General features: G+C 35.9%; 2 protein-coding genes and 1 long non-coding RNA gene across 4 annotated transcripts; 1 reads left to right on the forward strand and 2 right to left on the reverse strand.

Annotated features, from left to right (window-relative positions):
* Positions 1-5,133: 5,133 nt before the first annotated feature.
* LOC110735591 (probable serine/threonine-protein kinase WNK6) lies at positions 5,134-6,099 on the reverse strand. Its single transcript, XM_021915781.1, has one exon. The coding sequence runs from the start codon at positions 6,097-6,099 to the stop codon at positions 5,134-5,136; it is 966 nt and encodes a 321-aa protein (XP_021771473.1).
* A 22,401-nt stretch (positions 6,100-28,500) lies between these two features.
* LOC110735592 (serine/threonine-protein kinase WNK8-like) lies at positions 28,501-29,307 on the reverse strand. Its single transcript, XM_021915782.1, has one exon. It carries the CDS (start codon positions 29,305-29,307, stop codon positions 28,501-28,503), a length of 807 nt encoding a protein of 268 aa, XP_021771474.1.
* Positions 29,308-55,018: 25,711 nt separating this feature from the next.
* LOC110735664 lies at positions 55,019-62,294 on the forward strand. Of its 2 annotated transcripts, XR_002514147.1 has the most exons (4): positions 55,019-55,599; positions 58,205-59,367; positions 59,532-59,628; positions 62,118-62,294. It is a non-coding gene; the product is annotated as an uncharacterized LOC110735664 (long non-coding RNA). The 2 variants fall into 2 exon arrangements; XR_002514146.1 differs by having other exon boundaries at positions 58,205-59,628.
* Positions 62,295-72,089: the final 9,795 nt, after the last annotated feature.

A 72,089-nucleotide genomic window follows, 5' to 3' on the forward strand; every position in this document is an offset into this window, starting at 1 on the left:
ACTCCTCCTCTTGGCTTCGGGCAGTCCCTATTTCCGGGTTGGGTTAGACGATGAACGCAAAGACCTACGGATGTGTGTTGTGCTACCGGATGGGTGTTCCATTGTTCTCTATCTCGGCGTCGTGCTCTGCTTGTTCTAGGGTTTTTACTGGGGATATTTTCGGTGATCACGCGGTATCGTGTGCTGGTATTGTGGGTATTAAACATCGGCATAATGTTGTCTGGGATACCCTTGTTGATATTTGCTACAAGTTTGGGATTTTGGCAAGGAAGGAGGCGGACATAGGGTTGTCTGGAGGAAATGATGGGTCCCTTAGACCTGCTGATGTGTTACTTTATTTCTGGGATCGTGGTCGTGATGTATGTGTGGACTTAATAGGGTCTTCTCCTTTGACACAAACATCGCTATCTGACTTTGTTCCTGGATGGGTTATGGTTGATGCGGCTCATCGAACGCGGATGAAATATGAAGCTAGTTGTCGGCTGATTGGATATGGTTTCATTCCCTTCTCCTTTTCTTCGCTTGGGGAATTAGAGAAGGAGGCTGTTGCGTTGTTGAAGCGGGTTCAGATGTTCTCGGCGACGCAAGACATTGGGGCTCGTGCTGCAGCTCATATCTTCACTAGAGTAGGCTTTGCAATAGCTAGAGGAGTGGGGGCCTAGATTATATCTCGGCTTCCCACTAATTTATTGTAGGTTGTATGACTCTGTCTGTTTTTGAGATATAATAATAATAATAATAATAATAATAATAATAATTATAATAATAATAATAATAATAATAACAACAACAACAACAACAACAACAACAACAACAACAACAACAACAACAAGTCAACAACAACAACAACATCAACACCACCAACAACAACAACAACAATAACAACAACAACAACAATAATAATAATGATGGTGAAATCTATTCTGCTCTTCTTTGCTGAAATCTGCTATACTCTATCCAGAAACTCGAAAGAACATGGCCTAATTGTCTTATTCTGAAGTGGCCACGGCATGTGGCTAGCCATATTGAAGAATATGTGTTCTAATTTTTATACCAAAGGAGTGTACCACGTTATTATTGCTACGAAATTTGTGTAGTTTCATACTTTTATTATACATTCGATATTATAGGTTGTTATAAATGAGAGCTAGTTACATTTCAGTGCAACATGGTGAGCTAGAGTATTACCAGCATGCTTAACATGAGAAACAGAAAAGCCAACAAAATATTGAGAGAGAGAACAAATATCATCTGTAATCAAACACAACGGAGTAAAACCCCCTGCTTTCCTCTTGATCCCTTGGACGATGTTCAAAGCGTCACTCTCCAACTGCACATTAGAATACCCGAGTCTGATTGCCAACTGTAGGCCAAATCTGCACGCTGCAGCCTCGGCAATATCTGGCAGCCATCCAGCTTGCTCTTGAAGCACAGCAACAGCCATAATCTTACCTCCATCATCACGCAACACCACCCCAATTCCAGTCACACTCCCAAATTCCCAATATAAGGATCGTAATTAATTTTAATCACACCAACACTCGGATGCTGCCACGAACTCACAGAGGGGATGCTTTGTATATTTTGAGCCATAAATACTCGAGCTGCATATTCACCATACTCACAACTTTTGACACATTGGAATCCACATTAACTGCACACACACTATCATGATCAAAGATAGCCTTGTTTCGACACCACCACGCTGCCCACATTAGAGCGACAATTGATCTCAGCTCCTCACACGGACTTTCGACGCTACCACACCAAACGAATCCCTAAACACAAGAATGGAGCCTGCGCTATAAGAGTAGTATAACTACTTGCTGCCCATATCTCCAAAGCTGCCTTACAGTCAAAGGTAGCGTGGATTATAGACTCCTCCCCATTCCCACAAATCGAACAAGTTTTATCCTCAATCATATGTCGAAAGTGCAGTCTTTCACGCACCGCAAGAAACCCCTTACTCACTCTCCAAAGGAAATGGTTAACCTTGGGAGGTCCTTTCATGTTCCATATGATCTTCCATACTTCACCAGTCGGTTGCGCCATTGATGGGCCTTGCTTCCCAGGCCAATAGGTTGATTGAACATTGAATTCTCCATTTTTAGAAGGCCACTAGTGCATAACATATCTTTGAGAGCGAAAGGATAAGGGAATTAGAGAAATAGAGGCCTGATCTGTTGCACAAAAATTCTCTTGAATCACATCCACTTGCCACAATCGGCTAACATGATCAATTAAGTCCGACACTTTCAACTCCATATTACTATGAGGCAACGGAGTGGACGTTTTCCCAAAGTAAGCTTAAGTAGCAAAATATATACGTAAATGGTTGCGTGGCAAAAGTATTTACCAAACTAAGCTTTCAGGGTAAAACGCTGTCTCGGACAGCGTTTTATGCCCTAGTTTTTTTTATAAAAAATTCAACTTAAAAACGCTGTCTCAGACAGCGTTTTACATGTTGACTTTTGTTTTTTAAATTTCGTAATTTTTGATATTAAAAAAAATGTTACACTAAAACGCTGCCTGAGGCAGCGGTTTTAGTGTATAATTTTTTATTTATTTATTTATTTTTTATTTCTAGTTTAAAAATAAAAAAAGAAAAAAAAAATATTAAAGCTGTTGTGTTCTTGAGCTGCCCCATTTTCCTAGCTTAATTAACCTTTTTTCTTCTTTGTTCTACACGTAATGTTCATGCACTATAGATTAGTGTCTCCTTCTAGGATTTTTTATTTTTGGTTTTTACCAATTATTTGACCCTCTTCCTATTTTCACTCCTTTAATCAAAGTTTCTACTGTTCTTTTCTCCTTCACTTTCACTATACTCCTACCTTTAACCTTTTATGTCCTCTGTTGTGGCTTTACTTGAGCAACACACCTTCGTTTTGGATGGTATGTAGAATTTGCTCATGAATTGATTTTGTTAAACACAAAACAATGACAGCAATCAAAGCATATGTATTTTCAGTATATTACAATCATGTGAATATGGACTTAAATACAAAGAGGAGAAGAAGATAGGAAGCAACAATCGTATCCCAACCCCAACCGCAATACTCGAATACGATATGATAAATATCACATATTGATAATTATCCACCCAAATAATACAATCATTATCACATATTGATAATTATCCACCCCAAAGAATACAATCATTATCATAATAACGCAATGGTGTATAATATTTTTTTTTTTCTTTTTTTGTTTTTAAACTAGAAATTAAAAAAAAAATAAAAATAAAAAATTATACACTAAAACCGCTGCCTCAGGCAGCGTTTTAGTGTAATTTTTTTTTTTTATATCAAAAATTACGAAATTTAAAAAAACAAAAGTCAACATGTAAAACGCTGTCTGAGACAGCGTTTTTAAGTTGAATTTTTTATAAAAAAAAACCAGGGCATAAAACGCTGTACGAGACAGCGTTTTACCCTGGAAGCTTAGTTTGGTAAATACTTTTGCCACGCAACCATTTACGTATATATTTTGCTACTTAAGCTTACTTTGGGAAAACGTCCCAACAGAGTAGGCACACAAACGGAGAGTTACGTGGAAGCCAAGCACTGTCCCACACTGAAATATCACACCCATTACCCACCCTCCACTTCAAACCATCAAGAAGAAGCGATTTGGCACCCCACATACTTCTCCAAGTGTAGCTCGGGTCATACCCCCGGTTTGCTTCTAACACGTCACAATTCCTTAAATATTTAGCTTTTAAGATAGAGTGTAGAAGAGTACCGTGATTGTGGTGGAGTCTCTATCATTGTTTCACCAACAATGCTTGGTTAAAAACACGCAAATCTCGAAACCCCATTCCACCATGACTTTTTGGCTTGCACAAATCCTCCCACTTTTGTCAATGTAACTTCTTATCCTCTTGTTCTTTTTTAATACAACAAATTAAAGAAATCTATTTTATATATAAAAATAAAAACTTAAAAAATCAAGAAACCTACTTTATGTTTCTTACTACCGACTTAATTAACTTCCCTATGTTCCGGACTTACATGTATATATTAAGATATATTTAGGGAATATTAAGATAATATTTAGAGTTGGATAATATAATTAGTTTAGGATATATTTTGACATCTTAATCTTGTTTCCTTGAGTTTGATATAGGGAAGGAAACTTGATTGCTTTGTATTATAAAATGTCGTCTAGTATGCTAATGAGAATCAAGCCAAAGTTTGTCACAATTCTACAAACTAATTTCCACAACTCTTTGGTTATAAATATTTCATCAATCCATTTATTATTACTTTGTTTCTTCGTCAAAATTATCCCTTCACTTTTATCCAAAAAATTTATCAAAAATATTCGTTCGTGTGTTCTGTGTACTGTTCTGTTGTTCCAAATTACTACTCGATTAGTAATGGCGGCTTCGAGTTCACAAGCAAACAATTGTACAATTATGGAGAGAGATCCGACAAGGCGATTTACAAAGTATGAGTTATTCATGGGAGAAGGATCGTCAAAAAAGAGTTTACAAGGGGTTCGATATGGCATTATGGTATTGAAAAGAAGCTGAACTATTGAAGTCGTTAGACCACGAAAACATAATGAAATGCTACCATTATTGGATTGATGATCAATTTAATAATGGTAGCATTTCGTTACGTTTTCGTGGTCTAACGACTTCTATACTTTAGCTTCTGCACATAATTCCTCAAGATTTTCACTAGATTTCGTTAATGTTTGTTCAATTATAAAAATTGTGCATTGTATAGGAATTTCCAATTCGACTATCTTATTTAGGCATTGTACAATATTATCAGTTTGTTCAATTCAAATAAGTAGCAATGATTTATATCATTTTTTATTTTTTGACAGGGAATTATATTAATTAATCAAAGGCAATAATCTTGTTTATAAATTTGCGTAGTACTACAATCAATATCACAGCTAACTAACTCAACAACAATGTTCTTTTATTCAAATCAAACTAACACTTAAATCAAATTACAAACGAGAAAGCTGAATCAAACCCCCATCCTCCTACACACACACCATGTACTAAATCATACACTTTATTATTCAAACATTAACTACTATCACTACTTCGTAACACACCTTGAATTAAAGACATTGCACTAAAGAAAATCCAAGAAAAGTCTTAATTTCATACTAAAGAATTGAATAGAATAGAATCGAGCCTATGGTCTGCTCTTGCGAGTTAATGACAGCTTTTGGATTTGGCATGTTGTCTTGGCTTCGCTCACCGCCCTCATCAGTAGTTGCAAGAGACGGGTGCCTCAAGAGTTCACTTGCCTCGGGTCTCTCAGACGCAGGCTTAATGCACCTTTCAATGAATTGCCTCAGTTGAAGGTCATACACTAGTTTCATTGCATCAGGCCAAGTACCGGACTGAACTGCTTCAACAATCTTAGCCAAAGTCTCGCATTCGCTGTATATCTTCTCGTAAGTCATCATCTGTAGTACAGTCATTCCAAAAGAGTATATGTCAGCCAAATGATTATACTCATAGCTCAAAACCTCTGGTGCCCTGCACCCTGGTCTACCACCATAAGTGCTGTAAACATTACTCGGTTCTTTATACACCGCGAAACCAAAATCTGCTAGCTTAACCGTGCCTGAATTCCCATTAACAACGATATTATCAACGTTAACATCAAGGTGTATAATGTTCTGACTGTGTATGTAATGTAACGCGCTTAGAATCTGTCGACACCAAGACTTAATTGCAGCAGGACAACGAAAAAGATCATGTTTATGAATATACTCCCTCAGATTACCAGAAGAACAAAGATCAGTAATAATATTAATGGTATTTATACCATCATACCAGTAAGTGTAACATTTGACTATATTCGGATGGTTTAACGACTTCATCATTTCGGCTTCTTCACAACACTTGTTTACCCCATGTTTACCAATTTGTCCGACCTCCATTTTACTCCAAGCGATTTTATGACCATTGTAAGTGTCTAACCCTTCGTATACTTTCTTCAAGGTTCCGATTCCGACCATTTTATTGAACCTTATGAATTGCCTTGTTGGATCTTTCTCCAATTCGTCAGGGTTGTTAGCGATTTCCTCAATTTCATTGTCGTTTCGAGAACTTGAAGCCATTATTGATCAACAAAGAAACAGAGAAAAAACAGAGATTTTTTAAGATTTGTGTTTGTGTTGATGGTAGTTGTTTTGTAGATTGCTCTTAAGATGAAGTGAAAAATCAAATAGTTGGGATTGGGAAATTGTTGATAAATGATGTATGAACAGTAGATTGATGTTTATAGAAGTAATTATAGGTTGTTAGTTGTAATCCAAGAAACGTATTTATATTCTTGGGTGGGTCCAGATAAACTGATTGATTTAAGTTAGTTGCTTGACCGTTATTTAAGTCGGTTATCAAGAAATAGAAATACCCTTTTCTTGATTTTTATGTTAGATGAATTCTTTAATTAATTTATTGAACTTTTAATTATGGGGAATAATTTTTTAAGCTTTTATAATTGACTAGATTTTCATCTTTATCTATACTGATATTTGCAACTTAAAGTGGTTAAGCAACTTAAGCTTTACGAGAAATCGGGTATGATATATTATTTGTGTTACTAAATATCAATTGTTATTGCTAACATTATAAACACAAGCTACAAGCTCAAAAGAGCACGCAATACGTGCACGTATTTTAAGGTGGTAAATTCATATAATTTACATTTTTTGGAGTCTAATTCATAATTTAATATATACCAGTTATATTATCTGTAAAAAAGTATAAATATTGAAATTAAGCCGAACCCCTCAAGTCAATGAAATAAGGGGATGCAATGTAAAATAGTAGGTAACGGGGTAAATTAGTAAATGAGTTTTTGCTAAAAAAAGAATATGTGTAGAGAACTTTTTTTTTTTTGCAATAACACATAGAGAATTTCTAAGAACAGAGTAAAACAAAAAGTTTCAAAAAAAAAAAAAAAACAATGGAGGCCATGTAATATTGTAAAAGGAAAATTGAAATAGCAGTAGTATATAATACTCAAATAGTTATTAGAATATTAGGAAGTAAAATTTAAACTCAGTATTAAAATTATAGAAATGCTGTCATTAAGGGTAAAAGGAGCAGGCTGTCATTCATCCTAATTCTCTATGCAAGATGATTTACAGGGATGTGCTAGACAGGATTCAGCAACTTATCAGTAACAAATGGAAGAGAAGTCAATGTAGATGGCTGTATAGGTTGAAAGCTAGTGTAATTTGCTGTTTTTTGTAGCTGTTTTGGTTTTGTAGCCTGTGTTGCTTGCTTGTTTTTGGTTCTCATTGGAGGTTGTGTGGCCTTTGGCTGTGTAGTATGGAGTTTTGAGGCTTTGTCCTCTTCTTTTGGTAATAAAATTGCTTACTTACCAAAAAAAAAAGAGTATAATTAATCCTAAAAAAAGGAGTTAAAGTGTAATTATTGAGCTTAATATAACACCATTTTTTTTGTGAGCCGCTAAACGTCGCCCTCGAATCTTTAACTAACGCCCGTAAAATAACCTAAAATGACGTACGTAGCTTTGCTATAAAAATATTATAAAATAATTCTTTTTACCTAAACGTAACACTTTTACCCTATATTAAATTTTTTACCGTTCTCTCTAGTGTTCACCGCCACCAACGATCACGTTGAACCACCAACTACTGTAATTTTTAAAATCAAACAAATAATTTAAATTTTACAAAACCTAATTCGTTGGATCCCATGGAAGACAACGAAAGGCAGTAAACACCACCTACGTTGGTCGCCAGAGGCTCGTCGGACCGTACGGAATCGGTACGATTATTCAATTTTTTTGTTTTCGAAATTCCGATTATTTAATTTTTTGTTTTTGAAATTTTCAGGCAAACGCCCAGAAATTTCGAAAAACTTAGTCAGAAACGCCTAATTTTTTCGAACAACCCCAGGGTATTCGAAAAAACTAGGCGTTTCTGCCTAGATTTTTTGAAATTTCTGGGAGTTTGCCTGGAAATTTCGAATTTATAATCTATCAATTTTGAAATTTAATACTTAAAAAAAAGACGTTAACGACCGGTTGAGATGAAACGCTTAGAAAACACGAACAACCACAACAATAAATAAAAAATAAAAAAATCGAAACCCAGGCAAACGCCTAGGATTTTTGAAAACCCTAGGCTGAAACACCTAGTTTTTTCAAAACTTCCTAGGATGTTCGAAAAAACTAGGCGTTTCAGCCTAGGGTTTTCGAAAATCCTAGGCGTTTGCCTGGGTTTCGAATTTTAAATTTTTTTTATCAGCACACATCGAGTCCATACGGTCCGACGAGCCTTCGGCGAGCAGCATAGGTTGTGTTTCCGGTATTTCGTCGTCGTCCATAAGATCCAATAAATTTGATTTGCAAAATTTAAAAATTTTGTTTGCTTTTGAAAATCACGGTGGTTGGTCCAATGATCGTTGGTGGCTGTTGACCACTAGAGAGAACGATTAAAATTTCTCTGTACGGTAAAAGTGTGAAATTGAGGTAAAATAAATTATTTTAATAATCGTTATTATAAGGATAAGTACGTAATTTTATGTTATTTTGCGGGCGTTAGTTAGATATTCGAGGGCGATATTTAACAACCCCTTTTTTTTTGGTGAACTAATATAACACCATTTTGAGTAACAATTTTTATTTATCTACAAAAGTTTAATCATAGTACAACTTATTTAAAAAAAAAAAAACAAAAAGATACAGTACAAAACAAATTCAATAACTTAATCTTGTCAATTAACGTTAAGTTTTGATCAAGATATACTCCTTGCTTTTTTTGATAAAAGATATACTCCATTGTCATAATATAATCGTAATAAATACTTTGTAGTTAGTAGTTATTTTATGCAAAACATAAAAGTCACTGCATAATCCCAAGATAGATACTAATTCCTTCAGTAATCAATAATGTGTTAATCAGTTAGCAATTCACACCGACCAATCAATATTAGACATGATTAGTAGCATCACTAAAATAAACATTTAAAATGATCTCATCACAAAACTACAATAGAATAGATGTATAGCCATAATAAAATGGAAATTCATATAATTAAAAGACTGTTGTTTATATGTACTGTATGTGCATGTAAATCCACCGACAAATATCAATGAGCGAATTGATGCCATTAGTGATCATATAATTTTAATTTTTTTCTGAAAAGAACAAATTATATATTATTGAAATTATATGTACTCATAATCAAATTAAGAAAAACACTAATAATTAAGCATACCCCATATTAAAGAATGATTGAAAACATAAACCACCCACAATCAAATGCAACAAATTTATCGAAGTTATGTTTTGGTAAAAACTAAAAAAATCATTACATGTAATGATTCAATAAAATAAGAGAAAAATATAATAATAACTAAACACCAAAATAAGTTGTTAATCATTTTTTAAAACTGTGTCTTTTTGTATCATTTTGTTTAATTCATTCCCATTTATTGTAGAAATTGTAGGTTCAAATTTCCATTGAGAAGTGTAGATATATAAAGATGGGATAAGATAAATGATGGGAAAACAAGTTTTAAAAAATTTATATAAAGACACTTATGGGTCATCTAATGCTAATTGACTTGTTTTAGAAAATTGATCAATTTCAATTATACTTATCTACAACTCAGTTTAGTACATTGTAGGTCAACTTATCATTCAAATTGGATTGGTTTTTCTAATTCTAATTTTGACAACAAGCTATGCGACACACACTCATTGTGTGTGCATTATAAGAAATTTATATGGTTCGATTTTCCCTTTTTTTCATGAAATATTATCTACCTTATTCTAATTAAAAAAATATTTCAAAAAAAAAACTAATTAAAAAAATATTAGTGGGTTTAAGAATTGCTGAAATCGTGGAGGAAATCGAAGGATATGATTTTCTAAAAAAAGGATATTACAGTAGTTTTTTTGATTTTTTTTGTTTATGAGAAAATAGGTAGCTTTTAATATTTTTAATAAAGGATGGTAGGTTTTTTTAAAAAAAAAAAAAAATTTTAATTTTTTTATTTTTTTTTATTGATGTTAGTTATTTTTGAAAAAATTGAAGGTAGGTTTTATTTTATTTTTTATAAAGGAAATAAAAAATGAGAGGGATATTTTGGGAAAGAAAAATTTATCACCCAAAACCCCCTTTCACTTTATATAATACTATAGATTAGAGTATCAATATGCCTTGAAGTTAATTACTTTTGTTAAGCCTAAGTAATTCATTAAAATGCAATTCGTATATACTAAGGCCCTATTCTATTCACCTTATTTCCACTTATTTCAGGGTTAATAATTTCAGATAAGATCAGAAAAGGGTTAATAAGTTCTGATAAGTTCAGGTAAGATAAGTTCATGAAAAATAAGTTCAGATAAGTTGTGACAAGGGTTAATCAGGGCTACCCAAGTTTAATTTATAACTAATATAAGTTCTAATGAGGGCTAATAAGTTCAGATTTGGTAGGCGTGTCGCATACCTAACAAAATACAACCTAACTAACCACTACTATGTAGACTGGCAAGCAAGGGTCGAATCCCAAGAGACTAAGGTTCAAAAATAATTAAATAGACTCAAATTCCTACTAAGTAAGAATCAATAATGATCGATTAACTAAGGAACTAATGTATGGAAAATTCAAAAATAAATTAAATAATATGAAGAAATCAAGTAATTAAAACATCCAAGATCTAGTATCGCCAACATTACGCTTGATGCAATTATATTTCTACCCCTAACATACGATTCCAATTGAACGGAGAAAAGTAAACCCTAATCAATACCAAGGACCTCTCTCGAGTATCAATGGCTTCCCTGACATACAATCAAGCCTATTCTCATGGTATCATGCCTGGTGCTGGGCACGAACGTGCCTCTTGACGAGTGTAATTCTGCAGTCTTGGGCACGGACGTGCCCCTGCTAGGCACGGACAAGCCTAATGTCGAAGCAATTTGATGAGTATACTGACTTGGAGGCACGGACGTGCCTCCCCTGCTGTACGTATCACTCATCTTAAATCAGTCATAACTTCATATCCGGAGCTCTGTTTGAGGCGTGTAATATATTGTTGGAAAGGTCTTCAAGTCTACTTTCCAATGAAATTTGAATCACTCCATTATCATTTGTATATCAAAAGTGATGAGCATAATAGTGAACAGGTGTCATATTTGTCAAGTATTTCATCAACGTTTTGCTTCATTTTCACTCAATTAGCTCCGTTAATCCTGAAATACATCAAAAACAACGAAACTACCCATAACAGCATCGAATCATCGAAACTAAACCAAATTACACCAAAATGGACTAAAACACTCGACTAAGCTAATAAAACCAACCAAAAATAAGCTAACAAATATGCACAAAACACGACTTATCAAACTCCCCCAAGCTAAACTAATGCTTGTCCTCAAGCATTTAACCATAAATCACAAGGGAGGAGAAAGACAACTTCTCAAACCATCACAATGTGCCATCAATTTGAAATCACGAGGAGAACAAAAATAAGAGTCAATATGCATAACAACCACCATAAACCTCATATACTTGGAATCGACAAACATCTCCCCATACCAACTCACACAAACATGAATAGCTCTCACTTTAGTTGTGAAAAATAAAAACAATAAACGCTCATGTGTTTACGGGGTGAAATATGATACCACTCAACCTAGGCATAAAATGCATGTCAACTTCACATGAATCGGCCTCTTTAGGCTTGCAATGTGACTTTCTCCACTTCTAATGATTGATGCAATTACGAAAATCATGAAATCCAATAAGGGTAAGCTTGGTAAATAAGGGTTGGACGACGTAATTTGGGAATGTGGTGCTCAAAATATAACAAATCCTACCCCACTACACATTCAAATGTCGGGTTCAAGCCAACCTTATTTCCTCCGATTTTCATACAGTAATAACATAGCCCTTTTATTTCTTTCTTTTTCCTTCTCCTTTTTTTTTCAATCATACCTTTTTCTCCTTTTTTTTTATTTTTATATACTTTTTTTTTCACAAAGAGGAAGGGACTAATTGGTAATTAGGAAGACTCCTTTTTTAAAAAAAAAACTTTTAAAGCTCTTTTTCTTCCTTTTTTTTTTTTTTTTTTTTATACATCACTCATAGGGCTTTAACAAGTGTAAAACACCTTCAAAATAAACCTAGAAAAAATAGATCTATGACTTTAAATGTAGGGTACCTAGAAGGGGTTAAAACACGGCTCAAATTGGCTCAACCTACAGGTGAATGAAAAATTAAAAAAAAAAATATGTAGGCCTAAAATGTGGAGGCTCTGTTCTCTACATAGAGATTTCAATCATTTTTTCGCAACATGCATCATTCAAGTCTCGAACAGTCAAAAAGCAAGACCAAGAATTCAATTAAGTGAAGGACAAACTAATCACACAAGAAGAAACATGACTGAGATAGAGTAAAATTAGTCAAATATGGCTCAAAACTCTCATCGGGTACACAAACTATTCACATAAGTAAATCGGGAAGACCATCCCGGCCACAAACCAACTCAATTCCAAGCAAATCAGTGAATGGGTTTTCAAAAAACACTTTTCGCAAAGCACACATATATGATTGTTATCATAGAAGCATAGTCATGTAATGGAATATCGATCAACACTAAAAAGAAATAAACTAACTAAATGCTAAAAGAAAACTAATATATACATGGTGAAAAGTGAATCATGTCCCAAGCTAAACCATACATTGTCCTCAATGTATGCATATAACAGCGTAAATGGGCAAGGGGAGAAGGAAACAGATCTACTGATCGGAAGGGGGAAGACCATACCTCGGGTCGGTGCTAGGACCGACCTGGAAGCACGGGCGTGCCTTATTTCGTGGACTCCTTCTGCGTAGAATTTGCTCTTTTCACCTATTTAGATAGAGAAAATAATAAATATTAGAACACTAATAACCACATCTAGAATCAAAAATAAAAATAAAAATAGGAATAAAAGAAAAGTAAAGGATCGAGAATGGGTTGCCTCCCATTTAGCGCTTGTTTATAAGGTCTTTAGCTCGACCGTAGTGATAGCTCAGCCTGGGTCACCGCACGAAGGGGGAACTCCGCAATGTTGCCCATGGGAATGATTGCCTTCAAGTGACTCCTTCATTTTATTGTTTACCTGCCTTATATCCGAACTGACCTTCATGTGGCCAAACGCATCATCGGGTGGAATTTTGTCCTTGCTTCTCTCGAAATTTCTATCAAATACATACTTATCAAACAAAGGGTTAGTAGCATCGATTCTTAAGCAAGTACCACCATCAAATATAGAATTATAATCATCAAAGAGCTTGAACATGACTTGTTTATCCTGGGCCCTAATGGTCACTTGTCCTTTAGGAACATCTATTAAATCTTGACTTGTGGCAAGGAATGGACGACCAAATATAATCGGGATTTTATGGTCTTCTTTCATGTCCATAACAAAAAAATCAACAGGAAAAACAAGTTCACCAACCTTAACTAATACATCTTCAACCACACCCTTAGGGAGTCTAAAGGTCCTATCAGCCAATTGAGAGAAATAGAGGAAGCTCTAAGTCCTTGCAAGCCTAAACTCTCATATAATGAATAGGGCATTAAGTTAACACTAGCACCTAAATCGCACAAAACCCTATCAAAAAATTTCTCGTTTATCGTGCAGGGAGTAGTGAAACTACCAGGATCATGCAGCTTAGGTGGTAGGTTATCGTATAAGAGAGTAGGGCCCTTCTTATGTGCTACTTCCTTATCCTCATGTTGATCTTTAATATTCTTTACAAAATTTGCAAATTGAGGCATTTGAACTAAAAGATCAAAAAAGGGAGTAGAAGAGTGTACCTTCTTGAGGGCTTCACAATATTTGCCAAAATGTCTAACGAGCACGGCTTTTTACAACCGTTGCGGGAAAGGCATTGGTTCCTCATAAGCCGGTGGAGCCACATATTTGGAGCTTTGAACATCTTTGCCCTTTTCGTCTTTTCTAGACTCCTCACTGCACACCTTCTCAACAATTTGCCTCGGATAGGCTTCATCTCTTCTCAAGAAAACATCATTGCATTGTTCTTTTTGAACCTTTGCTTGATCTTGAAGAGTTGATAGGCGACTCACCTGTTGTGAGAGTTGGCTTATTTGGCTTTCCATGAGCTTACTATGGGCTTGCAACTGTTGGATGGAGTTACCTTGTTGTTGGATGGCACTATTGGTTGTGGTAATAAAGCTCTCTATCATCACTTCAAGGCTAGTTTTTTGGGGTTGTGGTTGCATTGGTTGTTGGTTCATGGATGGTCTTTGTTAGAAACCGGGTAGTGGTTGGTTGTAGTTGTTGGATTGGGGTGGTTGTGATGGATTCTGCTGTGCCTAGGTGTTCTTGTATGATAAGATTGGATGGTGTTTCCAACCTTCATTATAGGAATTTGAGTAGGGATCATAAGGATTTTTGGGATTTGAGGAGTAGAAATCATTGGCTTGTTCGATGGACATCTCACTCGAGTTTTGCGGGCAATTTGGTGCGATATGGCCCTACATTACACATTTGACAAACCTCCTGGGGGCTAGTAGAAGTTCCAGCTTGGAACTTATCAAACCTGCTTGTTAGTGCCTACACAGAACTAGCTAACATAGTCAAAGCATCTACATCAAGCTTACCTCCCTTTTTCACAGTATGTCGGCCTCCTGGATGATAATTATCATTGGCTGTCATCTTCTCTATAAGCTCCTTTGCTTTTGTGCGGTTCTTTGTCAAGAGAAAGCCTCCTGACGCAGCATTGATGTAGATCCGAAACTCATGAGTCATGCCATTATAGAATGTCTGCATTAATATCCACTCTGGAATGCCATGGTGAGGGCATTGTCGCTGTAGCCTCTTAAACCTTCTCCAAGCCTCATAGAGAGACTCGTCATCTGACTGTCGAAAAGTTGATAGCTCGTTCCTCAACCTAGCAGTCTTCTCTTAACCCAGAAACTTCACCAAGAAGGCCTTCACTAGCTTATCCCATGTATCGAGCGAGCCATCGCCTTCATCTCTCAACCACTCCCTTGCCCTATCCCGTAATGAGAAAGGGAAAAGGCGTAGTCTAATCGCGTCATCTGTAACACCATTCATTTTCATAGTATCACATTTCTCCAAAAAACTATCAATATGACTTACCGGGCAATCATGCGGTAGTCCTGCGAATGAATCATTGGAGATGAACTGGATGAATTGCGGCTTGAGCTCGAAGTGCTGAGCCATCACAGGTGGTCTTACGATGCTAGAAAGGACTCCGGTAGTCGTATCAGGAATACTGTACTCCAAAAGGGATTTTGTGGCGTCCGCCATGTTTCTATTGGTTTGATTTCTCCTTCTTCTTCTACCTGCTCGTCTTCTTGCGGTTGCTTCGATTTCAGAATCAAAAGGAATTAAATCGTCTGATCTTGTACCTCGAGTTTGCATGCAACAAGGAACTAAAGAAGAGTATCAAAAACACAAGAAACAATAGCCGAAGCAACGAATGAGGCTTAGTAAAAACGAATCACAAATAATCAAATGAAACCGTTAGTCCCCGGCAACGGCGCCAAAATTTGGTAGGCGTGTCGCGTACCTAAAAAAATATAACCTAACTAACCACTACTATGTAGACTGGCAAGCAAGGGTCGAATCCCAAGAGACTAAGGTTCAAAAATAATTAAATAGACTCAAATTCCTACTAAGCAAGAATCAATAATGATCGATTAACTAAGGAACTAATGTATGGAAAATTCAAAAATAAATTAAATAATATGAAGAAATCAAGTAATTAAAACATCCAAGATCTAGTATCGCCAACATTACGCTTGATGCAATTATATTTCTACCCCTAACATAAGATTCCAATGGAACGGAGAAAAGTAAACCCTAATCAATACCAAGGACCTCTCTCGAGTATCAATGGCTTCCCTGACATACAATCAAGCCTATTCTCATGGTATCATGCATATTAGAGACATTAAACACATTACTCTCACTTCCCAATTATTAAACCCAACTACTCTCGGGTTGAATAAATATCAAACCCTAAATTGATCTACTCAAATCTGTTTAAACCCAACTCTCGCTGTGATAGAAACAAAGGAATAATCACAATACTAAGATTACGTCTAACCTAGTATTGGCATAATCACAATCAATTTAGCATAAGCAATTGCAAAAGTCATTAGAGAATTTAAAGAATTAATTCATGCATCAATCATAATTGGGCTACCCTAGATCTTGGAATAGGGAATCTACTCACACATATTGAAAGGAACAATAACTAAAATAATTGAAGAAAACATAATTAAGAAACAAGAGATTAAAAGAAAATACCGAATCTTGAATTGAATTGAAGGCGGAAAGTGTAAATCTTGAATCTTGAATTACAAAAGTAAAGAAAAAAATAGAGAGAACTAGTTTTGAATAACGTAAAATTAAAGGCTAGAATAAAACTTAATCCCCAAATAAAACTTTACTTAGTGTACTTATACTCCTAGAAAAATAAGAAAACGATTAAAAGAATTTGCGCACAATCTTCCCAGGAGGCACGGACGTGCCCCTTGCTAGGCACGGACGTGCCTCTGTGCGAGCATATCTTCCTTTGGCTAATGACTTCCAGGCAGGGACGTGCCTTTTGACGAGTGTAATTCTGCAGTCTTGGGCACGGACGTGCCCCTACTAGGGACGGATGTGCCTAATGTTGAAGCAATTTGATTAGTATACTGACTTGTAGGCACGGACGTGCCTCCCTGCTGCGCGTATCACTCATCTTAAATCAGTCATAACTTCATATCCGGAGCTCTGTTTAAGGCGTGTAATATATTGTTGGAAAGGTCTTCAAGTCTACTTTCCAATGAAGTTTAATCACTCCATTATCATTTGTATATCAAAAGTTATGAGCATAATGGTGAACAGGTGTCATATTTGTCAAGTATTTCATTAACGTTTTGCTTCATTTTCACTCAATTAGCTCCGTTAATCCTAAAATACATCAAAAACAACGAAACTACCCATAAAAGCATCGAATCATCAAAACTAAACCAAATTACACCAAAATGGACTAAAAAACTCGACTAAGCTAATAAAACCAACCAAAATTAAGCTAATAACTATGCACAAAACACGACTTATCAGTCCAATAGCTTAAACTATTGCTTTGTTCTGCTTCTACAGCCCCCTTTAGGCAAAACTACCTACACCCCTACTAAATTACCATATAGCGCTTACCCTCCCCCCTCCCCCATCCCAGTAAAAGAAAAACTACAACTCACCCCCTACTAATTTAACCGCAAAGTAACTATCCACTAACCATGGTAACTTCAATAAACCACCTTTGTGGCCCTACCCCATATATATACATAAATAAAATAAAAACAAAACTACCATTTCAAATCATTTTATCTCTCTACAACCTTCTTCTTCATCAATTTCTCTAGACTTTCTCTCTCATCAAAACCAAAAAAATCCAAACAATATCACTCTAAAATTACTCTAAATTACTTCAAAATACTACTAATAATGTCTTACATTCGCGAAGAAATTCTTCAACCCCAACAACATTCTAAGAAAGAGTAAGTAATTTGTTCATTTTAGTACAATTTTGTGTATAAACCCTAGGTTTTCAATTTTAATTTGCGATTATATGTTCTGAAACATAATCTGCTATGATTACAAATATTTTTATGCAAAACTGATTAAAATCTACTATATTTTGTGTTATTTTTCAAATTTTTATAATGTTCAGTTAATTTTATCAAGGAATTTACAAATTTTGTGTTATATATGTAAAAATCATAAGGAATTATATATGAAATTATTTGCCATTGAAAATTGAGTATAGAGTATAATTGTACTATTTTTCATAATTAGTTGAGTTTTCGTTGAATTACTAAGATTTAAATTAGTTTATATTATAAATGACTTTTGGTAGATGTTCATTTTTATTTTGGTAGATGTTCATTATGATATTAGTATATGATCATTTACAATCTAACCTTAGATTTACTAGGGTTCGAGAGAAGATTGCCCTAGCTTTTTTTTATGATCATTCACGTATTAATAAATGTTTACTAGTATTGAAACAAATGTTCATTTGAATTTAAATATATACATGTTCATTCTCATATTGAAGATATCTACATAGACTATAATAATACATGTTTAACTTCATATTAAATTAATATATGCTCATGAGCATCATTTGAATATTATAATACATACATTTTAACTGTAATATTGATAGATTTTTATTCAAGTTTGATACATAGATGTTTATTTAATATGTGTACATTCACACATATATTAATGTATGTTCATTCACATGTTAAAAAATGTTCAAAAATAAATCACATATTGTTCATTCATCATAGACCTTTTGATGATTCTATTTTAAAATATAATATAATCTTATGATATTTCATCAACATATAATATCAATACATATTAAGTTGTATTTTGACATATTGAATTATTATTAATGGTCATTTACATATTAATAGTTATTCATTTGGATTTTGATATATGTTCTTTTTCATATTAATAAATGTTCATTTAGTATTTAATACATGTTCATTTAGATTTTATACGTTTTCATTTTCACATTGAAAGATTTTTATATCTTTATAGTGTGTTCATTTCTGAATTCATAATTGTTATTTATGCGTAAATGTTCAATTTTGAATCCTTAGATTTCACGTACTTTTTTTTGGAATGTGTTATTAAATTTTTATTTGTTTATTTAATTTATTTTTTTTTGAAAAACTTAATCAATATCTTGTTGTACAGGATAATCAAGTAAGGTAGTTGAAGGCGACATATATATTGTGCTCAAATTATATTTTTTATGGAAAACACACAAATATATGATTAGAGGTGCAACAAGGAGGGTATATATATATATATATATATATATATATATATATATATATATATATATATATATATATATATATATATATATATATATATATATATATATATATATATATATACGGGGAGGTTCCGCTGAAAACAGAGCTTATGGTGAAAACTAAAAACAAGCAATCTTAGCCATTGAATGTTCACTAGATCATCTGATGGTGTGAAACAACCTAGAGGTCACTATATACAAAAATAAGGTCATTATATCAAGTTATATTAATTTTGATGACACTTACACCGAGGTCACTATATATAGAAATAAGGTAACTATATCAATTTTTACAATATTTACTTTGAGATCACTATATACAAAAATAGGGTAATTATATCAATTTTGACTACATTTACATAAAGGTCACTATATGCAAAAATAAGGTAACTACATCAATTTACAGAGGCCACATTTATATAGAGGCCACTATATATATAAAAATAACGAAGGTCACTATATATAAAAATTAGGTAATTATATCAATTTTGACAACATTGACCACATTGATATAGAAGTCACTATTTACAAAAATAAGGTAACTATCATCAGATAACTTCTCTTTCTCCTCCTTGTCATCAGATAACTTCTCCTGCTTCTCCTTGTCTTCCTACTGCTCCTTATCATAAGATAACTTCCTGCTCATTAAAATTTACACTAAGAAAATAATTAGCTATTATTAATTTTGACTAAATCACACTATGAACTACCAAAAATCAATTAACAACTAGAGCAATCAATGTGAGTAATCAATTAACTAAAATTGATCCAATGCGACAAACTTTAGATTAAACTTTAGATCCACCTGCTGCCTATATATAGCTGCATGGTACTGAATGATGAGCTTCTCTTCTTGTTCTGTGAATTCTTCATGCTTAAGGTCAGGCCTCAGGTAGTTAGTACACCTAAGCCTGTAACTCTTACCACGTCTATTAAGTCCTATAAAAACAACTAATTCATTAATATGCATAAACCCTTGATAATTAGTAAAAGAGAACAACAAAAACCTAAGCAAAACAAAGCATATTATTTAGATCTTAAAACACAGCATGAGCTGATAATGACATATAACGACATTAGCCATTTACTGCATAACACAGGGTGTTGTTACTCACAGTAAGATTTTTACTCGCCTCTATCATGTACCCCTCTCACAGCTCCTAAGGGAAACTGTTGGAATCACAATAAATTAATGTTGATTAAATCACTTTTCATAATATGGTGATCCCATAAACATGGTGATTCTATAAACAAACTGAACAAGAGAATTTTGGATCCAATCTTAAATCAATCTACTGTAATACCAAACTATGTACAGTAAATCAACTCACTTCAATTAATTGCCACAACATCACCAAAGGGTTAAAAAAAACAACACTCCAATTAAGCGCGAGTTTGTAATTATCAACCAAATTTACAAAATCAACATTAACAAATCATACATTTTCTGACCTAAATCAAACATTTAGAATTTCTAAAAAAATAGTCATCACTGAAACTCAAATCTCTCATATACAGAGACAAATCAACATTAAAACAATCAAAACTCTAGATTAAAAAATCAAAGATCTAAAAATCGAAAAACAAATCAATGATTCAGACAAAAAAAAAAATCATTAATTTCAATTGAACAAAAGTAAAATCCAAAAACAAAACAATTGGACAATAATTCATCACTTAATTAAACAAACAGAACCTCATATATGAAGAAATTATAGTAATTAAACAAATTATAGAACAAATTGTTGTAATTACAGTGTCAGAGGAGAGAGAAAGCGAAAGAGAGAGAATACCAAAGAGAAGATGAGCTGCGAGAGTGGCCATGGTGAAGGAGGCGAGAAGGACGAGGAGCGAGAAAGCGAAGAAGCGGAGGACGAAGACGGCGACGATGGAGGTCACAGCGGGAAGAAATCGGTGAGAAAGGCGGCTGATGCTGGTGTTGCTGTGGTAGAGGTGGTGGTGGCGCCGCCGTTGATTCGCCATGGGCGCCAGAAAAAAGCTTCAACAACACTGAAAAAATCATGAAAGCTATAGATCTTCTTCTACTTAGATCTCTGTCTCATCTTTCGGCGCTTCCTCTTCAATCTCCTCATACGCTTCTTCTTCCACTGCAAAAATCAATCAAATCAACAAGTTGAACTTCAAATTAGTTAACAATGGTGGAAAAACTCGACTGAACCGAACAAATCAATGAAATTAAGGAAAAAACTAAAATTAATCGATTAGTAAAACAGGAAATCGAACTAAATTGAACAAAATCGAACAGAAAATCGCAAAATCAAACAAAATCGAACAAAATTGATGAAAATTTCAGAAACCTTAAAACCTCAAATCATGCAAAATATAGCGAAATTAACACAAAGAACTCACCTGATAATAGATCGTAGAGCTGAAAAATTGCTGAAAATCAAAGTAATTGAAGCTGAATTTGAAAAAAGTAGCGTGAAAGTTGGGGAAAAAAATATCGAGAAATTAGGAGAGAGAAAGTAAGAGAGTGGAGGAAGAAGAAAATAACGGAGGAGAGAGAAATTGTTTTCGTGGGAGGAGAGAGAAAATTAGTATATAAACGTTAGACGTCATCCGCTAGATTATAATCTACGGCTAGGATGAATCGTTTTCAGTTTTCACCCTAACATTTGTTTTCACATGATCCATACTCCATATATATATATATACATATACATATATATATATATAAGGCTCATATAAGAACCCTCCTCTATATGAGAACTTTTTTTATATAAGAACAAATCTGGATTGTTGAATAGATATGATCTAACCGTTTAAAATACACCCATGCTAATGGCATTTTTTGTAAATTTATGCATCAGTCATACATGATACACCTCTTTTTCTTTTCCCTCTTTCACGCATCACTTCTCTCTCTAATTTCAAGCAACTATACTTTTTTCTCGCTTCCTAGTGCTTTTGGGTGGAAATTCTTCATCAAATTTTTGTAAATTTATCTATTTATCTTTAAATTGTCTTGTAAATCGATTGTTACAATGTATAACGTTCAATTCGTTAATTTATTTTTTTCATTTTTTCGGTTTAATTTTTTCAATTACAGTTTGATTTTTTCGGCTCAATCTATTCGATTGTGTTGGATTCTTTTCCGATTAATTTTAACTGTTTGATTTCAATTATTATTTCGACTTAATTTTCTTGATTTGTGCTTGATTATTTCGGCTTAATTTTTTCTATAGTGTTCAATTTTTTCGGCATAAGTTCATTAGTTTGTGTTCGATATTTTCGACTTAAGTTTATCTATCAATTTATGTTCGATTTATTCAATTACATCATCAAATTTTCTGAATTTATGTTTTTATCCAATTTATTATGCTTATTTTGCTTAATTTCATTGAATTTTTCTTCTGATTTTGCTACATTTTATTGATTGCATGTGTTTATTGTGAATTTTAGGTTTATCATTTTTCATTTTTGATCCTAAAGTTTATCTTAATAGTCATCTTCTCCATGTTTATTTCTTGTAATTAACTTCAAAGGTTTAATGTATGAAACTTCTTTTCATATTTTTTTTATTTGGACTATAATTGATCATGTTCTAAAAATTTGTGCATATGTTCAAAACTGTTATGCAAATGTGCTAAACTTTATACATGTTCTATGGTCTCTAGCTATATTTATATTGGGGATATGGAGAATGCACATAAGCTCTTTGATGAAATAGACTAATTAAGAAAAATAAGTAGGAAGCTAGTGACTACTTCTTATCTTAGACTAAGTGAGATATGGAGTTTGTGATTCAATTTGAATCAGTTATACTTATAGTTGATTCTACTCTTAAGTTTAGGTATCCTACTCATTGCGGTAGCTCAAAATCTTATAAGTGAAAAAAGAAGGGAGTTCAAAAATCAAAGAAAGCTGAAAAAATTTCAGAAAAGATTACCTTTACCAAGTGCGGAATTCGCCGACATTTAAGTTCAGATCAACGAAATTCACTTTAAAGCCTTGGATTGTTGGTATGTATGAGAAACAAATTCGGGTAAAGGGGAAGATTTAGTGAAAAGCTGGGTTGCATGTGCGAAAATGAGTAAGGTGGGCAAGGAATATGGTGCGAGTGGTTTAAGTATCTTCCAGAATCAAGATTTTCATAATTCACGCCATTAATAACCCATTAATCCCACTTTACTCACTGGCTGTTTGTGTTCCTCTCCAATTAATGACCCACTAATCTTCTCCACTTCCCAATTACTTCCAATTATTTCCAAATTAACGGTTATTAAAATCAGTAACCACTCAAACTTCTCCTAATTAAAGTTATCATCATTTGCTTCCCTCCAATTTTGCAAGTCAAAACCCGATCCGTTACTCTTCCAAATCGGGTCTGGGGGACAAGTTGTTTGGGTCCAATTTCTCCTCTATTGGGCTAGTCATCGAATGATAGATTTTAAAGCCCAAAAGCAAGGTTCTACTCTCCAACCCAAAGGTCAAGTCAGTCAAAAGTCCGGTCAACGTGGCAAGCCCACGTGGGTTCAAAGGGCCCAAGTCCTTTAATTGAGCAAAGGTATAAAAGTCAACACTTGCATCATTTTACATTCATTCACAATCAGCCTCAACCATCTAAATCCCTTGCATAGGTCATTCTCTCTCTCTTTCAACACTGTACTAATTTCGGCATCGGAGGGGCCTTCCTCGGTACAACCCTTGAGGCCAGTTTTACATGTGTTTGCTGTGTAAGAAATTCTCGGCCCAGTCATCATTTGGATTGAGACCAGTCTTCCTCCTCGAAAAGGGCTCGCTGAAGGTCCTATTGTTTTCATCCGGAACATTTGGTATAGTTGAAGGTACGTAGTTAACCTCGTACATACTATGAATAGTTAAATTTCTTGATGTGTTGTTTAAGAGTAACTATAACATATTTACTATCACGTCTAGTTAAATTTAATTGTGCACGATTGATGAACATCTTTTGAACTTGAACTGGCTAAACTCATTAAGTTGTTAAGTATTATGCAAATAATATTTTGCCACCAAGAATGAATATACTACAAGAAAACAGTTGGATTCCGACTGAAAATTTCCGTAGGAAACATAGGAAAATCCGTCCGAAACAAGCCTTCTGAAGGAATTCCGTCGGAATAAGTCTGTCGTAATGGCCTTTGTAGGAAATTCGACCTTTTCCAACGGAAATTTCGTCGGAATGCCTTCCGACAGAATTTTCGGCGGATTTAATTCTGTCGACGCTGTTTTTTACTTTAATTTCCGTCGAAATTGGATAAGAGTTGGATAGGTTTCCGTTGGAATTTTCCGTCGGAAGAGGTATATTCCGACGGAAATATCCGTCGGAAAAGTCAGTAAAAAAAAAAAAACAGCCCCCACCCACACCCACCCAGACCACCCCCACCAACGTACTTGACCCACTAACCAAACCCAGTAGCACACCCACCCTGACCACCCCTACCCACCACCACACCCACCCAAACCACCCCTACCCACCACCACACCCACGTGCTTCACCGAAACCACCTAAACCACCACCAAAAAACCCACCCACCCACTCTACCACCACGACACCGAAACCCAAAATAACATCAAAAAAATTCGACCACAACCACCACAATTCGAACTCCAACATCCATCAATACCACCATAAATTTTCAAAATAATAAAATCGAAAACAATAATATATTTAAATTAAAAAAAAACCGAAAAACAACACTTTAATTAAAATTAATAAAACAGAAAAACAGAAGTTTAATTAAAATAAAAAAAACCGAAAAAACATACCTTGAATTGACCAAACAAAACATCGAAATTGGGTTAACAAGGTCAAATTCGACCATGAAAACTCTAGATCTAGAGTTTTCATGGTCGAATTTGAACTGAAAACCTTGATTTATATGCGTTGGTGTTGTTGCGGAGAGGAGATCGGTGGTGTTGTTGCAGAGAGGATAACGAGAAGAAGGAGATACAAGAGGACGAAGAAGAAACAGGAACAGGTGAGAAGAAGAAGAGGAGAGCGAGAAGACGTAGAGGAAAGAGAAGGAGAACGAAGAGGGCAAGAGAAGGAGAAGAAGAACAAAGAGAAGAGGAAAGAAAAGAAAGAAGGGAGGAGGAGAGAGAATTTGGGGCGGCTAGAGAAAGAGAAAGAGAAAATGAAATGAGGGGGGGATTCCGCCCATTTTTAGGGTTTGTTTTTTTTTTTATTAATTTATTCCGATGGATTTAACTTCCGTCGGAAAATATAAGCTTTCCGACGGATTTTTTTTTTCCGTTGGAAATTTAATGTTCCGATGGAATCTTATATTTTCCGACAGAAGTTAAATCCGTCGGAAAATTCCTACCGAATAAAAAATCCGTCGGAAATTCTGATTTTTCAGACGGAAATAAGAGTCCGTCGGCAACTGTCCGTTGGAAATCAACCTATTTCTAGTAGTGATAATCCCTATACTTGACTCTGCAACACACACTACTATATTTATTAAAAAAGTTAACGCTATATACTTAAAAAATGGCTTCACATTTTTGTAGTACGCCAAAATGCCTTCATTGTTTTATCTTTACTAAATTTAAATTAATTTTAGTGAACTAAAATTATTTTTGTAAGGTGAGTTGAATAAGCCCTTATTTTATTTTAACTTGAATTCAAAATCATGTCCCACGCACATATTTAGTGTATTTAAAATAAGTTTTAATATATAAAATTGCTTCATAGCATGTTTGAGAGGTTGTTATTAACACCTGGGTGTACCTTACACCCATGAATATATGTTCTCATTGTGATGATTGTTTTTCATTTTATCATCAAATGAAGAACAAAAACTAACCTTAAGTTAGTTGGGTGTACAATACACCCGTGTGTCTATAAAAAATTCTAACCAAGTTTACAATGACATGATAATTATTCGATAAGGCAATAAGCGAGTTTACAGATGACACAATACGAATAAAATAGCACTTAATTTTGTTAATAACATGATTTGATTTGCCTCAAAAAAAAAAGTAATATGATTTGATTCAAGATAGTCATCTTAGCTGATTTGACATCATCGTAGCTTTAATACTCTCAATACATATTGCACAGTACTATAATTACTCACAATCAGCAATGTTCTTTTATTAAAAATTTCAAATTAACACTAATTATAACCAAAGTTTTTGCTACCAAAAGATGCTTTAAAAAATAAAAATAAAATACGTAGTACTGCAGTTACTAACTTGAATGAAATTTGATTGATCTCAGAATTCATACGTTGCAGCAAAAGCAAGATGATAGCATAGGAAACCAAACAGATAAAAGTCGACGAGGTCGTGTCTCATCATCTTGCTCTTCATCACTCGATAACTCGTATACCATAGATCGCGAAACAGAGTCATTCGTTCCCCATTGTGACCCAAATGAGTTACCCCCACTGTCAAAATCTGTATCTGACTCCGTCTGTGTTCCGGATGGCGAAACAGTCCGTTCTTGACGCTCATCAGTTTTTGTTTCTTGTTCTGGAGGTGGTGGTCTTGATTGTGAACCATTGTCTGATGTCTGATCGCCGCTGTCAGTTTCTTCCGCTGTCATGAACAGCTTTCGTAAACCAAAACTCTTATCCACTTCTGATGAAGCATTGTCTGAAGTCTGATCTCCGCTTTCAGTTTCTTCCTCCTCCGGTTTCGTAGGTGGTGACGAAACATTATCTGTCATAAACAGCTTTCGTAAACCAAAATTCTCATCCAATTCTGATGAAGCAGCCATTGCTGAAGCTAACAGAAGATTTGGCACTGATTAGAAATGACTAGGGTTGTTTTCTGATGTTTAATTGTAATTAAGGGATGATTTTGTAGGAAAAACAGAGAATTCTTGGAATTAAAGGAGAATGTATTGTTGTTATTTATATAAGATTAATAGAGTGGCTATTTATATCTGCTTGCGGCAGTTCGTTTGTTACTTGAATTAATTAGTTAAGTTGGTTATCAAGATCAAAAAACAGGAATTGCCATTTCTTGATTCTTTAATTTAAAAATTTAAAAAGTGATGAAACAAAATGTAACAATAAATATACCTGTTATGAAAAATCGTTATGCTTCATTAATTTTTTTTGTCATGCTATGCAATGTTGAGTATGCTTATCTACGCTAAAAGCTAAAGCTTGTATAGGTTATTCACCTTATTATTGTCACATATCTTAGTTTTTTCGGATAAACTAATAACTTTAGATTTTTCATTTTATTTTGGAAATTTTGCACACAGAGACAAATGTAACAAGACCATAATTGACTATGTTATTAATACACGTGTATATTAGCATATCAGATTAAAAATTAGCCAAATTGATTAGAAAGTTTTGTTAGAACAACTTTATATGGTTATACTCCGATCCCTGTCCCTTTATTTAGTAATTTTTTGGGTCAAACTTTGTAAACGTTGACCATAAATTACCGTTAATCTATAAGAGATAACATAGTCATGAATATATCACGTTTTATCAGTTTTACATGTATGGAAATAAAGTTAATTATGTGCGTTCTAAGATGTGTCTTGAAGACCGTAAAAAGTCAAATAGGGCAAAGAAATAAAGAAAGAATGTACCAGTCTAAGAGAACATTAGATAGGCTAAATCAATTTGAATCAGAAAATTTCTCCATTACTCTTGGACATTAATATAACTAAATTTGATAGTTTTCTATGTTACTCCATATTAGACCCTTAATAGACTGTATTTAAATGTCTCTTTAACCAAATACAACCCAATTAGAACCATCTAGCCCATAAGAAGTATACAACATCTGCGTGCCACGTTGCTTGGCGTATAAATATGGTTATTGTATAACTTAGTACCCCTAGTCCCCTAGTCATGGTATGGTACGGGTGATGTTCATTGGTATAGTAGAAAGTAATACGTGGTTCGGGTTATATCACGTACATACCACGAGTAGTTAAATTTCATGATGTGCTGTTTAAAAATAATTACTAACATATTTATGATCACCTCTAGTTAAATATAATTGTGCACGATTGATGAACATCTTGTGAAAAATCGAACTGGCTACTCATGAAGTTAAATATTATGCAAATAAATTTTTTCCACCAAGAACCAATATAATCCTTATACTTGACTCTGCAACACTACTTCTAAATTTCCTAAAATTATATACCTAAAACATGGCTTCACGTACTTGTGATACGGCTAAACGCAAATTATTGCATAAGCCTTCATTATTTTTTTTGTACATACTACAGAGGACTAAATACAGAGCTTTTCATTTTCCATCAAAGTAAGTTTCGGCTAAATGCAAATTCTGTAGTGAAACCCAATCAAGAAGATGAGAAAATCTAAAATTATTTAGTATGAATTGAGAAGCCAATTTATCGTTACATAAGCGAAGACAAAATAAGCTCAGAAATAATACGAATTCATATACTTGAAGCAATCACAAATAACAAGTAAAATGCCTAATTTCGAGCAATCATACTAATTAAGACTGAAAGTATATAAAATTCCTAGAATCATATTCAAAATAATCACTCTAACATACATGCATATTGTCGAAAAGTCTTTTAATACCAAATTATTGCATTGACCTTAAACTTCCATCTTTTGCAGCAAAATGTTGATGACAGCATCCCAGTATTCCCAAACCATTTTGGAATCAACTAGGTATCACTCGATTTCTCGTGTGTCCTAGATGGCGAAACAGTCTCAGACGTTCCCTTTTGTGACCCAAAGGTCTCACACCCACGCTCAATTTCTCTTTCTCGTTCCAGAGGTGGTCTGGAAGGCGGAACGTTATGTGTCGTACTGTCAGGGTGGTCTGTACGCAGTAATCTAGCCACCTGATCACGCACAGACTCTCTCAGAGTCTGAATACTAGCACTACTACTTGCTTTTGATGTTTCAGGAACATCGTCTGCAAGAAACGGGTCATTCAGGAGGTCAATTGCCGCAGGTCTCTCTGATTTAGGGCGCAGACACTTATCAATGAATTGCCTAACCTCGGAGTCTTCCACATTGTTTAGCGCGGCAGGCATTTCACCCCTCTTAATCATTCCGGAAACCAGCTCCTTGTCGTTGTTGCATTCGCTGTACATCTTTTCCTTAGTCACTATCTGTACTAAAGTCATCCCAAACGAAAATATATCAACCTTTTCATTATATTCTGCTTCAAAAATTTCCGGTGCCATAGTTTCTGGTGTACCAACACACCTAGTTAGACTTCTTCCCGGTTTAATTTTACACGCGAAACCAAAATCTCCTAGCTTAACCGTGCCCAAGTTTCCATCAAAGAAAATGTTTTCAATCTTAACATCTCGATGAACGATCATCAGTATACTACGATCATGAAGATAGTTCAACGCACTTAGAATCTGTCTAGACCAATTCTTGATCGCGGTGTTACCTACAAGATTGTGTTTGTCGGTGAACTTTCTCAAATCTCCGGAAGTAAAAAGCTCGGTAATCATGTGAAAGATTTTAGTGGAATCATCATGTTAGGATTAGTGTGGAGATAGATAAATACATGGAGACATAAGGAGATTGCATAGAAGCTGCCTTATTGTTAAGGTTCGACCAAACTTGTGAAAAGTTCGGTCGAACCCGGTTTTAAGTCAGTAGGTGCACCAGTTTTCATTTCTAGAGGAGGAGTGACCAAACCCAAGGAGGTTCGACCGAACCACCCCAGGTTCGACCGAACTCTGGGTAGGTTCGGCCGAACCTCCCTGCTCCCTATTTCGTCGCTTCGTTTTCGGCTTGTGCGATTTGCTTTAATCTTAGCCGTTGGATTGTATTTTCTACCTAGACTATATATACCTTTTCTAAGCCTCTTTGTTGATTATTCACAAATATTTAAACACATAGAGAGGTTTTGAGAGGGTTTGTGAGGAGCATTTGAATTCTATACAATTCATGCTTGTAATTCTTGAGTTCATTCATCATCAATATTACTCCATAGTGCAAGGGTGGGTTTTTTCTCCCGGTTCTCTGGTTTTCCCACGGTAACATTGTCTTCCTTTTACTTGCTTTAATTCCTTCAAAGTTGTTCTTGATTGTTATGCTTGTTTGTTCATTGCTATTGTGGGTTGATTGCAAGTTAGTTGAACACTTTAATCCTTACAATTGGTACCAGAGCTAAGGTTGAATCTTTGGTGTTTTGATGATTTAGGGTTTGTGTTAAACTTGAAATTGTGATTGAGTTTCAAAGTTTGGAACTTTAGGTGTTCAAAGTTTGAGTCTTGGGTGTCAAGTTGCATTCTTTGTTGTTGAAAACCTATTGTGAACTTTGTGTGTTTGATTTGCAATGGAAGAAGGCAAGTTGAGAATTGAGAATTTTGATGGGAAGGATTTTGGGTTTTGGAAGATGCAAATAGAGGACTATTTGTATCAAAAGAACCTATATTTGCCCCTTACTAGTAAACCATCGGGTATGAAGGAAGAGGAGTGGAAAGTATTGGATAGACAAGCCCTTGGAGTGATTAGATTGACATTGGCTAAGAGTGTTGCTTACAATGTCAAAGATGTGACAACGACGGTTGGTGTGATCAAAGCATTGTCCAATATGTATGAGAAGCCATCGGCTATGAACAAGGTGTTCTTGATGCGTGTTTGTTTGAAATAGAGATGAATGATAGTGGTTCCGCCCCCGAACATATAAATGAATTCAATTCAATAATCTCTCAACTAGCTTCGGTTGAGATTAAGTTTGATGATGAAGTGAGGGCCTTGATCTTGTTGTCATCGTTGCCTAGAAGTTGGGATACCGTTGTAGCCGCCATTAGCAACTCTTCCGGAAAGTCGAAGTTGAAGTGTGATGATGTGAGGGACTTAATCTTGAGTGAGAGCTTGAGAAGGAAGAACTCGGGTGAGTCAGCGGGTGGTGCTTATTCTAGTGAAGGTAGGGGACGTGGAAGACAACAAAGAGGTGCTCAAAGAGGAAGATCGAAGTCTAGAGGGAGGAGTAAGTCGAAAGGGAAGGTAAACATTGTGTGTTGGGGTTGTGGTGTGAAAGGGAATACTAAGAGGGAATGTCCTAATCCCAAGAAGAAGGGTGGTTCAAACCACAAGAACCACGATGATGCTAGTTCATCGGTTAGCTTGGCATCAAGCGATGAAATCGGTGATGCATTGATCTTGAGTGTTGATAGTCCCATTGAGTCTTGGATCCTTGATTCGGGAGCTTCATTTCATTCTTCTCCATGTAAGGAGATTTTCCAAAACTTCAAGAGTGGCAAGTTTGGAAAGGTGTACCTTGCGGATGATGAACCTTTGGATATTGTGGGGAAGGGAGATTTTATGATCAAGACTTCAAGTGGGAGCTCATGGAAGCTTGAAGATGTTAGGTACATACCTAAGCTAAGGAAAAATTTGATTTCGGTGGGTCAACTAGACTCAAGCGGTTTTAGAACCATGTTTGGTGAAGGTACTTGGAAGGTGTCAAAGGGAGCTATGGTGGTGGCTCGGGGCACGAAGACCGGCACATTGTACACTACCTTAGGGTGTAAAAGCATGATTGCTACAACCGCAAATGATGAGACTAAGCTTTGGCATACTCGGCTTGGTCACATGAGTGAGAAAGGGATGAAATTGCTAGCTTCAAAGGGTAAGTTGTCGGGGTTGAAATCAATCGACATGAAATTTTGTGAGACATGTGTTTTTGGGAAACAAAAGAAGGTGTCTTTCACAAAAACCAAACGGTCCTTGAAGAAGGAGAAGCTAGAACTTGTGCACACGGATGTTTGGGGCCCATACCCCATCAAGCCCTTGGTGGTTCTCACTATTTTGTCACTTTCATTGATGATTCAACCCGGAAAGTATGGGTATATTTCATGAAGCACAAGTCGGAAGTGAATGAGAAGTTCAAGACTTGGAAGGCGGAGGTTGAAAATGTTTCGGGCAAGAAGATTAAGGCAATCAAGTCCGACAATGGAGGAGAGTATTAGTTGGAAGCTTACAAAAACATTTGTAAGGAGCATGGCATTGTTTTGGAGAGGACCATTCCCGGTAAACCTCGCCAAAACGGGGTAGCGGAGCGGATGAATAGGACTTTACTGGAGAGGGCAAGGTGTATGAGGTTGTTTGCGGGCCTCCCAAAGTGTTTTTGGGCGGATGCCGTTAGTACCGCGGCTTACTTGATAAACCGTGGACCTTCGGTACCTTTGGAATTCAAGATACCGGAGGAGGAGTGGAGTGGTAAGGAGGTGTCCTACACTCACTTGAAGACCTTTGGTTGTGTGGCCTATTTGCAATCCGAAAAGAGAGACAAGCTAGACCCAAAAGCCATCAAATGTTACTTCATCGGGTATGGATGTGAGAAATATGGTTATAGATTGTGGGATCCTAAGAATCGAAAGATTGTTAGGCATTGTGACATCACTTTTGTTGAGAGCTCTTTGTACAAAGACAACTTTGGTGGGAAATCCGTTGAGAAATAATCAATTGAAGATGAGCGGGAATTTGTTGAGCTAGATGGTAAGGTTAGAAGTGATAAGGAAGTTGAACAGGTAGAAGTTGAGGTGCAAATTCAACAAGCATCTCCTCAACATGGTGCTCATGTTCCGGTGGATTCGGATTCAAGTGATTCGGATGATGATGATCACTTGGAAACGGATGAGCGAGTAGTTATGGGTGAGCCCGTTGTGGTTCATGGAGAGCCATCTACACCACCAACGGTGAGGAGATCATCAAGAACAATCAAGCCACCATACCGATATTCTCCATCCTTGCATTATTTGTTGTTGACGGATTCCGGTGAGCCGGAATGTTATAAAGAGGCAATGTGCATGGGTGACTCGTTGAAGTGGGAGCAAGCAATGGAAGATGAGATGTCTTCATTGGAGAAAAATAACACTTGGGTGCTGGTTGAGTTGCCTAAGGGCAAGAGAGCACTTTTGTGCAAGTGGATCTTTCGAAAGAAAGAAGAACCGGATGGTACAATTCGGTACAAGGCAAGACTTGTGGTGAAAGGTTTTTCACAAAAGGAGGGCATTGATTATCATGAGATCTTTGCTCCGGTTGTGAATCTAACCACTATAAGGATCTTGTTGGCTATAGTGGTTTCGGAGGACTTATTTCTTGAGCAAATGGATGTAAAAACCGCGTTTTTACACGGTGATTTGGAGGACGAAATCTACATGAAGCAACCGGAAGGGTTTCAAGTTCCGGGTCAAGAGAACTTGGTGTGCAAGATTAAACGGAGTCTATATGGGTTGAAACAAGCTCCTAGACAATGGTACAAGAAGTTTGACAATTTCATGCTAGGCAATGGTTTCGTGAGAGCGGAAGGTGACCATTGTTGCTACTTTCAAAGGTATGACAATGGCTATATCTACTTGTTTTTTTATGTTGATGATATGTTGATTGCGGGAACTAGTATGGAAATCGTCAATGACTTGAAAAAGAAGTTGTCAAGAAGATTTGAGATGAAAGACTTGGGTGAGGCCAAGCAAATACTTGGCATGAGAATTTCTAGGGATAGTTCAACGGGTGTGTTGAAGTTATCTCAAGAGGAGTATGTCAAGAAGGTGCTTAAAAGATTTAACATGATTGATGCAAAGCCTCGAAGCTCACCTCTTTCAAGTGAGCTCAAGTTGACTAAGGAGGATTGCCCAAAGACAAGGGAAGAGAAGGACAAAATGGCCATTGTTCCTTATGCTTCGGCCATTGGTAGCATGATGTATGCTATGATTTGCACGAGGCCCGACATTGCTCACGCAGTGGGAGTTGTGAGTAGGTTCATGTCAAATCCGGGTGAGAGACATTGGGAAGCCGTGAAGTGGCTATTGAGGTATTTGTTGGGTACTTCAAGTATGGCTCTTTGCTTTAGGAGAAATGGAGTTGTTTTGGAAGGTTTTGTTGATGCCGATTTTGGAGGATGTTATGATTCAAGCAAAAGCACTTCGGGGTATGTGTATACTATTGGTGGTACGGCCATTAGTTGGATGAGCAAGCTCCAAAAGTGTGTCTCTATGTCTACGACGGAAGCCGAGTATGTGGCTATGTCGGAAGCGGGAAAGGAGATGGAATGGTTGAAGGGTTTCCTTGAAGAAATGGGCATGAAACAAGATGTTTGTGCGTTGTATAGTGATAGCCAAAGTGCGGTTCAATTGGCTAAGAAACCTATGTTTCATTATCGCACTAAACACATCAAGAGGCGTTATCACTATACTAGGAGTTTGGTGAAGGATGGCACGATGTGTTTGAGGAAGATTGCCGGTTCAAAGAATCCGGCGGATATGCTCACTAAAGTTGTTTCTAGTGACAAATTGAGGTTGTGTAGGACCTCAATTGGACTCCATCATTAAATTGAAGGAGTGTTGTGCTATGGTGAAATTGTTTTGATGAATGTATTAAGTGTTCTTGAGGAAGGAGTGTGTATGTGGTAGTCTATGGTGCATGTTTGATCCTATCTCCAAGTGGGAGATTGTTAGGATTAGTGTGGAGATAGATAAATACATGGAGACATAAGGAGATTGCATAGAAGCTGCCTTATTGTTAAGGTTCGACCAAACTTGTGAAAAGTTCGGTCGAACCCGGTTTTAAGTCAGTAGGTGCACCAGTTTTCATTTCTAGAGGAGGAGTGACCAAACCCAAGGAGGTTCGACCGAACTCTGGGTAGGTTCGGCCGAACCTCCCTGCTCCCTATTTCGTCGCTTCGTTTTCGGCTTGTGCGATTTGCTTTAATCTTAGCCGTTGGATTGTATTTTCTACCTAGAATATATATACCTTTTCTAAGCCTCTTTGTTGATTATTCACAAACATTTAAACACATAGAGAGGTTTTGAGAGGGTTTGTGAGGAGCATTTGAATTCTATACAATTCATGCTTGTAATTCTTGAGTTCATTCATCATCAATATTACTCCATAGTGTAAGGGTGGGTTTTTTCTCCCGGTTCTCGGGTTTTCCCACGGTAACATTGTCTTCCTTTTACTTGCTTTAATTCCTTCAAAGTTGTTCTTGATTGTTATGCTTGTTTGTTCATTGCTATTGTGGGTTGATTGCAAGTTAGTTGAACACTTTAATCCTTACACATCATACCAAGAATGGTAGCATTTAATTACATTTTCATGGTTTAATGACTGCAACAGAGAAGCTTCAGCTAGCAAATTCTTGGCTTTTTGATTTGATAAATTTGTCAATTGCGTCTTCTACCAAGCAATTTCTATACCATCGAGTTTATCAAAACCCATATAAACTTTTTTCGTTGTACCTTCTCCTATGGATTTGTTGTACCTTACGTATCGCTTTCGTGGACACTCCTCCATTGCTCTGAATACGCTTGTTTGTGATGAACTCGAAGCAGCCATTACTTATTAGTTAACAAAACAGAAGATTTGGGATTGAAGAAATGAGTAAGGTTGTTTTGTAATGATTTGATAATCATGTATATAGAACAAACAGAATACTTGGAATGGAAATATATATGGTTGGGATAGTTGATTTGTTAATTTAGTTAGTTAAGTCGGTTATCAAGATCAAGAAACAGAAGTGGTCATATCTTGATTGTTCAAAGATTTGTTTAAAACATACATAACTAGTTAATTTGTAATCTCCAAAGTAATTAACAACGAATACATTAATCTACTAACCCCCATTTCGCGATACATAGAAGTAAAGGCATTTTCATCTTATTATGAATATTTCGGCCATCCATCCCACAATTTTAGCAATTATTTTTATCTGTATGGTCTTCAATAGATCTGGTTATTAGGCGGGGGTCTGGTTTGGTCAAGGTGGGTGGGTGGGTGGGTGGGGTGGGGGAAGTTTGGTGTTGGGGGGGGGAGGTCTGGTCTAGGTGGTGTGGGTGGGGGGAAGTCTGGTTTGGGTGGGGAAGGGAGGTCTCGTCTGGGTGGTGTGGAGTGGGGTGTATGGTGTGGGTGGATTGGATCGGAGGTGGTTAGGCGTGGTGGTTTTCTTTCCGTTTTTCTAGGTGGGTGGGTTATGGTTAGGGTTAGGGGGTTGGTTAGGCGGGGAAATGCTGGCTCGATAGGGTAGGTTAGGGTGTTGGGGCTGGTGGTGCTGTGGTTTTTTTAAAAAAAATTTTAGTAGCTTCCTACAGAATTTCTATCGGAACTTTCCGGCGAATTATTTCCTTCGCCGGAAATTTCCGACGGACTTTTGGGTGCCGGAATATCTCTTCCGACGACTTATTTTGTCGGAATTTCGGTCATAAAAGTGTTTTAGACAGAATTTCCATCGGAAAAAGTCGTTTTCCCTATAAAACGGTTTCCGACAACCACTTTTGACGGATATTCTGTCAGAAACTAATTTTCCAACGAAAAATAGGGTGTTTCCAACGTAATTTTTCTGTAAAAAAATGGGTTGTTTTCTAGTAGTGTTCGCTTACTTAGCATCATATGTGTCACAATAATACCTATTTGTCGCTTTTGTGTCGTGACACTTGGCGAAAAACTGGAATGTCAAGTGTCGATGTCTCATGACCTGGCTGCGAGATCGACTTTATTTATTAGTGACTAGTTTTGTGCCTCAAGCGATGCCCGGGCTGTTTATTCAAGTTTAAGATAATCTTTTATTTATATGTTATATTTTAAAACATCTCATTGATACATACAATGTTATAATGTTATGTCACTACACGAAAAACACAATTTGGCAACGGTTCAAATCCCCCCAAAGGCAACGGTTTTGAACCGTTGGGGATTTGAGGGGTGCCAAATCCCCAAATAGTTGGCAACGGTTCAAAACTGTTGCCAACTATAATGGTGCCATTTTTTTTTATTACATTTAATACAGTTGGCAACGGTTAACCGGTGCCATTGACTTGTGTTTTTTTTTTTTTGGCGGCAATAATATATACATATATAATACCTATTGTTCAATAATAATTATTATTATAATAATATTAATATTAATATTAATAATTATTAATATTATAATAGTAATAATAATTATTATGATAATAGTAACAATAATTAGTATTATTAATAACAAAACATATATAAATAATAATAACAATCGCAAGATATGATATTAATTAGAAAAATGTGTCATGTTACCTACAAACAATATTAATTAGTAATAATAATGTATAGTACACTAGTAAGGCCAGAATTGATGAAGTAAACGATATTTACAAATTAAATGTGATGTAGGTCGCCAACATGTCTCGAATTACATTGAGTTCCTCGCTCGTGTATGGATGTCCCGTTTGCCCCTTGCAAAACTTAGAATACACAAAACGTGAGTTAGTAAGAGTGAATTAATAATTGGGGTTAGTTAGTAGGAATGCCCCGAACAAAACTTGGAATAATACACAAAATGTAATTGAAATCATACTTACTCATAATAACATGACATTATTACTTAGTTATATGTGACTAAGGATTGAAATTACAAGAAAATAACAATTTAAGGGTTTTAGGTCGCATTTTCGATCAAAATAGCCCAAGTAAGTCCATTTTGACTACTAAGATGCCTATTTCCTATATTTCTTGTCTAGTGAACTAATAATTAGTTAAAACATGTCATTATCACTTAGTTATAAGTGACTAATGCCTGAGATTACAAGAAAAGAGCAATTATGTTGTTTTGGAACGCAATTTCAACCAAAATGGCTCAAGTAAGGCCATTTTGGCTTCTAGGATGCCTATTTTCTATATTTCTTGTCTATTGAACTCATAATTAGTTAAAAGATGTCATTATCACTTAGTTATAGGTGACTAATGCCCGAGATTACAAGAAAATAGCAAGTAAGTGGTTTTGGTACGCAATTTCAACCAAAATGGCTCAAGTAAAGCCATTTTGGCTTCAAGGATGCCTATTTTCTATATTTCTTGTCTATTGAACACGTAATTAGTTAAAAAATGTCATTGTAACTTAGTTATAGGTGAATAATGCCTGAGATTAAAAGAAAAGAGCAAGTAAGTGGTTTTGGTACGCAATTTCAACCAAAATGGCTCAAGTAAAGCCATTTTGGCTTCAAGGATGCCTATTTTCTATATTTCCGTCTATTGAACTCATAATTAGTTAAAACATGTCATTATCACTTAGTTATAGGTGACTAATGCCTAAGATTACAAGAATAGAGCAAGTAAGTGGTTTTAGTATGCAATTTCAACCAAAATGGCTCAAGTAAGGCCATTTTGGCTTGAAGAATGCCTATTTTCTATATTTCTTGTCTATTGAACTCATAATTAGTTTAAACATGTCATTATCACTTAGTTATAGGTGACTAATGCCTGAGATTACAAGAAAAGAGCAAGTAAGTGGTTTTGGTACGCAATTTCAACCAAAATGGCTCAAGTAAGGCCATTTTGGCTTCTAGGATGCCTATTTTCTATATTTCTTGTCTATTGAACTCATAATTAGTTAAAACATGTCATTATCACTTAGTTATAGGTGACTAATGCCTGAGGTTACAAGAAAAGAGCAATTATGTTGTTTTGGAACGCAATTTCAACCAAAATGGCTCAAGTAAGGCCATTTTGGCTTCTAGGATGCCTATTTTCTATATTTCTTGTCTATTGAACTCATAATTAGTTAAAAGATGTCATTATCACTTAGTTATAGGTGAATAATGCCTGAGATTACAAGAAAAGAGCAAGTAAGTGGTTTTGGTACGCAATTTCAACCAAAATGGCTCAAGTGAGAGTAAACGTTCAAGAACAGTCCTAACCGGGGACTATTCAAGACTTTCTCCTAATGAGAAAGCCTTGAACGAGTTTCTAGGCATATGACGATGCAAGAATTTCATATATTTATTGTTGTATTTAGTTTTTCATGAAATTTTTTTTATTAAGACAATAAAGAGAAAGATATATATATTCATATAGCTTATTAGAGAAGTTTATAATTCATACCAATACAATGGATGTATTCTTTTTAACTTCCCACTTGAGCTATATATGTAGTCTTCAAGCTAAACTTGAACTTCAAATCACATATGAATCTATAAAAACGCAAAAAGAAAAAACAAAACAAAAAAACAAAAGTTAGTAAGTATGAGAAATGGAAAATAAGAAAAAATAGGGCCATATGATTAAGGAATAAGAGAGAAAATGGGGCAACAAACCACAACAACCACAAAAGGTAAAACAAAAAAAGGACAAATACAAGCTACATCAAACAATTTCTATATTAAGGGCAACAAATAACCAAAACTTGGGACATATTCCCCATAGGAACATCATCAATGGAGAATTTCAATACACCTTAACACATGGCTAAATGCAAAAACATGTCTCCTTTACTCGTCCATGAATTGTCACTTGCATCAAACTCAAAGAACTTTTTGAAAAAGCTCAATTCAAAGTATATATGTATAAATATGGGAGGGATTACCATGTTTGCACAAATCAAAAAACCTATGCTTTTTTTATTAGAGTAAATATGCTAACAAAATGGAAACTTATGGTAAAACAAATAAAATTAAAAATATCATTGTTGAATTTAGGATTCAAATATTGTCATGTGAGTAACCAAGTTGCTTACACAACCTAAAATAATTTATTCTCGTCCAGCTCTTCATCAATGATGACTAGCTAATATAGGTGTGTCCACTTGACATTATTGTCTATAAATTCATACACTAAGATATGATCTTTCTTATATAATAACAAAAAAAAAAAAAACAAATGTCTACTCTTTTCACATCTTTGTTACCAATTCTTTTTCTTCTTCTCATACTATCCTTATCTCAAGCTCAAGTTCCTCCCTCTTCTACATTCAAGCATGTCAACCAAGGTGATTTCGGCAATTACATTGTTGAATACGACGGTAATTACCTTGAAATAAGAACTTACATTTCATATAGCCAAGTATATATGTGGATGGAGGGTCGTTGTGGAGGGGGGCCGTGCGCTTGTAGTTGACAAACCCTAGATTTCAAGATACTTACAATTACTAAAATGCAAAACAAATCCTCAAAAAAACACATGAATGTGAAGGAATTCAATGGAGTAATTGAAACCTAGGTATACTTACCTCGAAGATGCTTCAATGGAGGAGAGATGAAGGTGGTGCGTATGGCGGCAACTGCGTGCTCCAATGGAGGAGAGATGAAGAGGGAAGCAATGTAGCAAAGAGAAGAGAAGAGGGAAGCAGAGAGAAGAGAAGAGGGAAGCAGCGAAAACTTTGGAATGAATTGAAAGACGTTCGAATTGAAGCAGCTATGTCCAGGTTTTTTTTTTCAAAATTGGCAACGGTTAACCGTTGCCAACTCTAACCCTTTTAATTTTTTTTTATTTTTTTGTAAAATAATCAATTGGCAACGGTTAACCGGTGCCAACTCTAACCCTTTTATTTTTTTTTTAAAAATAATCAGTTAGCAACGGTTAACCGGTGCCAACTCTAACCTATTTATTTTTTATTTTTTTTTAAAAAAAAAAACAGTTGGCAACGGTTAACCGGTGCCAACTCTGAAATTTTAATTGGCGCTCATTTTAGTTGGCACCGGTTTTCATGAACCGCTGCCATAGGGGGGGTGCCTATTTAGTTTTTTCTACTAGTGTGTAAATGATGTATATCCTTTTGATCTAGGATGTTTTGACGTAGGATACTATTGATTTTTATCGGAATACAATATATATTACAGAAATATACACTATAGATGAGAAAAATATTTATGTTGTTCGAATTTGCTACTCATGGATTAATAATCACTTGATATTCATGTTTGTAAAATTAAAATAGTTTACCGTTGTGGGTAATTTTGAGAAAGAGTTTGGGCTATCCATTGTAGTTAATGAAAATGACACAAGCAGTATGGTCAAATCAATTCAAAGAAATTTGTTTGGAGTTGCATTTATTTTTACGTTATTGGATGATATTTTCTAGGATGAGTTGTAATTTTAATATCTTTAATTGTCACTACTTGAAAACAGGCTATTTCCGTTGAAAAAATTCCGTTGGAATCACCTTGAATTCCATCAGAAAACGACCTTTTCCGACAAAATTTCCATCAGAATTGTTTCGTTGGAAGGAATTCCAGCACCGGAAAAGTCTGTCGAAAATTTCAACGGGATAAAAATCCCCTGCAAAATTCCGACGGCAATTCCGTCAAACACTGCTAAAAAAAAAAACCCCAGCACCACTGCTACCAGCCCCTACCACCCTAACCCACCCACCACCGTACTTAACCCTCCCCCTTAACCCTTACCCACCCACCACCACCACCCTTAGCCACCACCACCGAACCTTAACCTTGATACACCAACCACCACCACTACACCCCCCACACCAGCCCCTAACCTAGATTCACCAACTACCACTACCGACACTAGCCTTTATCCCACCTTCACACACCACCACCAACACCACCACACTAAAAATTAACCTCAAAAAATCGAATATTAACCCCAAAAAACATAAATTATCCCAAAAATACCAAAATTAACACAACAAAATCGAAATATACCACACAAAAATATCATAACCAGTAGATCTACGAATGTTAACAGAATTTCATAAAAAAAAAACGATAATTAAACAACAAAAATTAAAGGAAATATATAAATATACAATTATCTAATCAAATTTATAATTAACATTACACTTACATAAAAAATTAACTAGTTCTACAATGTAACCTAAATTAAAACTAGATCTGCAAAACAAAAACCTTTAAGGTGGCACTACTAGAAATAGGTCGATTTCCGACGGACACGTATTTCCGTCGGAAATATCAGAAATTCTGACGGATTTTTATTCTGTAGGAGGAAATTCCCGACGGAATATAAATCCGTAGGAAATAAAGGCTTTCCGACGGAATTTTCCGTCGGAACATTAAACTTCCAACGAATATAAAATCCGTCAGAAGCTTCTGACGGAATACTCCGTCGAAAAGCTTATATTTTCCGACGGATTTTATTCTGTCGAAGCCTTCCGACGGAATTCATGGCCATTCCGACGGATTTCAAGTATTTAGAAAAAAAAGAAAAGAAAGAAAAAAATCCCATATAATCTCAGAACCCTACCCCTCTTCTTCATTTCTCTTTTCTCTCTCCACTCTGCCGCCCCGCTTCTCTTCTACTCTCTTCTCTTTCTCTCTCCTCTCCTCTTTCCTCTCATTTTTCCCTCTTCTCCTTCGTTCTCCTTCCTTCTCCTTCGTCCTTCCTTTTCTTTCGTCCTTCCTCTTGCTTTTTCTTTTCTTCGACACAACCACCACCAAGTATCAAATCCAGCTTCTTCTTCCCATTTTCTAGGTAACAATGGAGCATTTTCATCAGGGATTTGCTTCGATTTCTGTGGGTGTCTCACTGTTCAACTGTTCGATTTACTTACAAAAAAAAACAATTTCGATTTTGATTATTTTAAAGGTTAATTAGGCCAAATTCGACCAATAAAAGCCTAAATCTAGACTTTTTATGGGCGAATTTGGCCTTGGTAAACCGTTTTCGTGGTGAAATTCGAAGCCCATTTCAATTCAAGGTATGTTTATTTTTAATTTTTCGGTATTCTGAGTTTTTTTCTTTTTTTTTTTTGAAAATTTTGAGCCTATGAGTTGTAGTGTGTGTGTATGACATGTGGGCTAGTGGTGGGTGGTGATGTGGGAATTTTTTGGTGGTTTCGTGGGGTTTGGTGGCGTGGGTTAGGGTTAGTTAGGGTTGTGGGTGGTTTCGTGGGGTTTGGTGGCGTGGGTTAGGGTTAGTTAGGGTTGTGGGTGGTGTCATGGGTTTGGTGGCATGGTTGTTGGTGGTGGTTGTGGGTTTGTTGGCGTAATTCTGGGTTAGGATGGTCGTGGTGGCCGGGTTAGGGGATGGGTTAAGGGTGTTTGGTGGGGTTAAGGGGTGGCGGTGGGGTGGGTTGGGGTTAAGGGTGTGGGTGGGGTTAAGGATGTGGGTGGGTTACGATGGTGGGGTTTGGTTAATATGGGCAGTGGTGGGTGGTTGGGTGGTGGGTTTGGGGGTGGGCAGTGGGCTAGGGGTAGGTGGGGCAGTGGGCTAGGGGTAGGTGGGGCTGTTTTTTTTTTTTTTTGTTTTTTTTATTAAACTTTCTGATGGAATTTCCGTTGGAAGCATAGTTGTTTCTGACGGAATATTCCGTCGGAAGGTTGTAACAACGACGGAATTCAGTCCGTCAGAATGTTGCGACGGACATCCCAATTAAGTCTAACTTGACTTCGACATAACAAATTCCGTCGGAATGGACCTTTCCGACGGAATTTCCCTCTGAATATCGCAAAATGCCTACAAACTGTAATGCGACGACGCCTTCTGACAAAATTTCAAGGTTTTCTGACGGATTTTTTCCGTCGTTGTTGCGCCGTTGTTGTTGGTGTTGATATTGGTCAACGGTGGTTGTGGATGTGGTTGTTGATGTTGACGGTGGTTGTTGTTGTTGGGTGGCTCGCAAAGGAGTTGATGTAGCCATTGTTGTTGCGCTGTGGTAGTAGTTGTTGGGTGGCGCCTTTGTTGCGTCGTGGTTGTTGTTGTTGGGTGGCTCGCAACAGTGTTGATGACGGAGAAAGAAAAGGAGGACGAAGAAAGAAGAAAACAGAACAAGAGAAGGGAAAAAAGATAGAAGAAAACAAAAGAGGAAAGAGAAGAGGAGAAAGAAAGAAATGAGAGAGAAGGGGGAACTCATTACAAAAAGAAGAGGGGGGAGGAAAGAGAAGAAGAGGAGAAGAGAGAAAGAGAAAAAAGGCAGAAAATAAGAGGGGTGAAGGGGGCTCCGGAAAATATTAGGGTTAAAGGAGAGATTTTTTTTTTAATTAAATTTTCCGACGGAATTTCCATCGGAAATTTCTAAGGGATTTAATTTCCGTCAAAAATTTAACTTTTCGATGGAATAATCCGTCAGAAATTTACGGAATTCCGACGGATTTTTTGAATTTTTCAGAAATATCCGATGGAATATAGATCTGTCAGAATTTCGGTTTTTTGACAGAATTACGTGTCCGTCCGAACAGGTCCGTCGAAAATAGCCTATTTTCTAGTAGTGTGTACTCATATTTGACGTGCGTATAACATATATGTCAAAGTTAGCCTCATAATCCTATATGTAGCTCATGCAACAGCAAATTAGTTTTTATCGAAAATAAAAGTCTAACATAAAAGCTTAACCATAGACCCCCAACAGTATTCCGTAAGTACTAAGAACATATATGTCAAAGCTAGCCTCATAATTTTTTGGTGAAAAAAGCTAGCCTCATAATCCCTATACATACGTAGCTCATGCTACAACAATTTAGTTGTAATCTCCACGGTTGAGCAATTAGTGTCGTGCCTTGGCTAATCGATTGTACCGCTAAAGTGTCATTTTATCGCGACTTGACTAATTGTACAACTCTTAATACTTAATAATGGTTGAAATAATTATTTTTAGTCGCTTATAATAACTATATCATAAATAGATTTATTTTGAAGTATTCTTTAAAACAAACATTTTTTTGAAGTACTTTAAAAACAAATGTCATGATATAACAATAATAATTTTTTAAGAAAATTATTGAAAGTTATAATTCAATTTATACAGAAATATTGGAATTTTATTAAAAAAAAACTTTGAACCAACAATTTAATCCTAAAAATCTATTCCAATTTTATTGAAAATATATCTAAATGTATCCAACTCTCTATTATCCAAGGAAAATATATCTAATTAAATAAATGAAATCCTAGATAGCTACTTCAAGAAGGGGAGGGGGTGAATTGAAGAATGAGTGAAATAGAAAACTTTTTGCGAAATTAAAACAATGTAAAACAATAGAGAGCATTGATATGGGCTTTTCAAAATTTTCACTAAGTAAATCAAACTCTTTTACAAAGTGAATACTCAACCCGGACTAAGTTCCAAAAGAACAAAACTTGTTCCCAACTACGGTCCCTCAACCGTAGCAAACTCTCTCAAAAGTTTCAACTCTGAAACTTTCTTCACCTCACAAAATACAACACTCACAAATACCTTAAAGTCCCAATTACAATAAGTAATACAAGACCTAGCATACAAGAGAATATAAGAAATATTTTAGGAACTCTCTCACACTTTTAGACAATTTGCTCAGTGAAAATATACTACTCAAGAAGTGTATCTCTTGCTGAGATCAATTGCATGTATTTATAGAGTGACAGCTTAATTATTAGCATCCCATCATTTACACGAACACATGCCATCACTCTCACTAACACATGTCATCATGTTGTGGAGTATCATGACAAGTGGTGAACGTGGGAAGCTTCCTAAGCTTGCTCACCAATCCACAACTAACCTCAACAATATTCCACCGTATGAAGTTTATGATATGTAACGGTTAGTTTAAAAATAAATAATTGATTTTCAAAAAGATATTTTTGTTTAAAAAGATAATTTAATAAATAAATTAATTTGATTAATTTATTTATAAAACAATAGTGTAAAATATCCTTTTTACTATTTATCTTTATTATTAATTAACAACCTTATTAATACATGATTTATTTTATCACACTCAATCAAAATAGGATTAATAATTTATGTTTCGGGGGTTTTTGGAGTCCCTCGTGAGAGTTACAATACTGGGTATGCACGCCTGACGTCTGTACCTGCAAAACCACGAAACTCCGGTTGGGTGGAGTTCCGCCTCCGACGATCAAGTTATTATGATTCCAGATGGGTAAACGGGCGAAAAGTAAATAGGTTTTTCTCACTGATTCAGAGAGATTCCGCAATTAATATTGCTCGGATTTTGTGCACTACTAGAAAACAGGCCGTTTTCGACGGAAAAATTCCGTCGGAAACACCCTGAATTTTATCGGAAAACATTGTTCCGACGGAATTTCCGTCGGAACGTGTTGTCGAAAGACCCTTTGTAGGAAAAACGGCCATTTCTGTTGGAATTTCCGTCTAAACAGTGTTTTCCGACGGAATTTTCGACGGATTATATCTTGTCAGACCCTAGTTTGACTAAAATCGTAAGTCCGTCGCAAGCTTACGACGGAAACTTTTCCATAGGAAGAAGAGAATCTTTCGACGGAATATTCCGTAGGAAGAAGAGAAATTTCCAACGGAATATTCCGTAAGAAGCTAAACTCCTTCCGACGGAATATTCCGTCGGAGGTGGTATATTTCGACGGAAAATTCCGTCGGAAAAGCCAATAAAAAAAAATTAAAAAAAGCCCACACCAGCCCCACCCAGACCCACCTCCACCACCAGCCCACCCCACATACCCGGACCACCACCCACCCCACAGAACCGAACCACCACCCACCACCCACCCACCCCACACAGACCCCCCTGGCCCCCTATACACAGCAAACCACCACCAACCCACCCCACATAGACCCCCCCAAACACCCACCACCCCACACAGACCCTCCCATACACCCACCCATCCCACACAGACCCCCCATACACCCACCACGCACCCAGACCACCCCCACACCCACCCAAACCCTAACCTAGATTTTTTAAAAAAAAAATCGAAAAAATCGTTAAAAAAATGAGAGGAGGAGAAGAAAATTGAGTTCGTCGAATTGAAAAAAATCTAATGTACAGAAAAATTGAGTATATACATATAAAAAAAATCAGATCTAACCCACAAATTGAAGAACAAAATCCGAAAAAAAGAAAAAAATAAAAACAAAAACATATACAAATCTAAAATCAAAATCTGAAAAAAAAACCAAAAAAATTACAAAAAAGTTCTTCAAAATTCGGTGAAACCCCGGATGCTATTTTGTTCTTCAAAAAGTTCTTCAAGTTCTTTAAAAATCTTCAAAAATCGTACGGTGGGCTTGAGTTGTTGGTGGTGGTGTCGGTGTTGGCGGTTTTGTGTGAGAAGGAGAACGAGAGGACGAGGAGGGAGAAGGAGTTGTTGTTGTTGGTTTCGGTTATGGTAGTTGTTTAGGTGAGAAGGAGAGGATAGAGAAGAGACAGGGGCGGGAGAAGGACAGAGAAGAGACAGGGGAGGGAGAAGGAGGACGAGGAGGAAGAAGGACAGAGAAAAGACGAGGAGGGAGAAGAGGAAAAGAGGAGGACAGAGGAAAGAGGATAGAGGAAGGAGAGGAAGGAGAAGAGAATAAGAAAGGAGAGAGAAAGAGAAGGAGAAAAGGGAAAGAAAGAGGCGGTGGGTCTGATTAGGGTTTCCCGTTTTTTTTTTAAAATTAAATTGGATTTTAGAAACAAAGAAATTTTCGGTTTTTTGTTTTTTTTTTTTTATATATATTAGAAGGTTCGGACGGATTTTTCCGTCGAAAATTTTCTGACGGATAAAAAATCCGTCAAAATATTTGGGTTTTTCGAGGGAATATTCCGTAGGAAAATTCCGACGGATTTAAATTCCGTAGGAAAACTAACTTTACGACGGAATATTCCGTCGGAAGCCTATTATTCCGAGGGAATTAATTTCCGTCGCAAGAATTTCGACGGATTTTCCGACGGAATTTAGGTCCGTCAGAACGATTCCCTCGGAAAACGGCTTATTAGGCCACGTGGCAGGGTTAATTTTTACCCCTAATATTTTCCCTTCACAGGTGTGACGTGGCTTGCCACGTGGCACCTGTGACACTTGTCACTATGCGAGAAGGCAACGGTTCGCCTCCTTCCCTCTATTCTTTTACTTTTGAAACTGCTGGAGGGGGGAAGGTGACAGTTCGCCTTCTGGGATTTCCTATAAATAGGAACCTCCCTCCTCTCATTCCTCACTTTGCCAATCTTTAGAGAGATTCTTTGAGGGAAAAAGAGAGTTTCTAATTCTGGCTGCTTTTTCTCGTAAACAGCCTTCAATTCCAATACATCCGGGTACCGGTTGAGTGATTTCTTTTTCCCGTGTCACTAAGGTATCATCATGACCTTGTCAATTTCTTCATCTTGATTTTTGATAAAGCTACAGCCGGTCTTATGCCGTCTGGAGCGTCTTTAAGCAATTTCATGGTGAATTGCATTCAATAGACCCTCAGCCGGTTATACCGTCTGGGGTATCTTCAAGCAATTTCATTGTGAATTGCATTCAATAGACCCTCAGCCGATTTATACCGTCTGGGGTATCTTCAAGCAATTTCATTGTGAATTGCATTCAATAGACCCTCAGCCGGTTTCTACCGTCTTGGGTATCTTCAAGCAATTTCATTGTGAATTGCATTCAATAGACCCTCAGCCGGTTTATATCGTCTAGGGTATCTTCAAGCAATTTCATTGTGAATTGCATTCAATAGACCCATAGCCGGTGTATACCGTCTGGGGCATCTTTTACAAATTTTTCTTTTGAATTGCTTTGCTGACACCTCAATCGATCTCATACCATGTTGGGTATATGTAAGCAATTTCTTTCTTTTAAACTGCTTTGCTGACACCTTAGCCGGTGTTATACCGTCTGGGGTGTCTTTGATGAGTTCTTAAAGTCAACATCTATCAGGCCTTCGGTTGGTTTTATGCCGTCTGAGAGGCTTCTGAGCAGCTTCTTGAGTAATTGTTTTTAACGGACTTACAGCCGGTTCTATACCGTCTGTGGTATCTCCGTACAATTTCCTTTATGAGTTGCTTGCGATAATCCTCAGCCGATATTACAAGCGCCTGCGGAGTCTTTGGGCTATTTTTTTCTTAAAAACTCCAGCCCATTTGTTTTCTTTACAATTTCCAGTACAGCCACAGCCGGTTTTTTTCCGCCTGTGGTATCTTTGAAAACATTGGTAAATAATTATTGCTTTCTTTTGCCAATTTGTAGTTGATCAAAGTGATACCGTCTGGGGTTTCTTCACGCAACAATCACCAGTTTCTTTTGCTAGCTTCTTCTCCAACTAAAAGGTATTGCCTCTGTTCCTTGTTTGTTAAAGTTTTTTAAGTATTTCTGGCTGTATAAGTTGTTATAATAATGGATTCACCCAACACACACGGCACACCAGGATTTAGAGGTCAACCGGTCTCCTGGTACGGCAGAGTCTAGGACTGGGGGTGTCGCCTCTGGGTACTGGGACTCTCCTTGTTCATCTCAAAACCGACCGTCTCAGTCTCTGTGCAGGACGCAATGGCTCGAACTAGGAAAACAGCTTTGATCCAGAATATAAAGGGGAAACTTGTGAAGAATTACCGCCTGACTCTAATCAGACCGAGATGACAAGGGGATCCCCGCATGGTACCCCCAACACTCCTAGTGATGGAATCCTAGGGTTAGATAAGGAAGGCGATGAAGATGTCGCCTCTCCATCTAGGGTTGAGGAGGAAAACCGTACGCTTCAGAAGATAAGATCAGCGAAGAGACCACCTCCTCATCCCACTCGGAGCAAAGCGCAACAACAGGTATCTTACGCCGGTCGTAGATAGCGAGGAGGAGGAGAGGCCCACGTGGAATAATAAGGGCGATCCCTTCCTTATCGCCGTATCAGCTAAAGACAGAGCCAACATGGCCAGAAACCTAGGGGACTTCGTCCGCATGCGGCCTCTAGGAACAGAGTAGAAGATTATCGTGCCGCCTGAGATGGGCACAATAGTCTGGGAAGATAATCAGCCGAATGCAAACGGGTACTTCGGCTACTACGAGGCCGCGTTTCTAGCCGGTCTTCGCTTCCCTTTACACAACACCATCAAGGCCATCCTTCGAGGGTATGGTCTAGGAATTTGGCAGTTAACCCCCAATTCCTGGGTTAACATCTAAGGTTTTATTTCCACCTGCGAGATGTAGAACATTAACCCCGACTGGGAGGCCTTTGTCCATATGCACTATTTAAGTCGGAGCCTAGACGGTTTGAGAGCCTGTTATACACTGACCACCTACCCTAGTACCTGATGACCCTGGACAAACCGTCCAAATGGTCAGACTGGAAGAACCGGTTCTATCTAGTTTCTGCTCCCACTAAAGAGGAAAATCGGAAGTTTAGGACCTACAACCGGAAGACAGAACTAGGCCACAAATGCATAAAACCTCGAGTCCCGGATGAGGACTACGAGACAATAATAGAGGCGGGGTTTTTTGAACTTACCACAACTGCCCTCTCAACTGGAGAACTTATAAGTGTGCCCAAGAATTGGATACCAACACAAAATTCCTTCGTGATGAGGCGTTTTTATCCGCCTGTAAACTTAGCAATAGTGCTTGATCCTGTTATGCCTGTTTGTACGTATTTTATGCTTCTTTAATCATTCTTCTTCTAACCGGATGGTCTCTTTTTTGCAGTGCGAGCTTTAGCAGTAATGCCAGCAGACAAAACACCGGCCAAGTCTGCCTCTGACATCCGCAAAGCAAATGCCAAGTCTCCTTTTTTTTCTTTTATTTTTTTTTACTTCCACTTGATTTTTGCCGACTGACTTTTGTGCGTTTGTTATTTCAGGATGGGAGCAAGGCGCCTCGCTCCCTTACAAAGCTTATCTGGCCCCGGCCGAGGGAGGAGCCGGCTACCCAAAATAAGGCGAGGAAGACCTCCTCCCAGACAGTTCCTAGCCGGCTGACGGTTGGGAGGAAATCTGTCAAAAACACAAGTCTGGGGATTGATCTTGCCTCTAGGCAGCCGGATGTCCCAGAGGCTTCCAAGGAGGCAGCTCCGTCTAGGGCGTCCGGTGCTTCTGTACCGGCTTAGGGCAGTTATGACCCTCACCCAATTTCTCAAGGTACAATAGGTCCCTTCAAACCTTCTTTGCTTGGCAAGCCCATGCGGGTCAAGTCGCACTCCTAGCTCCAGCCACAAGACTCTTCTGGCAGCCGTCAATCAATAAGAGGGAAGTATGTTGCTTTCTCACCATCTCTTTCTGGTGCAGATCTCTCCCCTCGCTGGCCGGACATACAACAGTACGCCCGGGCCATGCTGAAGGCCATCCTAAGGGAGGAGAATGAGGCGATCCCAGGGATCAACACTTTCAATGCTGACCGGGTCATAGTTGGCCTGGCTGAGGTATAAATTCTTTTAACTGAATATTTCCAAGTTATTATGCCGTCTGACCCCCTTTTAACACCGTTTGGGTCTTTGCAGTCAATGCTTCGCGTGGAGGGGCTCAAGAAGGCTTACGCCCGTAAGCAAGAGGAGGTAAGACAGGCTAAACGGGATGCGTCTGATTCTCATAACGTTGCCCAATATTCCATGATCGTGCATGAATTAGAAACTAAAAGCATAATCATGAAACAGGCGGACTCCATCAAGGCGCTCCAAAAGTCCCTCAACGAGGCTCAAACCAAGCTCCAAAACCTTCAAATAGGGAAGGAAAATGCGGAAGAAGAGGTGAAGAAGACGTCGGATTTTCTCAAACTCCTGGAACTAACCAGGAAGGAGAATACTTTGCTGCTAACTAAAAACATCCGCTTGAAGAAGGAGGAGGCTTCAACCAGTCAGAACTTCCAAACCACCTTAGAAGCAGAACAAAATCGGCTCATTGAAGAGAATGAGCAAGATTGCGCCAACCGTATGCATATGGCTTGGTCCTTGGTACATCCGGACACGGAATATGCCGTCTTGGAGCTTGCCTACAAGTACGCCAATCTTGTTATTGAGGCCCAAGAGACAAACCAGCCGGCTCCGGAGCCTTATGAATAGTGGGTCAAGAAGGAGATCGAAGCCATGCAGGCGGAAATCGTCTCAGACGGAAGGGAGGAGCCCCAAGTTGGGGATCAAGGAGAGATTGCCCCCCTTCCTGCTTCGGAGGCCGCCTCCAAGGGCCTGGCTCAGCCTTAAGCTTCTTGTTATTCAATCTTTTCTGGCCTGCGTGTCGTGTACTTTTCTGTATCACTTTTCCGGACAAAGGTCCGGCTAACATTTGAACAAATTATATATATATATATATGCCGACTTGGTCGGTTTTCTTTGTCACTTCATCTCAATTTAATTTTTGTTTTTGCAATTTTGCTTTGCTTTGCATGAGATTTTGTGAAATGTCGTATGCATGTACTATGATATGTCGGATGCATTGCCTCTGCTTGCCCCTAGATGGTTGTTTGCTTATAGTTACCAACTCTAAGTAGGCAGTTGTCCATAAGCATTCAGACGAACGAGTATGCGGTCCTTGACCATGTTACAATAGGACTGCCAGCTGTGCCGGCTTAATCAAACTCAGGGTACTCGCTTGCCCGGCTACATGCTATCACTTGGCTCCCTGACAACGCTGTTGGTGGCATGCAGGCGGCCTAGGACCGGACGTATGCTCTTCTAACCTTTGCTAGGTATGACACAAGGTTCTGACCTTGTTTCTAGCGTCGTAGCCGGCTGTATTGGTTTCTTGCAAAAGCCGATTGCGCACTAAAGTATAGACTTCCGCCTGTATTGCCTTGGGACAATAGTCAGGCAAATGCTGAGGTCAACAAGGTCTCACCTTACGCATGGGGGATTGGGCCGGCTGGGGTGCTCTTGGGCAAAACTCAGCCGCTAATCAGTGTCGACATTGTCGTCTGTACTGTGTAGGGCAATAACCGGTTGCAACCAATGATGTAATTCACTGGTTGTATTGCCTTAAGGAAATAGCCAGTTGTAATCTATGATATAATTCACTGGTTGTATTGTCTAGGGGCAATAACCGATGAACTTTGAAGTCAACAACGTCGAACTTCAGCATGGAAGCAGGTACCGGCTGGGATGATTTTGGGCAAAAGCCGGCTGCTTAGTAAGATTTAATTCATCGTCTGTATTTCCTTGGGGCAATATCCGGGTGTATCTTGATTGCGATAGGTCATTCGAACGACCATGGGTTATCTTTAACCTAACCGGTTAAAGCCGTTTGAGTTTATGACGCATGAAACAATGTACCACTCGGAAGGGAGATGTTCTCTTCGACGAATTCACCCGGATGGGTGTCGTCGGATGCCTGCTCATGGTTAGAGCAGGCGGTTTGAAATATACTGGCCTTGGGCCTTTTAAATAGCTAAGTTAGGTACCTAGCTTTCTAGTCATTCTGAGCAAATGGATGTCAGGTTGTGCATTGCACAAGTGGGACTTAAAAGGTGCCCGGTTGTGCATGGCACATGGGACTTAAAAGATGCCCGGATGTGCATTGCAGTTGGGACATAAAAGATGCCTGGATGTGCATTGCACATGGGACTTTATACAAAAAATTGAAATAAAGTATTATTTTCGTTCATTTACTCTATTTACAAAAATTTTTACAATCTCCTTAGAAGTAGTACTTTTTCAAGTTATCTACATTCTAGGTTCTGGCTAACTGCCTGTCGTCTGGTGTTTCCAGGCGGTAGGTGCCGCCTCTAACTTCTTCAAAAATCCGGTAGTGGCCTTCCTAATTAGGAGTTAGCTTTCCTTGCTCATTTGCCCTACTGGTTGCTTCCATTTTACGTAGCACAAAGTCCCCCACTTTGAGGGGCCGGTTGTGCACTCTTTTGTTGTAAGCCCTTGTCATTCTCATACGGTATATCTCATGACGCAAGGCGGCATTGCCCCTGCGCTCCGGAAGTGAATCCAATGCAAGACGCATGGCCTCCCAATTAGCCTCTTCGTCATAGAGCATGACTTGGAGTGTAGGCTCATAAAGTTCAATTGGCAGGACGGCTTCAGTGTCGTATGTCATGAGAAAAGGGGTTTCACCGGTTACCCCTTTTCAGTTGTTCTGATGGCCCAAAGGACGTGAGGTAACTCATCTGCTCAAAGGCCGCCAGCTCTTTCAATCTTCTTTTTTATGTCGTCTGAGATGAGCTTGTTGAAGGCTTCAACTTGGTCGTTTGCTTAGGGTCGGCCAACAGATGCAAAACAGTGTGAGATCCCCTGATCTCCCAACCAACTCTTGAGGGTAGACGTTTAAAACTGAGGATCGTTGTAAAAAACCATAAACATAGGAACCCCAAACCGGGTGATAATGTTCCTCCAAATGAAGGAGATGACATCCTTTGTCTTGATGCCTTTGACCGCCTCTACGTCAACCCATTTGGTGAAGTAGTCTACAGCCACCAGAATATATCTTTTGCCGCCTTTGGCAGGCGTATAGGGACCTAAGATGTCCATGCCCCATTTTGCAAATGGAACAGGGCTATAGATAGCCGTCAGATCTGTATCCGGATGGTGTATGAGCTGGCCAAACCTCTGGCACTTGTCACATTTCTTCACCAATTCCATGGCGTCTGCCTCAAAGGTGGGCCAAAAGTGCCTTGCTGCCTGGCCCTCCATGCTAGAGTCATGCCGCCTATATGTATAGAGAGTACAAGAAGGTCACCTTCCAAGGCCATAGAGTGTAGATAGAGGTTTCAGCCATAGAGAATCTCAAAAGCGCGGCAAGTATCAATCCTTGCTCCTTGAACACCATAAGAACCTGCAATGTCTTCAGCCACGCATTCCTCAACAATAATATGCTTTGCCCAATCACCCCATACCTTGCATTAAACACCCTTTCAACTGCCATCAAAGATATAACAGGTACTATTCTTACATTAGACGATACCAATGAACCAACTCACTCCTTCTTTCAAATAAAATACTTTAGTTTCCTCCAAGAATTTATTTTAAGTGGAGTGTGAAGGGTGTGGAAATGGAAGACACCAGCACAACTATTATTGCGGGAAGCAAATTCACAGCCATTCTTGCATGATTTGGGAATTTACTTTCATTATACTATGCTTGAAGATTTAGTAGTGTATGAGGTTGCATTGATTATTTGGTAATGAAATTGTGATATTATGGTGATACTAGCACATGCACTTCAATTAAGGCAAGACATATAGAGCCTTAAAGAAAAATCATCAAGATGAAGATTGTTCAAGCTATTGACCTATCAATCTACAGTCAAGAAGAGGAAGATGCTTGCTTATTAACAAAATCAATTGCTGCAGCAAATCAGGCGGTTCAATCTTAGGCCTAAAGTTCTGGTAAAAAAAGAAAGAGATCTGATGTTGATGATAAAACTGGTATCACTACATTAGCAAAGAATATCATTGAACCAACAAAACAATTGGTAGACAAAATCACAAAATCCATTAAAGGAAAAAAAACAGAAAAAGTCGTTCATGCTGCTCTTAAAGAAAAGGTTATTAGGTTTAAGGGGGAAACAATTGTTGCAGGAAAAACACAGGTTGTTATGCAAGAGAAGTAGAGCAGACATTGAACTGTCATCTTTCATGACGATGACTCTAATGATATATAAAAAGTAGAAAACCAGATTTATGGTAAATCAGTTGGGTAACAACTTCATCTACTCAATCTATTGTTATGTATCTACTTATTACAAATAGGCTTTAGTGTTTAAGTATTTGCGTATTATGGCTTTCATTAGAAACATATATCCTTAGACTATTTGTGCTTAGATAATGCCCTCACTACTACATTTTCGATCAAATACAACGCCCAAAAATGAGCTATTGCAACGCCCTATCCAAATGTCGTGGCAATAGATAGCCTATTGCAACGGTATTTTTATTGCCGTTGCAATAGAGTAGGCTATTGCTACGGAGTTAAAACTAATGCTCTTAGAGGTAGAGCTATTGCCACGGCTCTAAAGAACCGTTGCAATAGCCTAGCTATTTTAACAAAAATAAAAGCTATTGCAACGGTGGTATTGTATCAAATGAAAATTTTAGCTTAGATATAAAGAGCACATTATTGTTCCCTCTAATTTTTCACCAAAATATTGAACAAACACACGTGATGTATGTTTACCCCAATTTTCTCACCCATTTTCGTTCTCCACTCATTCTCACAGACTCCATTTTCTCAATTTCTCACCCAATCTCCATTTTCTCAATTTCCCCCAATTCTCTATTTTCCCCATCATCTCACATTCAACTCCAGAAATTCACAGTACCTATTCTCAGAAAATCACGAAAAAAAACAGTCAAAAATTCGAAGAGGAAAAAGACGAAGGTGGTGGCTGATAGCGGCAGTCAAGCGGTGGTGGTGGCAGTTAAGCGGTACAGACGGTCCAATTTCATTGTTGCATGTCCCTTCCTTGAGCTGATTGCTCGAAATTCTCTTCAAGGTAAACAACGAATTTTCGTTTTTGAGAATTAAATTTGAAGTTTTTGCTTTTGTGTTTGGGAATTTGTATTTGATGCCATGGAAGATGAAGTTTATGCTTTGGTAACTCTTGGAATTAAACGGCTATTGGGTTTCGTTTAGCAAAATTGAGATTTTTATTTTTTTATTTTTGAAATTAAACCTAGAAGTACTGAATTTTGGGAGGAGGTGGACGAGTAGCTTGATAACCCCATGCCAACAGCCCAACAATGCTGACCAGAAGAAGCTTCTTAAGCAACCCTGAAAATTTTCATACCTTGTCAAATCCTCAAATATATACTGTAGTAAATATGTCAGCAAATTGTGATAATATGTCATTACTTTGGTTTTAAATTTTATAGACTTCTATTGTGTCAAAGGTAATCAAATTTAATAATTTTGGAAGTCATACTTGATTATATGTTTTAAATCTTTATCAAGTTCATTATGTGGGTATATAAGATGGAAAATTATGGGATTCTTATCAATTTTTACTCTTACATTTGAAATCACACAGACTTCATACCCAAGATTGGGGCTCTACCCATATTAATCCAACTAAAATGGTAAGTGATTACACATCATAGATAACCAGCATTAAACAAGAATTGTAGATGGCAATTTCGCGATCTTTAACAACAATTTCAAATGAAGCTCAAACAATTTACCATAAAGTATGTAAAAACAAACCATTATTAACAAAGGTACAAACCCACATCTCTCAATCTTCACACTGAACATAGCTTGGAATATAGAATTGAGCTACAAACAAACAAACCAACGTACAAAACTACCTGCAATTGAAATTTTCACAGCATATCATTGAGAAATAATAAGAATCTCATTAACAAAGACAGAGTCAATTTGTCCACTATGGTATTCAGTCACTCACGATACTTACAGTCTACTCCAACATCAGAACATGGTCAATTTGCCTTTTCCTAAAAACATAAGTTTATCAATATGAAATAAAAATAATTATATAAAATACCCAGATCCCAAAACCTTGTTTAAAAAAATGGTCTTACATATGTTGTGTGTAAATAGTTGTCCCAAATAAAAATTATTGGATTCGTAATCTTGAGTACATATAAATCTACCTCACAAGATATTGTTTCAAGACCCAAAACAATTAAAATTCCAACAATATCGAAACTTTAATCCCAATGATGGGGTCGGCTACATAAACCAAGATTTTATCAACAACCATGATTCATTCCCTTATTTTCAACAACACAATGATGAAATTAATACAATTAAAAACAATGGTTTTTTGGGGGGAATTTCTTATAAATGGATAAGAAGATATATTGATTTGGGGTGGATGATTTGGTTCATGGGGTAAGACTTTAGTGATCCAAGTTTCTAACTATTTATTTTTGATAATTGGTGGCCGAAATTTGTTTTTTCATAATTGCACGTGTATACAACTTAATCTGTTAACCAACTGATAAGTTGTGGGCCAAGTGTAAGATTATTAATTTGTTAGAAGGTGAAAGAAGCTAAAAACAGATTATTCAGAGATTTAATCACTGAAATTAGGAGTCTATCATACCCTCCTTTCCTTAATCAAAAGCTAGATGTAGTTTGGTTCATGAAGGACTATTTGGTAGATACATCCCTTGTTCAATGCGTACCTTGTTAGACAAACATGATGTAGACATCTAGTACATGATTCAGTTTTGGGAACATAGAAAAACATTTGACTAGATGTACTTAGATGATTGAGAATTAGAAACTAAGAAATAAGTTAACTCTATACAAGAAACAGAATCAATTGTCTGACATACGTTTGAAGTTTGAGTAACTGTTAGGAAAAGCAATGAGTGAACAATAAGGCATTCTTCTTTGTAAAGAAGATGATATGTTTGGACGCCACAGAAAGTAACAGATTCTACCAAAGAAGGGAGTTTCTTTCCCACTGCAAATAAGATGGTCTTCAAAGTATGACAAGATAAACATGACAGCAAAGTTCTACAACTTTTCTGCCAGAGATTAAGGCATCTGAAGTCTAACATAAGCACATCAGCTTATACAAAACTACCTGGCAAACTTTCATTTCTAAGCTACTACTTCTGCCCAAAAATAATTCTGATACTGTAGTAATTACCCAGCCTCATACTAAGAACTTGCCATGATTTCACCAGCATACCCATGAAAATAGTCGTCGACTAGTTGTCTCATTCCCATCCTCAATCAATTGTCAGTTTTTGTAAATATTACGTTAGTAAAAACATGCATAATTTATTCCTAATTTAAGGAAGTGCGACACAACCTACCCTAAAATTCTAATTTCTAAACAGCCAACATAGTGTACATCACTATTATTTTCGAACCGAGGGAGTACTATTGTCATTAGTATAGCAACCCTGCCTTCAAATTTAGGTAAGCTAAAAGCTACTGTAATGTAGTATACAGAACAACCAAAAAACAGAACCACCAGTGTTAGCACGACAACTCACCTAGCCACCTAGTGGTGGGCATTCAAATGTGCTGTCAATTCTTTTGTATTTTTTTCACATTAGCCTTGTTTGTTCTAGTTTTCCTTTTATATTCATTCTCATATTTTCTAATATGTTGTTGGCAAGTCTCTATCTCTGGAACCAGACCAGGCAACGTTGGGTAGATAATAAAAATCAAAGTAATAAAGGGCAACAAGTTCGTGCTCCAAACTTAAGGTTGGTTGGCTATATTATTTTGAATCTGTTCAAATTACTAGCTCTTCATTTGCAAATTCTATGGTAATTTGTTCTGGTTTTCGTTGATGTATCTGAGTAATTGATTATGTTTCCCGTCCTAAGTTAGTGAAGGTGTGCCTATTCTACATTTGTTGAATTTTAAAGGGTAAACAACGAATTTTCGTTTTTGAGAATTAAATTTGAAGTTTTTGCTTTTGTGTTTGGGATGAAGTTGAATATTGATTTGGGGTGGCTGATTTGGTTCATTCATACATTAGAGATCCAAGTTTATTACTTTTTTCTAATTGCTATAGCCATTGTTCAAGCTCATGTGCGTGCTTGACCTAAACGAACAAATGAATGTAATCAAGCTAATTAATCCACTTTGATATCTCTTATCTTGGACAGTAAGGAACTCTAATTTAATATTAATAGGTTGCATAATGAAGCTATATTTAGTTAATCAGATGACAAAATAGCATGATAAATTGAATGTCATTTACCCAATACTGATTGTGCTTCTTTTGTCTCACTGTTTTTTATTTGTTCCTGATGGTGGACATTTGTTCATCAGTGATCAGAGCAGTTTTGAATCTATCCTAAGAGCACTTCTGTTTGAATATTTTCCATCCTACATGCCTTTAACTTGTATGCAAATTGTCATTGGTCTGGACTTTGTAATAATTGGGAATAACATTTTTAATTATTTATACCCCCTTTTGGTGTGGTATTTAATCTACTTTTTACATTTCGCATGTGAATGTTTTGAAATGCTGATGTTGGGTTTGTATGAAGTTTTAACTACTGAGAAGATTTGTCAGTTGCCATAGGTGTGTATTTAAATGTGGTATACCAGGAGGTTAAGGGGGCATGCATGTCATTATTTTTTTTGACATTTTATATTAATTTGGAATTCCTTGTTTTTTGTTTTTCAATCTATTTTTAAACGTTATAATGCCAAAAGAAGAATGCACAACTTTACAGAAAGCTGGATTACTATTACACAGAAGCAAGGCAAATTCAGGTAGTTAATTAATCATGTAGAAGTGAAGAAAGGTGTGGAAATTTTATGGGTAATTTCTTGCATCTAACATCTATTCATTTTTGTTCTAAAGACATATTTTATTTATTTTTAACCATGTCTAAGTATGCATATGCTCTTTTACTCAGCTAAAAGGAATAACAACTAGAGAAAATCATTTTGCAGTTACATAGTTTATACTTGTTCCAATAATAGGCATACCATGCGTGTATTAGGATGTCACTTGTCATGACTTCTGAGCTTCTGTAACTTGAAGAATGCAAACAACTCGCCAACCTGTGTCTCTGGATAGGTATGTGCCAAAACATTTTTTCTTTCCTGCATTTGTACAATTATTTGATATAGTTCATGCTTGTCATGTTGCTTCATTTTTCCCTTTTTCTAGCATTTTCATTGCTGGAATCTTCAGTTGCTCTGCCTGATTATATAAGCTGGGTATTCACCCCTTTCTTTTACTCACCCAACTTTTTACCCCCTTCTCTTATTCTATCCTATTTTTTCTTACACACTCAACTCTCCTAGAAACAAAAGTCGGCTATAAATGAAACACAGGGAGTAGAAATAGTCAATGTGCTGTGCATACAAAATTTAACTTTTGGGAGGGAAAGGGGTGGTTGTGGTCGTCATTGGTGGTGCTGTCATGGTCAACCTGGTTGTAATTCTTGTTATTATACGGAGTAGCTTTGTTTAGTTTACCTCTTATTGCTTATTCCAGTTTGTAGAAAAAATTAATTTATACGGAGTATCACATTATTAAAATTAAGGTGAACTAACCTAGGCCAAGTCCATAAATCCTTAAAAATCACAATAGTAGGGTAAATAAAAGTATCTTTAAGAATAAATTAATGTAAAATGTCTAAATTGTGTTGAATAGAATACTAGTATTTAAAGTGACCAATAATATGAGATGGAGGGTAGTATTGATTTTTTTTTTAATTTTTTTTTTTACTTTCCTCCTCTTTCTAGATAATAGAACAACAATTTGGAATGCAATGTGCCTTTTTAATGGAAAGTTCAATTGCAGTTGGTTTCTAGACATTCAACTTCTCTATTTCTGGAGATTTATAATATTATATGCCCTGTCAATGGAAAATTAGACACGTTACTTCGTTAGTCTTCACAAAAACGCAATCACTTATCTAAAAAAAAATAAGGTGAATACTTGCCGTGGTAAAATTAAGAATTGCTTGTCATTTGGCAATATAAATATTAGCACTAGAATTAATTATACCTTAAATGAATGCTTCTCCTACTAGACTTCAGTAAAATTTTGTAAAGTGACTTTCAGATAAGTATTTGGGATCCTGAGTCATCTTCCACTGACAGCAGATCTCCTGCTCTTGGTTCATTTTCTGGTTTTTTTAGCATAAAGGTAAATTTTTTTGTTCATTTCTCCATAAAATCTTACTTTTGTTAATCTGCTTTTATATTTTCAGTTCTTGGGCCTTCCATGCATATAATTGATTTATATTTACTGACCTTGACTTTAAATTATAAAATTATACGGTGTATTATATATAACTGTCTTTTTTCTCAACTTAACATCATAATAATATATCCAAATGTCTCTAGCTTTTTTGTTTGCTGGTGACCTGAACCTACTGTGAAATGTTGCTGTTGTTGATGTCTTTTTCTGCTGCCCACTATTGCTTTATTGCTTTTTTTTTTCTTTATACGGTTGATGCTTTAGTTGTTTGCTGCTGCTTTTTATTGTTGTATGTTTTTTTTTGCTGAGTTCATGCTTTTTATAGCCTGTTGCATCTCTAGATTATCAATCAATAAGGACAAGATTCTTGAGTTAGTACTCGTACTTTCTGTTTTCATCATACTACTTGAAATCGTACTACTTGAAATAGCTGCGCTCATCATCTCTGTTTTCTATTGTTGTTTTCCCTATGATTAGCTCCAACAGAACAACCCCAAAGCTGTAAACATCACCTTTTTCATGCACCTCTTCATTTTTTTTTTAGGAATTAGAACTACAGTTTTAAGTTTAGGACTAACAGGAATGTAACTACACACTACATCATTTCTCAGAGTAAGAAACTTAATACTTGTGAGAATTTTTTGGCTTGAAGGCTACGTGTTATCTCCTTATGTGTGTCCTTGTGTTGTGCTAATGGAGAGGCACTAGACTCGTTTTCATGGACGGTGTTCCTCAGAGTCTTAGACATAGGCTATTTGGGGGGGGGGGTTTAGATGTGTCCCTGTTACTGTTTTTGGTCATAATCAGGCGTAGTATAAAAAAAATTTAAGCAATGTACGGGGGCATTAATTTTCTGCACCGTTTTGATTTTTTTTTTTGATGGGAGAAGAATGATAAGGAAATTCTTGGTATAAATTTTGGCATCTTTACAGACTTACAGTTTTTAGCTTCTCTTAGGAGCACACTTCTAACAATTTTCCTAATGTGCCCCTTCCAGAAATAATGAAGGCAACTTAATTAGTTCACCTACAGTGCATGAATCTGGTGCTTTTGATTCCAGAATACCTTTGACTACTACTTAGTTCTATTTCTTGTTGGTTATTTATCTAGTACTTTGTTATATTCCGGGGTGCTATTTTGTATTTTAGACTTGGAATGCTTATCTTTTGGTAATTAATGTGGCTACTGCCACTATAAATTAATAATATTTTCCTTTCTGTGTAAAAAAAAAAATTTCTTTGCTACCATCTTTTAAACAACCATAATCTGAGCTATGTTGATTGTGGCCTTGGTCTATTATAATTTATAATTTAGTTTAATTATATTTCTTTTATTTTTATCAATTTTACGTGTAGGTGCATGGGGAGTCAAATGGAGCGGAAGTATAGTGACTAGCCATCTAACAAATGGTGCATATATGTTGGAGACTCTTATTCAAGTTTCGGCTTTGTGAAGATTTGGATATTTCGGCTTATATATATGTTGACAATTTGTATTTTGGACGATCAAATTAATTATCTAACTTTTATTTATTATTAGTAGGGTATGTCATACCAAAAATAGGCAAGTAATATTTTGTAATGTACGTATTTTGCATTATAATTATTATATATAAATGATACTTTAATTTGCTTATGTTAGTATATTTAGATTTGTACCGACTAATTAATATTATATTACCATTCCATCCCAACAACAACAAAAAAAAAAAAAAAAAAAAAAAAACTAATGATCAATCCGTTGCAGTAGATACGTACTCCTATTAATTAGCTTTATCCGTTGCAATAGGTTCAATTTCATCATAATTATTAGTCACTACTCTATTGCCACGGATAAGTTATGCCGTTGTAATAGGTTCAATTTCATCATAATTATTAGTCAGTACTCTATTGCCACGGATAAGTTATGTTGTTGCAACAGTTATTGGTCTATTGCCACGGATCAGTGGTACCGTGGCATTAGGTGTCATAAGCCGTTGCATTAGACCTACTGCAACGCCAGCAGATGCCACGGTACATGGCCGTTGCATTAGGCCTAATGCCACGGATTTTGACGCCTAATGCAACGGATTTGGGGGTTGCAATAGATCAAAAATGTAGTAGTGCCTTTAGATTAAGAAAGGGATGTGGTTTTTAATAGGAACAAGATTCTTAACAATACATGTTCCTATATAACACCGTTTGTTAAAATACCAAGCTCGACAAACAATGCAAATAGTCCATCTTTTGCTGTCTAATTACTTAGGTATCTCCTACAAAAAAAAAATACATATATTATGTACTTAGAATATCAGTAGGAGGTTGGTTTCTATTTCTATAATATTGTAGCCATACGACCTTTTGCTTATTATTATATAAAAATAACGTGAAATATCATATGGATAAGAACTTCAAGTGTATTTTCTTTGTACTTGCTTATTAGAATTGCTAGATAAATGAACTAATAAATACACTGACTTAGCATTCTTTCGAAGCAGTATCAAAAGCATAATTAGTCTACAGAATCATCAGTAGCTATGTCCTTAAAGCATCACCAAAAGTTACAAATAAGTACTTAAGATCCATACATTAGCAATAAAGTCTATCCATTCATCAAAACACCAAATATGCAACCCTCTAATTTTACATATATGTTCACCATCATCCAACCTGTGCCAAGAATAAATACAAGCAATACAAATAATACAAAGCAACACAAAACTAATGCTTTCAAACCAAGATGAATAATTATTTATAGATCATAATTTCATTGATTCAGCAACTTCAACCTACTGTTCTAACTTCCTAATTATATACCATACCTTTTAAAAGTTAAATAGTTAGATTTTTTGATCTAATATAAAAAAAACAATTTTCAAAAGCATTTGCTTCATGATACCACCTATAAAACCTAGAAAATCAAAAACCCTAAATGCACCTTGATAATCAAATTCCATTGTTGTAGCCTTCAATCACAAACTTTTCCTTTCATGCATATTAGAATCCTCACTTGATCCCTGATTTCCTTAATAGTAGTTCCCATAATTTAATCAGAATTAGACCCACTAGCATCATCATCATCATAATCATCATCATCATCATCATCATCATCATCATCATCATCATCCAATTTTGGTACAACTTCTTCTTTGGTCTGGGTTTCTGAATCAAAATTTGGTCGCTTTTAGGCTCTTCCTCGGTCTCATCATCTTCCTTTCTCTCACCTTGTTCTTCAGATTCATGTTCTTCCTCTATTATGACATTATCTTCATCTCCATCAGATTCAACAAAAATCACTTTTAGTTGACGGTCATCATAATCAACCTCTCGCTTTCTTTTACTGCTCGTTTCTCCTTCTTCCATTTTTCGCTCCATGTTCGGAGTGTCTTGTTGTAGAAAGTCTAGATTTATGTTCAACTGCTTTGTAATATAAACAAAATATAACAAAAAACTTGAAATTTTCTCTTCTTTTAAGTTTCCTGCATTCGGCTTCCATGTAGATGGAGTGAAGACTTCCCCAAAAGTCGCATTACTATCAGTACTCGCCATTTTTTTGGTTTTTGTTGGTTGAAGAAAGAAGATGAACGAAGAAAAGAGAGTACAGAAGAAAAAGAGGGAAACAGAAAAGGAAATGAAGGAGTAGTGTTAGAAACAACACAACTGCAAATACATAAATCAGCCAATCTAAACCAGGTTGAATAATTATTACATATTCTTGAAAGAATGAATCCTTATGTCTTCCAAAAAGTACCATTTCACAAATTCTTCACTTTTATACGTAATGTTTCGCTATAGTGCAAACATTTTAAAAATTTAAAAATAGAAAGAAACTTTTCCTATGTGTCTTATTATGCATAATATCTATACACACGTGTGTTGGGATGCTTTTAAGTTTCCGTCGATCATTTTTTTTTATACGTTATTTTTAAAACAGATTATGTGTAAAACTTAGATTTTAAAATTTAAATTTTAAATTACATGTTTAATTTAAAAGGAACACATGTTCATTGTATTTCATATAATCGTATCCCTTTTTATTTTAAAAACAAAACAAGGTGATAATATCCTTTACTAAAATGTTTTAGATTAAATTTTAAAAAATATACATTGTATTTTGTAATTTCATTATTTTATTTTTGTAATAAAAGGATGCTAAAATACCAAACTTATATCCATTTTTTATAAGGAAATCAAATAATACAACAATATTAATAATTAAATAAAACAATTACACTAAATTTACTTGGAATTGAAAGTGCTTACATTAAATAACAACATAACACTTAAATACTAACATCCACAACCATTTTTTATATTAAAATAAGCAACAAATAATAGCCTTTAAAATCAATAATTAAATCGAATTCTTACAACACAACTACTCAACCATAGATTTATTTACACTCAATTTCTCATAATTGGGATATATATATATATATATATATATATATATATATATATATATATATATATATATATAACTTTAATTTGTATCTTTTGTTTCGGAGTTTTTTGATGTCCTGCGAGAGAGTAACAATTCCGGGACTGGGATCCATGTACATGTACCTGCAAAACAACGGAGACTCCTGTTGGTTGGGAGCTCCGCCTCCGACGATCAAGTTAGTCCTTGTATGTGGAGTAAAAAGTGCGGAAAAAGTAAAGGTTGGGAGATCTGGTTCCTCTAGGTGAGCAGTGATCAAAGTGTTTAGGTTCTCTAGGTGAGAGTAATTAATTCTGGATCCCCTATAATGAGGATTAATGAATGTATTTATATGCCTTGGGAAGCGTGCCAGTCCTAGGTTTAGGTCAACCTAGGGCTGATTGAGCTTCCTCAGGATTCTGGGCCTAGGTGGTCGTTTTCCCATTTGGCATGGGGAGGCCACCTGGCGTGGCATAAGTGGTCTAAAGTGGACTGATCAACACTTGACACATGGCAGGCTTCGATTGGTCCATGTGGCGGACACTTGGCAGAGCCTGAATAGTCCACTTGTCAGATGATGATTGGTAGGGAAAAATCCCCTAATCATCTTTTATACATTATTTTATTATTTAATTAAGATTTTAAACCCTATAATAAATGAAATAGGATTCTATATTTGTAAGTGCATATAAACTATTTCCAGACATTCTAATATTCCTAAACCCTATATATTTTTTTATAATAGCATTATTAACTTAAATCCTTTTTGTCGTTTTGCTTCTTTGCATTGTAATAGGCATATCTTAAGCTATATTATCAAAGAAGAAAAATAATTTTCTTTGTAAACTTCTTAGACTTTGATTATTTTCGTAATTTGTCGACTAAACGTTTTTCATCATCTTAATGTAAATATGCAAACCCAAGTATCTCATGTAATATGCTTTCAAAATTATTACAATGTAAATATTTTAACCTTTGATTATTACGATGTAATTATTACACTGATATATTGGATGATATACAATTCCACCTTATACATAATTTATAGAAAAATATAATTAGAAGTGGTTGAGTTTATGACTTCTTACACTGATATATTGGATGATATACGATTTCCTTGCGCTAATATTGAATATCTTTATAAGTAGCATAAGGGAATAAAAATGAGTAGTGTCCTCTATATTGAAAAAGGGAATTGGTTTAGTAGTATCCTCTAAATAAAGTAATATGCTAATACAATTCCACCTTGATTTATTTTATTACTTTATTTAGAGGATACTACATATTACTTTATTTAGAAGGGAATTGGTTGTGTAATATGTAGTATGTAGATTTATATTAGCATTACTAAAAATCTATATTAGTAATAAAGTAATATGAATTGGTTGAGTATGTAGTATGAGTAAATCATACTCTGTCACTACTACGGGTGCTATGAATTGGTTTGGAATGCACGTAAATGGGCTGAATGGTAAATGGTAAATCATACTATGTCTCTAACAAGGTAGACAAGACGCAAAATTGCTATTTGTTTGCAATGCACGAAAATGGGTTCTATTTTTTTTTTATTTTTTTTTTGTTTTGCTAAAATAATATTTAAAATATACCATTAGAATTAAAATAGTATTTAAAATAAACCATACCACTTGACTATGATTCTGAGAGGTTTAGAACACAACAAATATATGATGCTGAGAGGTGATGTCAAATGCCACTATGCTGTTTGAAAAGTCAGGAATTATGAAAAGGAGTAATCATACTATAAAATGATGATCATGGTATAGTGTAATCAAAGGTACTTTGCATAACACGCAATCTTTACTTATTTGGCACTTCCCACTCACTTCTTTCCTTTTCATTTTCTACAGGGCAATACCTGCCTTCTAAAAACAAAACAAAAATTTATCGTTTCTTCTTGATTTTTCAATTTTAATTACAATAATTTCCAAATATGATCATCAAACAACTGTTAGACGATAAACATTCTTCTTTGGACAGGAGTTCATGGGGTAAGCTTAACTTGTTCATCCTTTTGATTTTATTATTGGTTTTATTAATTTGTAAAACTAAACTTAAATCTATAATTTCCATTGATGTAGAGATCAAGGTTTTGTCGGAAACAATTATTACCGTGAAGTTACCAAATTAGACATTATGGTGTAAGCTAAGGTTGTTTTTATTTTTTATTCTTTTTTTGTTTTTGTTAAATTTTATAATTAGATACAAATTTGTAATTTCCATTGATGTAAAGATCAAGGTTTTACCGAAAAAAATCTATTACCATGAGGTTGCTGGAAATCTCGTTCAATTATGCTCACATTTATCAGGTTTAAGTTATCATATTACTACACATTATTTAAAATCTGTTTTGGCTCAAATAATTTGTACGGTGTACGAATTATGGCAAGCAAGATGTTATTATGGGATATTTAGAATGTACGAATTGTGGCAAGCAAGATGTTATCGACGCACACTGATTTTGAACACTAAAAATGATAGATAATATTAAGTCATTATGGCATTTAGCACTTGCAATCAAATTCTGACTCCGATGACAAAATTGAGCCCTTCTTGGCTATTACTATGGGGAAATTCCAGACTTATATGTTTCATGAGTAAAGTGGTAATTTTGTTCATACCAACTTGATGTGAGATTCTCTACATCCATTACTACACTTCCTACTCCTAGCCTTCAAATTATTAGGAAGCATAGAGTCATAGAATAGAACAAGTAAATCATACTCTTTGAGTATAAGTTTGCTCTTTGGGAAAAATTGAGTATAAGTTTGCCGTTTGGGAGTAAAGCCCACTGTAGTGAAATAAAGGCATTTCTCCTAATAAGAAAAAGGGAATTATTTTTTTAAAAAAATATTGTGCTATTTTAAGAATGAACCTTCTTTTAAATGTAATCTTTACCACTTTGTACTTATTTTTAATAATTTAATATTCAATACAATCTTTGCCAACAAATAATTTTTCAAAAAAAAAAAATACTATTATTTATAAAGCTATGTTTCTTTTTTTTGCATGAACCTAATTTTTACACTATATATATAAAGACAACAACTCCATTATCAATTACACTCTTCACCTCAACATAAACCTACTTCAGTCAACCAAAAATCACCTTAGAAAAACTCTAACAGATCTACGGAAGCCCTTATTGTGTTCATAGAGGATTACAAGGTAAAACAAAAAGAAAACTTATATTCATCTGTTCTTCTTGATCTATTTGATATATGTACATTTAAATAATTCCCTTTTTTATAAATTTCATACATCTCATGAGAAGTAAATATGATTTTTGTATTTCATAAAAGAAAAATAGAACCATTTATAATGGAATCAAATAAATGATGAAATATTCATGCTTAATAGAATTATTAGTTATCTGACATTTGTTTTTTTTTTATTCCGATCAGGATGAAAACAGAACGCATGCATCTTGATGAGCTTAATCCTAGCTCCATGAATTTCAGCGTAAAAGTAAAAGTTGTTGAAAAATCTAGACAAAGGATATACTCCAACTCTACAGCAACAATCTTTCAAACTTTATATCTACTTGAAGAAAAGGTATACTATGTCTTTTTGGATTATGTCAATATACTATCTATGAATGTTATTAATTGCACAAACTTAATAAGATCTGGTTTAATCTTTTTAAAATAATTCTTCTATAAGAAATATAGATCATTTAAAATAAACCACTTAAGAAACAAAACATGCAGTTATTAAATAAAAACAACCAACTAGGATGTCTTAGGAAAAAAACACATGCAATTATTGGTCGATGAAATTTTCCTATCAAACCGAGCTAATATATAAATCCTGTCAGATAAATGTTACATGTATCATTGAGCATTAAATCAAAACTTTTGTAACTTACTATAATATAAAGAAGTTGATCTAATGAAACTTTTGAAAACTTTTGTGCTGATCTTACCATAGATCAAATTTACCTATCAAAGAAGTCAATAGATGACCATGCATGTCCCCACCTCTTCTCTAGGGTTATTTTTTGATACTCTTGTAGAAAATCTTCCTTCATAAAGAATTTTTTTTTTCGGTTTTTTCGAATGTTGCTCTGATTGTAGTTTCACTCGAGGACTACAAATGAATTATCTTCCTCTCATTAATATACAAAATACCCATTTGTTTTGATATTGCTCTATACAGATGTGTGAGATGTTTGTCTCTATGTCCAACCAAAGTTTGCTTATGTACCAGCCTAAGCATCATTTTTTCCACTTATTCCCTTCGATTTTGAAACGAGATTTTTTTTGCTTCAATAAATAGTGGATTAGGGGATACATGTATTTATATGAGTAGATAATGGAATATGTTATTGATCATATTGATGGCCTGGTGGGAGTCGTATATTACAGAAATAATGATATGGTGTTGATGGTATAGGCTGTAAATGTGTTTTGCGATGTTAGATGTCTATATAATCAATGTTGTATAGGTTATCAATGTTTTTTAAGATGAGTTCTGAAATGAGTGCAATCTCCCAACATGTGTTTTTAGCATTGAATTAAATTGTACATACTCAAATTTGTTTTAGAATAACAAGATGTGTTTCACTCTTTTTGGAGATCAAATTAAAGCATATGACGAAGCCATTGCATACAATGGAGAGTATGAAATCTCTAATGCAACTGTCAAGCCACTACATGATCAATATCGTACTATCCATGACCAGTTACCATTTCAGCTAAAATTCAATCATCGGACAGTTGTTTAGCCAGTCTTCCCTGAAATAGGTTATGTAGTACCACAATATTAGTCAATAGCTTCAAGCCTAAAACAGGAAGCTGCTGTTGAAAGATATGGTATTATCCTATACTGAAACTATTACTTATATTCTACTACACATGTATGTATCAATAATTATAAAATTGTTAATAACTAAGATTTTTAGCCAATTGATACAATTTTCTGTGAATTTGACGGAGATGGTGAATATGGTATACCCATTATATTTCTATCTATGTATTTTTGCACATAACTTTTCTCGAATATAAGACAACTTATCAATCCGATTTCTTTTTTCCTAATTCTACAGATGTATTGGGAGTGGTACTATTTGTAGAAGAAGCAGCACGGTAGGTCAACTCCAAATATAATAACAAAAGCTATGTTCGAGAAATTGTCATCATTGACCAAATGTAAAAAAAGAAAAAATTCAACTAATTCCTAACATAATTCTGTTATCTATGCAATTACTAAACTAATGGTTTGTTTGCTTGCTTCAGACATAACCAAACCTTGACCATCTCTGCATGAAATGACCTGTCAAGAACTGCAAGTGATGCTCTAAATTTCTAGGCCGAAAAATTTGCCGTAGTTGGCTTCACATCACTTAAACATAATCCTCGCAGAGGTAGAACCACATAAACTAATTAATTTTAAAGAAAACCTACTTATTGTTCATATGAATTTAAAAGGCTAACATGTCATCTACTGTGCAGCGTTTGCCTTGTCAACTACCATGTCTACAAGAATTATTCATAACCCAAAAAGATATAGGGCGAATGTCTTATGTGAATGGTAATTAAATTGACTACAAATACTAATTGATAAGAACTAATTGCTCTGACTTCTTAACTTCACGCTTGTGATGCCATAATTATTCTTTATACATGTACAGGGTTGTTGCACAGAAGCAGCTACTGCAAGATAGACAGGCAAAAAAGTACGAATTCGAGATACTACACAAGAATAATCTCTAAAAACGATTGAAGAACTGAAAGACAAGAAGGTATACAAATTGGAAATAATGTCTTTATTTACATATAAAACAATACAATGTTAATATTATTTCCATAAATTCATGAAGGCTGCAAATGCACTGATGGAAGAAAGACACTGGATTCAGGCTATCATTCCAAATGCTACTTTGGATGATGTATTTGTTTACACAGGTTGTTCTGGTTGTGGGAAAAAAATTCAGTGTTCCTGAAGGAAGACAATTGACATGAATCGTTTGTGACAACAAGAAGTGTGTCTCAACTCCAAGGTTTGTTAAAACCCACATTCTAAAATAAATCAAGGATATAATTTAACAATACCTTCATATTTGATCTATGTAAAAGCTGAATATATTAAGTTATCAAGTGTCATGTGTTGGTGAATTTAATTTTGGTTAAGATGTTATTATTGTTTTGGATTAATTTAATTACTATGTCATGAATTATGGGACAGAGGGAATATTGCATGTATTGTAATGTGAAACGGGTAGTAATACAGAAAGTCAAATAAAAATACCGAAAGAGTTCTAAAAAAGATAGACAGTAAAAAATTGTAAAAAGACAAAGAAATGAGCCAAAGAAGCCCAAAAAGAGAAAGCACCTGGTGATAAGGAAAAAAAAATGGTTGTTTAACAAAAAAAAAAGGGATTTAAAACAACTCTTTCTTATCTTGATCTACTGTATTTTCCCTACGATACTTTACTAGCAATGCCTGCAATTAGTAATATGTCCCATTTAAGAGGGCCTAGATTAAGTTTTTTTTACATTTGAAAGGGATCAAAGACCAATAGTCTTCTGTAATATTGCCTACTCTATCAGTCAGTGTCTAGAATTAAGGAAAAGGAAAGGGGGGATGAGGAGGGTTACTGGTTATTATATTTGATTACCAAGACCTCTTTACAAGTTAAACACTTTGTACAACTTTATGTTCTATAACACAATTTAATAGTACAATTAGGATAATTACATTATACAATAGTAACCCTACCATTGGCTTTATCATTTTTTGGTTGTACAGGGTTGCTTTCAAATTCAAACAGTTGATGTAACAGGTTCAATAACATTATATTGACATCGTTCAACAATGACACAGAGAATTAAAACTATGAAAGATCTTGTATGGCTCTTTTACAAAGTACTTTTACTAAATTTACACATAACCACTAGGCGAAAAAAGGG

This window comes from Chenopodium quinoa, unplaced genomic scaffold (assembly GCF_001683475.1).
Source record: "Chenopodium quinoa cultivar QQ74 unplaced genomic scaffold, ASM168347v1, whole genome shotgun sequence".
NCBI lineage: Eukaryota > Viridiplantae > Streptophyta > Magnoliopsida > Caryophyllales > Amaranthaceae > Chenopodium > Chenopodium quinoa.

Coding starts and splice junctions, on each gene's coding strand:
- LOC110735591 (XM_021915781.1), bottom strand. CDS start 6,099: ATGGCTTCAAGTTCTCGAAACGACAATGAAATTGAGGAAATCGCTAAC.
- LOC110735592 (XM_021915782.1), bottom strand. CDS start 29,307: ATGATTACCGAGCTTTTTACTTCCGGAGATTTGAGAAAGTTCACCGAC.